General features: G+C 44.0%; 3 protein-coding genes across 4 annotated transcripts in view; 1 reads left to right on the top strand and 2 right to left on the bottom strand.

Moving 5' to 3' along the window:
- Nucleotides 1-24,565: 24,565 nt before the first annotated feature.
- Nucleotides 24,566-36,712, bottom strand: LOC310789301 (calcium-responsive transcription factor-like). Of its 2 annotated transcripts, none has more exons than XM_083650913.1 (6): nucleotides 36,597-36,712; nucleotides 34,302-34,448; nucleotides 33,097-33,161; nucleotides 28,943-29,945; nucleotides 27,639-27,745; nucleotides 24,566-25,709 (listed from the first exon to the last, which is right to left on the bottom strand). In XM_083650913.1, exons 1-5 carry the CDS (start codon nucleotides 36,639-36,641, stop codon nucleotides 27,689-27,691), a joined length of 1,317 nt encoding a protein of 438 aa, XP_083507039.1. In that variant the 5' UTR covers nucleotides 36,642-36,712; the 3' UTR covers nucleotides 24,566-25,709; nucleotides 27,639-27,688. The 2 variants fall into 2 exon arrangements, with proteins under 2 accessions (XP_083507039.1, XP_083507040.1); XM_083650914.1 differs by having other exon boundaries at nucleotides 34,302-34,445; nucleotides 36,597-36,691.
- Nucleotides 36,713-37,499: 787 nt separating this feature from the next.
- Nucleotides 37,500-43,432, top strand: adob (2-aminoethanethiol (cysteamine) dioxygenase b). The gene is made up of 3 exons (XM_083651081.1): nucleotides 37,500-37,601; nucleotides 38,446-38,748; nucleotides 39,991-43,432. Exons 1-3 carry the CDS (start codon nucleotides 37,531-37,533, stop codon nucleotides 40,340-40,342), a joined length of 726 nt encoding a protein of 241 aa, XP_083507207.1. The 5' UTR covers nucleotides 37,500-37,530; the 3' UTR covers nucleotides 40,343-43,432.
- A 17,073-nt stretch (nucleotides 43,433-60,505) lies between these two features.
- The window catches only part of znf365 (zinc finger protein 365), a gene marked incomplete at both ends in the record, with an annotated part of 15,699 nt that continues 6,206 nt past the window's right edge, over nucleotides 60,506-69,998 (bottom strand). The window contains 4 exons of the mRNA XM_083650715.1: nucleotides 60,506-60,686; nucleotides 68,940-68,989; nucleotides 69,196-69,367; nucleotides 69,478-69,787. Of these exons, the coding sequence (XP_083506841.1) occupies nucleotides 60,506-60,686; nucleotides 68,940-68,989; nucleotides 69,196-69,367; nucleotides 69,478-69,787 (713 nt within the window). The remainder of the gene's footprint in view (nucleotides 60,687-68,939; nucleotides 68,990-69,195; nucleotides 69,368-69,477; nucleotides 69,788-69,998) is intronic.

Below are 69,998 nucleotides of genomic sequence, written 5' to 3'. Positions count from 1 at the left end.
GTTAGTTTGTTCATACGTTTGTTAGTTAGTCACACGTTACATTGACTTTGTGCCGCTAGGGGGCGGCATTGACAATGAATGGGACTGGCCCAAGGGTGGATCTACATCACTGGAGGGGGGGGGTTTATTATTCACTTGTTATTTATCAAACTGACCAAATGATAATCTCTTCTGACTCGTCACTCATCGGTCCACTTTGTTGCCATGGTTTCAGTGGTCAATTATATGAGAGGCGAGGACTTCTCCACAGCTTAGGCTGCATATTAAAGCCATTCACACTGGATGCCAGTCTTCAGAACAGGATTTCACCGTTTGGACTCTGTGCTGCCAAGATGTGCCCAACTGCTGCCGCTTTAGTGCCCTCTGGCAAGGCATCGGGTCTAACTGTATAATGCATCACGCTCTCAGGGATTCCAAGAACCTGCAGGAGTCTGACAGGCAGGAGAGGGCAGACGAGGTTTTCTTCTTCCGGTTGGTTTTGTTGAAATGAAGGAAAGCTGTCGACACTGTTTGATCTGGAATAAACATGCATGGTGGCAACTGAGAGGGCATAGGGCATTTCACCCCCCGACATTGTTCACTCATGGTTTTACCCCGATGACACGCACGCACGCATGCACACACGCACGCACGCACACGGTAACACACAAGTAACACAGAAAAAGAATGGTTCTTCAAGGATAATGTGTGTATTTTTCAACCTTACGCTTACAGTAACTTAGAAAATCCTTCACCTACGATGTTCACCTTCACCTATCCCATATAACCCCGGAGGGTCGTTGGGGCACCACAGACGATCTGTCGACAAGCTCTCTCCATCTCTCTAAACTTATTTGAATGGGGGCCAGGTGAGATAATGTAAAATTCCCGTGGGGCCAGCTTCTTCTCGAATCATATTTATGGGTTATAAAAAGAAAAAGATAACATCCAATACAATTGTACTCTATCATCTGAAAACATTAGTTCAGGCTGAATGAAATGTGAATTGAACTTGCTTGATTAACCGACACTGTGTGGAGGGCCACAGTCTATTTTGTGACAAGCCGAGGGCCACTTAAAATCGGTCTGGGCCGTAATTGGTCCCCGGCCCAGATTTTGGACATGCCTTGCCTGCCTGGTTGAGAGTGAATGCGAGAACGAGAGGGGGAACGACATTCCTCCTCAGGTTCTCCTTCAAAGGTTCTTGCAATGCAGTGTAGAGCAATGAAGAGCAGAACAGTGGAGAGGGAGCCGCATGAAAGGAGCAGAGAATAGTAGGAGAACATGTATTGGGAAGCTGAATGCAGTAAATGTGTCATCAAGTCTGTCATGAATAAAATCAAGGGGAAATGATCAGGGTTCATACATTTCCACCACTGCCCACAACCACAACACAACGATAAGAGAAACGTTTTTCTACTTGTTCACAAAACAATCACAATGCATGTCACTACACTTACAAAATCAATCTAATACTTGGTTTAAATGTTAAGCATCACGTGTATGTAGTTGTTTGAAAACGTCACCAACCTGTATAAAAAGGAGAAAGAAAGAATGAGAACGGCGACAAGGAGCTTCTGCCCCCTGCTGGCAACACTGTATTTTGCCAACAGGCTTCCTCTCAGAAATAGCACTGTCAAAGTAAAAATATAAACAAAATTAAATGTGACAAATTTTAAGTTAACTTGACCTAGTCTTATGTATATTATATTTGATTGCAATGTTACACCACTGTTTACACACTTCTTCATTCTTCTAATCTACACGTACGCACACACACACACACACACACACACACACACACACACACACACACACACACCACACACACACACACACACACACACTTTCTCTTCCATTCTGTGAGAATCCAAAACATTGACGTTGTCAGACAATCTCTACAGAAAGTAAAAGTGTGTCAGAAGCAAAGGGCAGGGAAGGTTTTTGAAAGAGTCATCAGGTTGTCACCTGATGCTCCTCTACTCTAGAGAGGACAGCCTTCTGAAAGGAGAAAGTCTCACAAAACAGACATTATTAAACATCAACAGAGGAGATGCTGGCAGGGTGCTCACTTCACTTTACACAAAAACACCGGGGGAAAGTTTGTAGGTGTTTCTTTAATTATTATTATTAGTAAGTCCAAAATCACTTGCTGGATTTTGTGTCTATGTATTAAAATTTGTGTCATGGAGAGGATAGACAGCAGAAAACAGGAAAAAAACAAACACACACACACACATATCTATACAGGAGTGTTCAGTATGATCTCCAATGTGTAGCCCTTCGCTTACTTGTAAGTGTATGGCCGTCTATAGGGAAAGAATGCCCACACCTGGCATAGACACACAAACTGACTTGGAGTGTTCAGTAGGGATGCGTCATATCATATTGATATATCATTACAATTCATATTCATACAGGGATGCAAACTCATGCTGAGTGAAAAAAGGTGACAGATACACAAAACCACTCAGAAATCATTAACTTACTATTTTGGGATAAAAAAAAGTGACTGTCACCTAAAAGTGACTAGTTTGCATCCCTGTTCCTATCATCAAAAATGCATAACGTGACATCATGATAATGGCAATAGATCGACTTGTTGATGTAATGTCACACTGTCACGGCCGGTTCACACACACGCCTACGCCTATGCCTACGCCTATGCCTACGCATATAGGCATTGCTTCATGCACGCCTGGCGCCTATTTTCGTTCACACAGGACGCCACGCTCTGCGCTACGCTGAACACATGAGCAGCGTTTTTTTTACACTTTTCAGATCTGATTTATAGCATGGGTGAGTCCTCTTTTTTATTGTAATGTGCAAGTGAGGATGTCTGTCTATTTCTTGGCCCGCTGTAATTGTTATTTTCCCTCGGGTAATCATGTGACTATGAGTCATCAACACCATGAGTGATACATGCATTGAGACAGGGGGGGTATATATACATCTGACAGAAAAGACGTTAATAGAGGAACACATGAAGGACAGCTCTCCTATGCACTCGCACTCCACCCTCCCTTTTGGGCAAACTCGGTAGAAAATATGGCCCAAGTCCACCAGAAACAACAGCCAGCTTGACAGTTCAGCGCTGAAAAATAGAACCGACGCCTAAATGCAGCGCAGCGTAGGCACAGCGCGAGCGTGGCTTCAGCACAGCGTGGCAGCGGTATGTGTGAACGCTCTCGTCTGTTAACAAGGACGCCTAAATTTTAGGCGTTGCTTAGGCGTTGCTTTAAGCGTCGCTCTAGGCGTGTGTGTGAACCGGCCGTGCGCACGGGGGAGGAGTCAATTTCAAATAGGGGAGTGACTTCAGTAGTGTGGAAGTGTTTTTGTTACAAAAGAGCATGTACAACAAACCACGGTCATATTTGAAGACAAATTGTGACCTTTATGCTGACATATAATACAATTATAACACTTATTTTGTTGCAATTGTATGTTCTTGAAATTAGTACTACAATATTATTCAGTATTCTGTAATATCGTCAATGACTTTGCAGACCCAATTCCCTCGAATCCAACGACCCAACACGATATAGTTTGAGACACGGATCAAAGTGAATTACTGTGACTGAGAATTTTTATCACGAGAACTAAGAGCTTTACAGAAGCCCACAGACAACTATTACAAAGAGAGAGGCCCAGGCTTCTCAACTGTACACGTAAAAAAAACAAAAAAAAAACAGAACTTGAATATATATTCTTGCACAAAAGATATCACCTACATTCAGAGTTCGTACAGTTTTTTTAACAGTAAAATTCAACTCAAGCACTTTTATTTCAGAGCAGTGAGAGCAGATCGGTTGCCCTCATGACGGGGAATGGAGTGGAGCTGAAGAGAAAAACGCCCCTTTTCATTTTGGAGCCCGTGTGACTTAGCCTGGTATCCAGACCCATATGAATGGCAGCTATCAGAAGAAGCACTCCATATGAATCCTTCATTGGGGCTGCTTAGCAGGCTAGATGTCACTGACATGAGCTCTGAGATGCAAAGGGCCGCCGGAATGACATGATGTCAGTCAATCCAGCTCTGGTCCACTAGCTGTCTCCTCTGCATCCTGTGTGAGACACTAGAGATGACAGAAATGATGAGGGAGGGAGCGTCTCATTTCAGATATTAAAAGATTTTTGTTTGACATGAGTGACAAGACGGGACACCAGATTATGATGAAAATCAAACACTCTTCAAGGAGCATATTCAAAATCAATCATTTTCCAAAACTTTCAAGACTTTGTACGAACCCTGTACATAACACAGGACAGCTCAACAAAGCACAACAACAAAAATGTCCATGTACATAAACACTTAAATCCCCCCTCCAACACGGATAGCAATTAACGGAGTTCCTACACATGCTCATGGATAAAATTTCAAAATTTTAGATGACTTTGCAAAGATCAATAATAGCGCCGTGTGACGCAGAATCAATACTAGAAATTATTACCTAGGACAAATAGGATACACAGCTGCTCTTTATATTGGTGATTAGTCCTTTAGTGTCACTGCATCATAGACGCTATTGAACTAAAACAGGAATCTTCCATACAAATATTAATATAAAATAAGAAGCACTAAAATCGACACACAGAGCTACGTTACGTCAACAAACGGCTACAGAGAATAAATATGCCATTGTTACATTACGTGGAAGGTTATCCATGGGAAGATTACTGTAACAAATTCATTACAGACAACAAAAATCTCATGACTTTTCCTAAACTTTCAAGGATTTTACTAATTCCATTACTTTTCCAGGCCTGGAAAACAAGATTTTGAAATCCCATGACTTTTCCAGGTTTTCCATGGTCGTGGGAACCCTGAATTGAATGTTTACTCTGCTGTGTGGATTATCATGTGTGTCTTCAAGTCTCCTTTACGGCCAAAACCTTTACCACAGACTGAGCAAATAAATTGTTTTTCTCCTGTGTGGACTATCATGTGTGAATTCAAGGTTTCTTTACGACCAAAAGCTCTACTACAGACTGAGCAATTAAACTGTTTATCTCCTGTGTGGATTATCATGTGTGTCTTCAAGGTTTCATTCCGACCAAAACCTTTACCACAGACTGAGCAAATAAATTGTTTCTCTCCTGTGTGGACTATCATGTGTTTTTTCAAGTCTCCTTTACGACCAAAACCATTATGACAGACTGAGCAATTAAATTGTTTATCTCCTGTGTGGATTATCATGTGTGACTTCAAGTTTACTTTTTGACCAAAACATTTACCACAGACTGAGCAATTAAAGTGTTTATCTTCTGTGTGGACTATCATGTGTTTCTTCAAGTCTCCTTTATGACTAAAACCTTTACCACAGACTGAGCAATTCAATTCTGTCTCACCTGTGTGGATTATCATGTGTCTCTTCAAGTGTCCTTTTTGACCAAAACCTTTACCACAGACTGAGCAATTAAATGGTTTCTCACCTGTGTGGATTATCATGTGTGACTTTAATTGTGCTTCATTAACAAATCTTTTACCACAATCTGAGCAGCTGAACTGTTTCTTCCCAAGAACTTCACTGTTTTTCTCTGAGTCTAAACCTGACTGAAGTTCACTAGTTTCCATCCATTCATCATCACTATCTTCAGTCTCAGAAGAGTCTGAAGTCTTGTCATCACTAGCTGGATATAAGTTCCTGGCTGGTTCTGATACTCCACAGTCCTCTCCATCAGCTTCTGTTTTCATCTGTTCAGTTGAGCTGCTGGCTAGAGGCTCTGCCTCTCTGATCTCCTCAGTTTGGCTCTGATGAAGCTGTGAGGACTGAGGTTTCTCTTCCTCATCTTCACTCTTCACAGGAACAGCAGTGAATGGGAACTTGGTGATGTCAGCCTCCTCCAGCCCTTGAAGCTGCTCTTCCTCCCGACTGGACCAGAGTTCCTCCTGTTCCTCTTTAATGTGTGGGGACTCTGGGTCCTCCTGGTGCAGACTGGGGCTCCACTCCTGCTGTTCCCCAACAATGACCAATAGCTGCTGGAGGTCTGGAGGCAAGGTTTCTCTGTGTAACCACACAGCGTCCAGCAGTGTTCCTTGTCGGTCGATCTCCTCATGTGAACGAGTAGCTTCCTCCTCGTACTCCGCTATCATTCTTTCAAACAACTCAAATATCTCTTCAACAGCCGCAGTTAGGCGCTGCTTCACCACCGCTCTCAGCTTCTGGACTTTAGACATTTTCACACAGTGACTTTACTGATACACTTTATCCTTCAAAGCTCCAATAGCTTCACTCACAGCTAACGTTAGCTTCACAGCTAAACCATCTGAGTCCATAAGAGAGGAGCTTCTTCTTCCTCTGAATTAACGGGACGCCGGTTCCACTTGATATATTCGTGATCAGATCACAGGCGCAGCGCATACGAGTCTTCTAAATTAAACTTCTGAAACGATTTACTCAAGAACGTAGCTTCAACCAACAAACGTCACCACCACAATACCCAGAGTGCCTTGGCACAGAAGAGCAAAATAACTGAGAGATGTGGAGGCTACATCACATCCGTTTTAGCGTTCCATTTGCACAGGCTAGCCATTGTTAGCAATAACAATTGACAACATGGCATTTCGCGCATACAAACACTGCAGCCTCATGTCCACACAGATAGAAGTTAGGCAGTGCTGTGTGTACAGCTGATTTATTGAGACACAAACAAAACAGAAGTGCTAAACAATATTACTACGATTACTACTACTGTTGTTGCGCGGCGCAGCCATCTTGGATTTTTGAGGTTGGGGCTGCTGAAAGCCGAGCAGTCCGACTGCTGCAGTCGAGAGGGAGGCGATATTTTTTTTCCCATGATGGCGAAGGCTAGGCGAAGGCATGACCCGCCCCTCTCTGCCTCTGATTGGCTGACTGTACTCGCCTGCTCCCACCTTCTTTCTAGGCAAGCCAGAAGTATCTCAAACGAGCCTAAATATACTTTAATTCAATGTCACGAATACTCACGATATAGATATTAGTGTTTGCTTGACAGCTAACATTCATACATGACTGCAGTTAGTTGTTGCTGAAGCTATGGTCACCTAAGCATTTGTTCATAACGTGAGCAGCAGGTGCAAAACAATCATTAAATCAACAAGCATGCATGAGATAGGCTACTTCATTATTTAACTTCATTATATGGAACGTTACAAACCCTATATCTGAGTTATTTAGGCTTACTTAATTAGCCTATTGCACAGGTGTGTATTTTTCTCTTGTCACTCCAAATTTAATCACATTGTTGCTCTGATTAATATTTCAATTCAAATACATTTCACTCTTGTGTTAGAATAAGTAAATGGGTGTTGACACTGTTTTTATATAACCCTTGATCAATTCTCATTAATCTTTTATCTTTTCTTTTTTATTTGTCTGTAGGCTACACTGCCAAGAGTAGCGGCAGCATTATAAACCAGAGACCAGACTATATCAAAAACATAAACACACAGTGGCGTCTTTCATGCATGCTAGCAAGCGAAACTGCTGTCTGTCTGACCACAGACTGTAGAAAGAGACGCAGGATAGCCAAGCGAATGTGATCGCTATTCCCCATAGCCTAACGAGCAGCCCCATAGTTCCCCACACGTTCGCGTGGGAACTGTGCACCCTGGGCCTGGGCATGGAAAAACACTTTCTGCTCGACACCAAAGACGCCACGCCCATGACCCGCTATGACCCAATCACCACGGGTGTTTACATTTACTTCCGGGTAGAAAGCTCTTGCATCACGCACATACAAATTAATGGCGGCGGTGCGGAGCAAAGTAAACAGACAGAGATAACAACGAGATAAAAAGAGAAGAGAAAATGGTTCGGTCTTGTTGTGTTTGGGGGTGCCGAGTGACGATAAAGAGTGAAGAAGGCTTTGGATTTTTTAGATTTCCATCTGCAAAGAGCAAACATGCCCAAAGACAGCTCTGGATTCAACGTCTGAACCGGGACAGGCCCAAGTACAGCTGGTATCAGTGGCAAAGACGGGGGTCTCGCTGTCCGGAGCTGGGGAAACATGGCAGCCAGGTCCCCATGACCGAATTTGTGGGAAGCATTTTGTGACAAGTAAGCTTTTTCTCTCATTTATTAATTTTCATTATCAAAGAAACAAGTTGTTTGGGTTTGTTGGCGTCGTGTTAGCTAGGCTAACGCAGAGGTTCTCAAATGTTTTTCAGCCAAGGACCCCTTACAAGATAGAAAATATACCGGGGACCCCCTCATTCTGATTTGTGATTTTGGGCTAAGCTTAATTGTTTCCACTGTAACGTGCTTGACTTTTAATTTGATAGGTTTGTTATTAGAATGTAATCTATGAACCATTTTAGATTTAAAGCATAAACTATTTTCGTTGAACTATGAAGATTTTGCAAAAAAAAAATTTTTTTATTTTTTTTATTACATTACATTTACATTACGTCATTTAGCAGACACTTTTGTTTTGTCCAAAGCGACTTACAATATCACAATTTGTCAACAGTACAGAAAACCACTATGCAACACAATCAATGACAGCCAAGATATTTTGATAGACTAGCACCATGTAGGAAGTAGTTTGAGAAGGAATAAGTAACATGTAGCATTTTTTTTTTTTTTTTTTAAAAAAAAAAAAAAAAAAAAAAAAAAAATTACTTGCAAACTTTTCGCGGACCCCCTGGCAAAGTGCCACGGACCCCTGGGGGTCCGCGGACCCCCATTTGAGAACCACTGGGCTAACGTAGCTAACGTTAGCTAGAGCTATCTGACTATCACTAGCGAGCATTGAACCTGGCTCTGTGTGTGTGTGTGTGTGTGTGTGTGTGTGAGAGAGAGAGAGAGAACCTTAGCTGGACGCCAGAAGTTAGCTAGTTTAGTAGATGTTGACAATGCCATAGGAATGAGGATTGCGTTTGAGTAGGCTATTCTTCATTGTTAACTTAACGTAGTCTCGCTGGCCAGCCTCCTCTCCCTTCCGTCCTTGGAGTCTGGCGCCGCAGGTCTCCATAACAGGGATAAACCCCCCCTGCTCTACTCTGCTCTCCCATTCGAGCGACTGTTTCGGTGCCGGATGTCCGCTCCCGGCTTATTACAAGCTCTGTCATTGGCTCCGACCATGTCAATCAGAGCGGCTTCCGCTCCCTCCTCCCTGTGTGTCGCTGTAAATAGTGACCTGCCGCCTCAGTGAAAACAACAACGCTAACTAGCTAGCAAGCTAATGGCAGAAACCATGGACTGTATGCCGAAACCTACACACTAGCTCGTTGCTACACGCTGAATTGATTGTTGGAAACTATTTTCCAAGGGCACTGCCGCTAAGCGCCGCCCATTGCAATCCCACTGCGGCGCCAGACTCGTCGGACGGAAGCGAGAGGAGGCTGGCCAGCGAGACTAAACTTAACGTTACAGCACCACAGCGCTCTCTACATTCTTGGAAAAAAAAAAAAGTTAGCTTCCACTTATTGTGCTTTTATTGGGACAATCAGGCTGAGGTAAGGCAGCCGATAAAGTACTTGAGCACACTTGAAACATCGCTTATTTATATCTTGGGCATGTATGATGGCACTGATGACATCACAACTGACTTATGACATCATCGATGACCTCACAGTTGCAGTGAGTGACATCATCGATGACCTCATAGTTGCAGTGACATCATCAATGACCTCACAGTTGGGTGACACCGATGATGGCGTTGTTCCATTGTGTATGGTATCATCATTTGGCATGCAAGGGCCTTTTCTACAAATAAATGAATTAGGCCCCAAAGTCTTGTTTCTCTGACCATCTGTTTAAATTGAGATATATTGTGCAGTGAGTCACATTCTGATTATGGTAATATTGCAGTGTTCTCCTTTCTTTATCTGTTTTATTAAGAGAGGCCAAACGCTGATCCAGACCACCCAGACTACGGACCATCACTTTGCTTGGGCCCAGAAGTACGAAGCAGCACCAGCCCAGCAACATCAAAAAAGAGAATGGAAGTAAAACTGGAGAGATATAACAGGGCCTGTAAAAGAAGAAGTCTGGATGTCCATGCTGCAGCTGGACAGAGTCTACGGATGGAAAATGAGCGTAGAGCCCTGCAGAAAGAGGGATACAGTTTAAAGGATGGCTTTACCGGTAATCAACCCACTTTGTATCATTAATAATTTTGGTAATATGAGCACATGGGCAGTGTTTACCTTCTCTGTGTTTTCCTCATGGAGATCTCCCATTTCCTCCTCTGGCAAAGCGCTCCGTTCTGATGCGTTTTACATCACAACGGTGCTGCGGAAGTTCTACTGGAGATGTTGAATCTGCTCCAGGGCTTTATTGTTTATTTTTTAAGTATGTGCACATAATCAAAGAGCCTTACCGACTTGCAGCTGGCAGGGGCGGAGTTTCTGCAGGAGCATTTTTCTCTGTGAGGTAAACACAGAGAGAAGGGAAACTGCCCATGTGCTTATATTACCGAGATTATATATGATACAAAGTGCGTTGATTACCGGTAAAGAAAAATAATGGATCCGCACACTTCACTTCGCGCTTTCAAGCGTCTGAAGAAGAATTTAAAAAAGAAATAAAATAAACTACCGTAAATTCCGGACTATAAGGCGCACCGGTGTATAAGCCGCACCTTCAAAGTTGACTAATTTTTTCTTATATAAGCCGCACCGGACTATAAGCCGCGGGTGTTTTAATGGTATTTTTTGTTTTTTTTTACAGTGCACACAGTGTCCGCGGTGTGGTGAAAAGAGGGCAAGAGAGGAAATTAAAACAGAAGTGGATTTATAGTTAGAAAGAGTGCTAAAGAAGAGAGAATTCCGTTTTTTATTTTTTTATTTTAGTTACTCACAGTACTATTGACCAGTCCAACTCAAAAGATATTCGGCAGTTTCACTTTGAGCTCTTGTTCCGCCGCTGTCCATCAATGGTTATGACGAGTCTCGCTGGGTACAGTACGCCAAAGCGATATCCATTGACTTTAACCTTTTCGATGATGCTGTTGTATGTTGCGCGTTTCTGTTGCACCAACGCGGAGAGGTCCTGCCGGACGAAAAAGCGCGTACCCTCCCAGGTGAGGGGCTTCTTCCCCGCAGCCTGGAGGATGAGTTGACGGTCGGGCCAGCGGAGTAGGCAGATGAAGATGGCCCTCGGTGGCAGGCCGGGGTCTGGACGTGGCCGAGGCGCCCGGTGTGCCCTGTCCACCTCTGGTGGTTTCTCGCCTTCCTTCAGGTCCAGGATGTAACACAGGATTTTGCCACGAAAGCGTCCATGTCACCAATCTCAGCTCCCTCTTTTACATTGATCAGGCGAATGTTATTTCTTTTACTCCTGCTGATTAAGTCATCAACCTGCGTGTGCAGGGTTTCGATTTGTTTTTGCATTTTATCCACTTTCGGACTCACTGTGTTGTTTTTGTCCTCCAGTGCGCTGATGCGCTTTTCCGCATTAGAAACTCTGTTCACGCCACGGTTGCCTTATTTTCTTTAGTGATTGAGTGGATGGACTTCTGCACGTTTTCAAACTTGTTTTCAAGCTGCTCAAACCTCTGAGCGATGTCGGACTTAATCGATAGTGTTTCACGGAGTAAAAGTTTAGCCCAAGCCGTGTATCTCCAGCCTCCAGCAGGTGAGTCATTTCCTCATTCATGGCGGTGATTGCTTCGTCTTTTTCTTTCTGCTTACCTGTGTTGTGTTATGTTATGTTATGTTATGTTGTTAAAAGAGGGCAAGAGAGGAAATTAAAACAGAAGTGGATTTATAGTTAGAAAGAGTGCTAAAAAAGAGAGTTTTTTTTTTTTTTTTTTTTTTTGAAAAAATCCATAGATAAGCCGCACCGTTATATAAGCCGCAGGGGCCAAAAAAGGCCAAAAAACGGGAAAAAAGCCGCGGCTTATAGTCCGGAATTTACGGTACACGGCAGCTCCAGTGGTGTGCCGATCCATTATTTTTCTTGGAAGTAACTCTTTGATCCAGCACCCACCCTAACTGTGTTGGATGTGCGTGCCTCCTCCATTTTTACTGATTACCGGTAAAGCCATCCTTTAAGGGCTGAGAGGAACTATTATAATGGAAAGACTGCCATCTAGCAGACCTCTCCATCTCTATTGACAATACCACTGTGCTTCCCTCCCAAACAGCTAAGAACCTTGGGGTGATCATTGACAACCAGCTGTCTTGCTCGGCCTACATTGCTGCGACAGCACGCTCCTTGTAGGTTCTCCCTGTACAACATCCGCAAAATCCGCCCGTTTCTCACCAGGGAAGCGACACAACTCCTGGTCCAGTCACTTATCATCTCCCACCTGGACTACTGCAACGTGCTCCTGGCCGGCCATCCTGCCGCTGACATCCGTCCGCTTCAGCTCATTCAGAACGCGGCAGTTTTCAACCAACCCAAATTCTCTCATGTCACTCCCCTCTTCCGCGACCTTCACTGGCTTCCCATCTCGGCACGCATTAAATTCAAAACACTGGTTCTGGCCTACTGTTAGGATGACGTCATCTTTCCTACTGTGACGTCGTCATTCCTACTATGATGTCATCGATCACTGATGATGTCATGATTCATAAGTGTCTTTCATGCCTTTCGCTGGTGATGTCATAGCACAGGTGGTGTCATGTTCGGATCTATAAAGGCCCGTTCCGGCAGGCTCTCGCGAGTGATTCATAAACTCACATCAAGGATCACATCAACCTCTACAACCTCTGCAACCTGCAACCTCTGCAACCTCTGCAACCTGCAACCTCTGCAACCGTTCCCAACCTCGAACAGTGCAGACTCAGCTGTCAAGTCCCACAACACCCCAGCTTCTCAAGACTTACCAAGTTTCCCGTGGCCCTCGGCTATCCGCGAATAGATCCACATGTCTTCCGACGCCGATCCTGACAGTATGAATCACTCAGAAACGGATTTAGCGGATAAGGTTCCATCGATCGAGGAGGAGGACCATGAGGCGCCAGTTTCCCTGTCGGCCGCCTCAGCTGACCCACCAGGCGAGTCAACGAAGGGTCTTGTCACCGAGGAGACCGTACAAGCGGTGCTGGCCCTGATGTCACGCCTGCTTGACACCCAGAAGGAGCAGACGAACCGGCTAGATATGTATGAGTTTCAGAGCATGAATCACTCTGAAATGGATTTAGCGGGTACCCCAATCAAGGAGGAAGCCCCCGAGAGGCCAGTGACCCGGCCGGTCGCTTCAGCTGACCCACCTGGCGGTCAGCTGGATTTCTCCACTCATCCTGATGTCTCCACTCGTCCCATCACGTTCGGAGACTTGCCGACAATACTTGAGCTGATTGCCCAGCAGGAAAAAGCAATCCAGGCTCTGGCTTCCGAAGCCGCTGATCGGCACGCCCTCTTGATTGGCCGGCTAGATCGTCTCGACGGGCTAGGCCCCCAGGGTGCCATTCCGCAGCCTTCTGCCCCTCGTGCCCCAGCTTCCGAGCGCACCGTCGTTCCGGAGGTTTCCAGACCTGCTACCCCCCCGGCCACAGCGGCCGTTGCTTCTAGCTCTGCCTCTCGGCCGCCTCCAGCTGCTAAGCGCATATTCTGGGGGGGAGTTGGCGTCATCCCAGAGCAGGGGCAGCCACATTTGAGTCCCAGCAGCCATCTGTACCGTGATCTGACCGCCAGGGTTCGCATCACACCAGAGGAGAGGCAGCGCCGTTTGGACACCCGGAGCTGCCTGTACTGTCCGGAGCTGCCTGTACTGTGGTCGAGCCGGGCATTACCTCTCCTCCTGCTCCCGGCGTCCAGTAAGTGGTCCCACCGCTCGCTGGCCCGTGGTGCTCTCAGTGGCCCAAGACTCTACGTGTCCAGCCACGAAATCTGTATGGTTGGGCAACGTTCCCTGCAGGACCCAGGAGTGGCAGTGTGTCTCCAAGAGGGTTAAGGAGTTGGAGAGGACTGTCGATCGTCTCATTGGGAAGTTCAATCGCTGCCTGCAGATCGGCTCCGTCCCCCCGCAGGGGGCCTCCGAGTCTGCTGGCCCTGAGGCACAACCTGTGGACCTTCCCCTCGCCGAGTCTGAACCCGTACCTGAGGCACAACCTGTGGACCTTCCCCTCGCCGAGTCTGAACCCGTACCTCAGCAGCAGCCAATTCCTGTCCTTGACCCACACGTAGGTTCCAGCTTCATGCTGGGAGGTCCCCGTAGTGTCGTCAGCCCTCGGTCAAGAGCAAGAAGAAATAAGAGGCGTTTAAAGGAGGAGACGGTGGGTGACCTCCCCAAACTACAGGTCGGGAGGGCAGGCCTCGCTGAGTCAGATCCCCCTGTGGCTCTGCCTTCGGAGACGGCGGCATTTGACCCTTTTGATGGTCCCCAGCCTCCCGTGTTTGGATCGTGCCCCGGGGGATGGCCGGCCCCAGAGGATCCACCGGACCCGGTAGAAGTTCTGTCTACGTATCGGTCTATCTATGGCTTCGATATCCAGTATTAGGGAGGAGCACCTCCACTCTCCTACACCCCCTTTGGGGTCTAACCACCTGCGTCTAACCACCTGCGGAAGAGCACCTCCACCAGAACCTGCGGATTTTTTGTCTCCCAGATGCCATCCTTGATGGCCTCATTGGACGCCAGGTGGCGTCCGTTGAGGGGAGGGTACTGTTAGGATGACGTCATCTTTCCTACTGTGACGTCGTCATTCCTACTATGATGTCATCGATCACTGATGATGTCATGATTCATAAGTGTCTTTCATGCCTTTCGCTGGTGATGTCATAACGGTAGTGATGTCATAGCACAGGTGGTGTCATGTTCGGATCTATAAAGGCCCGTTCCGGCAGGCTCTCGCGAGTGATTCATAAACTCACATCAAGGATCACATCAACCTCTACAACCTCTGCAACCTGCAACCTCTGCAACCTCTGCAACCGTTCCCAACCTCGAACAGTGCAGACTCAGCTGTCAAGTCCCACAACACCCCAGCTTCTCAAGACTTACCAAGTTTCCCGTGGCCCTCGGCTATCCGCGAATAGATCCACATGTCTTCCGACGCCGATCCTGACACTACAGGGCAGTACACCAGATAGCCCCTCTGTACTTTCAATCTATGGTCAGGCTTCAAATCTCTCACCGTTCCCTCCGCTCCTCCACCAGTGCAGGACGCCTCGCCCCTCCTCCGCTACGGGGGCTCAAAAGTCGCTCATCCCGTTCGCGACTCTTCTCGTCCCTAGCACCACAATGGTGGAACGAGCTTCCACCTTCGGTCAGGACGGCCGAATCACTGCCGATCTTTCGGAAAAGACTAAAGACACACCTTTTCAGGCTCCATCTGGGCCCTTCTTGAAACTAACTTTTCTCTCTCTCTTAAAAAAAAAAAAAAAACTAAACTAAACTTGACCACTATTCCTTCAGAAGTTGTAGTTGTCATAGACTGTGTTGCATAGTTGATTGCTCTATTGCTGACAAGAATGTGTTATTTCACCATTTATTTGGCCATGTCAGGTCGATACATGCCAACGTTTCGGCCTCTCGGCCTTCATCAGGGCAAGAAAAGAAGACATGGCCAAATAAATGGTGAAATAGAGAATCCTTTGTCCTGAAGATCTGTGTTGCTACCTTGTGCCTTAGGTGCAATTATTTTTATGTTTTGAACTTTGCTGCTTTAGCACCACTAAGAAAGCAAAGCCACCGGGAAAGCGCATCCTTTCCAAGGACTTGACTAAGAATGTGTTATTGTAAGTCGCTTTGGATAAAAGCGTCTGCCAAATGACGTAATGTAATGACAGGCATACCATACCACAGGAGAAGACCACAGTTAAATGGAGGGGTGTGTGATAGACACAGTAAACATGGTTATGTTGTAGCTGGTCATTCCACATGCATGGTTAGGAGAGTGGGCTCTACCACCCTTTTGCTGTGTATTTATTTTGGATTTTGGTATCTTAATTAATTAAAATGAACCCCTTTTTTGTTACTTGAGTCTTCACAACCTTGATTTACATGTATCCGGTCTCCTTTTAAGCTTTATATTGTTTATGGAGGTGTAACACTGCATAATTAATTGTAGATCATTGTATATCACGATGTTATGTTCCCATGACTAATAATCCTGTAATTGGAGATATTAAGTGTTTGTTATATTTTCAATTAGCCTACCCTAAAAGTGGCAGTGTGTATATCAACCACTTTCATTGTACCAATCACAGTCTTTGAATGCACCCCATGTGATAAAATGTAATAAAATTGAGAAGCAGGCAGAGAAACATTACGTGACTATCTTTGGAAAAACATATCAATGAGCCCAATGTTGGATAGGAAAATCATCCTGCTGTTTTAGTGCTGCCGCTTTTGTCGACGAGTTTGGACGAACTAGGATTCTGTTCAAGATGTGTTGGACTGTTTGACTCTGTTGAGTGTTGAGCATGTTCAAGTCATCCTTTTAACTATTCCAGTCCACATACCACCTGCAGGTGACGTGCAAATGGAATTTCAGCATGCAGAGCATATTTCTTCCAAATATTGAACATTTCTAAAATCCAATATTAAATTCAAACATTTTCAGAGCAGCACTGACTGAAGTAGTATTGAAATATTGATTAGTGTGAGGATAACACACAGAACAATTGAAATCTAATTCTGGGAAAAGCACAACTTAGTTATTCAGTGAGATAATTGTTAAACTCTGTTCTTTTATATACACTGACTACAGAATTTATTATTTAGCCCAACTGGGTAACTGTTTATTTATAATTTCTTCGGCAGACACTCTAGGTTACACCTTAGCCTGTTTACTTCCGGTGGGTAACAACAATACACGTCCGTGTGGGAACCATATTCTACAACAATAGTTCCTATTACAATAATCAGAAAGACATGATTAGATATATTTTAGCCTGTCAAGAGGTTTTCAAAGTGGGAGGCTCCATTTTCCAGGCTTTGTCTTGGGGGAGGCCCACAGTCTCAGACTTTATAAACCCCTGGTTTATTAGCTGATTTTGAGATTTGGTCGTATTTGTGCATTGCATTAAATTCTCTCAATAATACAATGGTGCAAAAATGGTTATGAGAATAGACTCCCTTGCGTCTTGTCTCCTTTGACTGTCTCTCCTCTTTCTCACCTGGTTTGAATCAGTTTCACTTTTCTTTTCAGTCTTTCATGCACTGTTGAATGAAATGACACTAACTTGACTAGGCTAATTTAATTCAACATCTGGCAGCAACATGTCAAATGTTCTACTTTTTTGATGGTGTTATTTCAACGTGTATTTTCATTCATATAAAAGACATGTTTAATGGTTTCATATCTCATTCATAAGAACACTTTCAATAACGTTGGTGGAGAGACCTAGTCTAGCTAATTTACCTGTTGGGCCAGACCAGACCTAAGGACTAGAAAGTAGTCACACCGACCGACGGTCAGCGCTGTTGTCGAATAGATTTTGTTTATCAAAGATGCAATCTGGGAACCCAGTGTGACTGGGTTCCAGATTGTCAATTTACGTTAACACTTCATAAAACAAACGCAGCAGAAACGTTAGATATGTCAGACAACCATGTTTAGCTATGGCAAGTTATCGTTAAACGTTACTGTTACTGCCAAAAATAGTTTGACAACACTGCCGATATCTCCGCCAATGTAAACCTCCCGCCAGACGCTAGCTGTCTACCCGGAAGTAAATGTTATGCTTATGTTATGGTGATTCGGTCTATAGTTCTTCTGGCAATACAATTAAGCATGATCCTCTGTTTCTTCCTGTCCACAATACTCACATCTCCCATTATTATGATTTCCAATCAAAAAGAGAGAACTTTTTTCAAATGTATTTTTTATTTAAACAATAAATTCACATTATTTATGTAAATATATAGTCTTGTAGACATTTTTTTATACATATAAATGAAACAGGTGACCACATTCTTTATATAGCCTACTATGTCTATTCACGTCTGTGGGCCTATCATATCTCCATTCGATCTTATGTATAACATATACCTTAATTATCTATAGACTATGTCAACATCTCTTCTTGGTCTTCAAAACAACAACAACATAACATAATAGAACATTGTAGCTTGGAACATGGGGAGTTTTGATACACTTGTTCACATCACATCTGTAGGCTATTTACACTGTGAAAAAGTGAACAGCGAGCACAATCCAAAAAATATAAACAACTTTGGTGCAGGGCACATACAATATCAAGTTACAGCAGAAAGGCCAGCACACAAAAAAGGCCTTTTAGAGGTTTAATACCTTAGTCTGGGTAGGGCAGCAGCACAGCAACAACAAACAGTTTCGGCAGGTACTGTACTTGCAAACACTGGAACAGGAAATATACTGGGGGGGATTTAGAATGTGTATGTTGTAGAGTTGAAACAGTCTATAAGGAGTAAATCAAATTAACAGTTGAGAATCCGGACGCTATAAGAAAAAAAAAAGTGGCAAACACTATAGCCCTCTTCGAAACCGGTGTCCGAATTCTCAGCTGTTAATTTGATTCACCTATAGTCCACTGTAAAATACCCACAATGCACAACAGTTTCTAGTGAACAGAAAATGTACCCTAATTTTTGTCCCCGTATCCCACAATGCAATGCTGTCAGGTTTACTAAAAAGAAGAGTGAGGTGATCGTTCCCCATATAGTTCACTATTATGATAAACTACACCACATGGTGAATAGTGAGTGAATGAGTAAACCATTCCGAACACGGCTTATATAGTAGTCCACTATTTCTGTCATAAAGAACGGTTTGGAACAGGGCTATTTTGTTTCCATTTTGACTAAAACTTTTGCAACAGAATTCTTGTGCTAGTGTTTTTTATATGTAAACAGGATGACACACAAAGCATGAATATTATATACATACATATACATATACATATACACACACACACACACACACACACACACACACACACACACACGGTCTACAGTACATAAAGTACAAAGACTCAAATCCCCCCTCCACCACAGATAATTAAATGTTTACTCTCCTGTGTGGATTTTCATGTGCAACTTCAAGTTTCCTTTACGACCAAAACCTTTACCACAGACTGAGCAAAGAAACTGTTTCTCTCCTGTGTGGACTATCACGTGTCTGTTCAAGTCTCCTTTACGACCAAAACCTTTACCACAGACTGAGCAAAGAAATTGTTTCTCTCCTGTGTGGACTATCATGTGTGACTTCAAGTGTTGTTTCTGACCAAAACCTTCACCACAGACCGAGCAATTAAATTGTTTCTCTCCTGTGTGGACTATCATGTGTGTCTTCAAGGATCCTTTTTCACCAAAACCTTTACCACAAACTGAGAAATTAAATTGTTTCTCTTCTGTGTGGATTATCATGTGTGACTTCAAGTGTTGTTTCTGACCAAAACCTTTACCACAGACTGGGCAATTAAATTGTTTCTCTCCTGTGTGGACTATCCTGTGTTTCTTCAAGCATGCTTTTTGACCAAAACCTTTACCACAGATTGAGCAAATAAATTGTTTCTCTCCTGTGTGGACTATCACGTGTCTGTTCAAGTCTCCTTTCTGACCAAAACCTTTACCACAGACTGAGCAATTAAATTGTTTCTCACCTGTGTGGACTATCATGTGTCTCTTCCAGTGTTGTTTCTGACCAAAACCTTTAGCACAGACTGGGCAATTAAATTGTGCCTCACCTGTGTGGATTATCATGTGTGTCTTCAAGGATCCTTTTTGAACAAAACCTTTACTACAGACTGAGCAAATAAATTGTTTCTCTCCTGTGTGGATTATCATGTGTGTCTTCAAGGTTTCTTTACTACCAAAAGCTTTACCACAGACTGAGCAATTAAATTGTTTCTCACCTGTGTGGATTATCATGTGTCCCTGTAAGTGTTGTTTATGACCAAACCCTTTACCGCAGACTGAGCAAAAAAAAAAGTTCTCTCCTGTGTGGACTATCATGTGTGTCTTCAAGGACCCTTTTTGACCAAAACATTTACCACAGACTGAGCAATTAAATTGTGTATCACCTGTGTGGACTACCATGTGTGTCTTCAAGTGTTGTTTATGACCAAAACCTTTACCACAGACTGAGCAATTAAATTGCTTATCTCTTGTGTGGATTATCATGTGTGTCTTCAAGGATCCTTTTTGACCAAAACCTTTACCACAGACTGAGCAATTAAATTGTTTCTCACCTGTGTGGATTATCATGTGTGTCTTCAAATTTGCTTTATGACCAAAACCTTTACCACAGACTGAACAATTAAATTGTTTCTTACCTGTGTGGATTATCATGTGTGTCTTCAAGGATCCTTTTTGACCAAAACCTTTACCACAGACTGAGCAATTAAATTGTTTCTCACCTGTGTGGATTATCATGTGTGTCTTCAAGTTTGCTTTATGACCAAAACCTTTACCGCAAACTGAGCAATTAAATTGTGTCTCGCCTGTGTGGATTACCATGTGTGTGTTCAAATTTCCTTTATGACCAAAACTTTTACCACAGACTGAGCAATTAAATTGTTTCTCACCTGTGTGGATTATCATGTGTCTCTTTAAGGCTGATTTGTAACCAACTCGTTTACCACAAACTGAGCAAATCAAGTGTTTCTTCCCAAGAACTTCAATGTTTTTCTGTGAGTCTAAACCTGACTGAGGTTCGCTAGTTTCCATCAATTCGTCATCACTGTTTTCAGTCTCGGGATCAGAAGAGTGTGAAGTCTTGTCATCACTAGTTGGTTGTAAATTACCAGCTGGATACAAGTTCCTGGCTGGTTCTGATACTCCACAGTCCTCTCCATCAGCTTCTGTTTTCATCTGTTCAGTTGAGCTGCTGGCTAGAGGCTCTGCCTCTCTGTTCTCCTCAGTTTGGCTTAGATGAAGCTGTGAAGATTGAGGTTTCTCTTCCTCATCTTCGCTCTTCACAGGAACAGCAGTGAATGGGAACTTGGTGATATCAGCCTCCTCCGGCCCTTGAAGCTGCTCTCCCTCCTGACTGGTGCAGGGTTCCTCCTGTTCCTCTTTAATGTGTGGGGGCTCTGGGTCCTCCTGAAGCTGCTCTCCCTCCTGACTGGTGCAGGGTTCCTCCTGTTCCTCTTTAATGTGTGGGGGCTCTGGGTCCTCCTGAAGCTGCTCTCCCTCCTGACTGGTGCAGGGTTCCTCCTGTTCCTCTTTAATGTGAGGGAGCTCTGGGTCCTCTTGTTCCTCTTTAATGTGAGGGAGCTCTGGGTCCTCCTGTTCCTCTTTAATGTGAGGGAGCTCTGGGTCCTCCTGTTCCTCTTTAATGTGAGGGGGCTCTGGGTCCTCTTGGTCCAGACTGGGGCTCCACTCCTGCTGCTCAGCGGTAACCTCTTCTTTAATGACCAACAGCTGCTGGAGGTCTGGAGGCAAGGCTTCTCTGTGTAACCGCACAGCGTCCAGCATTTTCCTTGTCGGTCGATCTCCTCTCTTGAACGAGTAGCTTCCTCCTTTTGTTATCGTTCTTTCAAACAGACCAAATATCTCTTCAACAGCCGCAGTTAGGCGCTGCTACACCACAGGCAGCTCTCAGCTTCTGAACTTTAGACATTTTCATTTTCACACAGTTACTTTACTGGCAAACGTTACCCTTCAAAGCTCCTAGTATAGCTTTACGGCTAACGTTAGCTTCACAGCTAAACCATTCGTCTGAGTCCGTAAGAGATGCGCTTCTTCTTCCTGTGAGTTAACGGAACCCCGGTTCCACTTGATATATCCGTGATCACCCGCACACACGAGTCTTCCGTTTGTAAATGACACTTCTGAAACCATTTAACCGGGAAACACTTTACTACTCAAGAACGGAGCTTCAACCAACGAAAGTTACGCAAACACGTCACCGCCACCACAATACCCAGAGTGCCTTGCGCCACAGAAAGGAAGCCGAGCAGTCGAGAGCGGGGGGGGGGGCATAATTCGTTTCCGTGTTCGGAATGGTTCACTCATTCACTCATGTTCCAACATAGAGGTCGGCCAGTTACTTCCTATTGTGTTTACACTTCCTGTGACAGTAGCCTACAGTAGGCTATTATATGGGAAAAAATGTAGGGTACATTTAACTAGAAATCACAGTGCATTGTCTGTGGGTGGTCGCTGCACTAGTGCCTCCCCTGAACGGCCGGCGCGCCTGTTTGGGGGAGGGGAACTGGGGGGAGCAGCAGGAGCAGTCAAAGCCATACTGATTAATGATACCCTACAGGAGAAAGAAACACACACACACACACACCACAGGCAAGCATGTAGTGAGGCAATCATTATTTTGTGTGAGCCCAGCTGTTGTGGTGTCTAGAGAGCAGCACAACACAACACACTCACAAATGCATATAGTGCAGATACACACACTTAACTACACACATGGCCTTACCAGAGAACTGCTAAGATCTCAATATATGTTAATTTGGGTTTCCACCTGGACAATCAGCTCAGTGGAGATGTTCACGTTGAGGAGGCCGTGAAAAAAGCCTCCAAGCGTCTGCATTTTCTCACTGTGATGGCAAGAAATGGGCTCCCTGTAAAATACCTAGTCCATATCTATAACACACTGATCACACCATGTCTACAATATGGGACTGGGAGTGTACTGCTTGTGGGCTGTACGGCTAAACAACGAGCCACCATGGACAGGGTCCAGAAAAGGGCTGTCAAAATAATGAGGTTCAAGGAGGACATCTCTTTGCATCTTCCTGATCTGCAGACACGAAGAGAACAGGTCACTGTGAAGCTGATCCAGGACATGATGCATCAGCCTAACCACCACATCCTCCCTCCTAGCAAGGAAGGACTGGCCGTGTTCTGCACAGAGGCAATCAGTTGTCTTTGCCAAAAAACAGAACAAATAGACTGAGAAACTCCACCATCTCTTGTGGCGTCAGGCTTTTTAATGGGCTGTAGTTAAGCGTTGTTGTATTTTTGATGTTGGGGTTTGTTTTAATAATGCATAATGTATGTGTATTTTTTATAGTTTTTTTTCAAGTGTACATTCTGCATAATTCAATCATGTATTGCAAGTCAGAATGATTAAACTCAAACTCAAACTCATTTCCACATGGGCTTTATTATTGTGAGAGGCTATGGTAGCCTCTCACAATAATAAAGCAGAACCTTCCTGATGTTCAAAAGGTAGCCTGGCTACCTTTTGAACATCAGGAAAGTTCTGCTTAGTTCAGTTGAATGATTACATTCAGTGTTCCCACACCTTCTTCAAACAATCAAATTCAAGAACCCAACACAGCATCATTTGAGACATGGATCAAGGTTAATTACTGTTACAACACTGAGCATTGTTATAATGAGAACTAGCAGCTTTACAGAAGCTCACAGACAACTATTCAAAAAAGAGGCTTGCATGTGTGAACACTTCCCATCTGTGCTGTTACACAAGTAAAAAAAAAACAGAACTAAAATTGATATTCTTGCACTAAAATAAATTAAAATGAAAAGGGCCGGATGGAAATAAATCAAAGCACTTTCAATGGCCCATGTCTATTTATTCGAAAACATTCAAGGCCTTGATTTTTTTTCCCTCTGTCAAATTCATAAACTTTCAAGGACCCATGGGAACCCTGGCCTGCATGCCGTTGTATGGTCTCTCAGCCTGGGTTGTCACGTCAGTGTACAGCTAAAACTAAAGCCTAGAGCAGTGCTTCTCAGTTCTCAACCTGTGGCACGGGTCCCACTGGTGGTACGTAACACGGGGCTTCCTCTCTTATACTTCCTATGTAGTAATTCATGGGGTGGTACTTGGTAAAGGTTGAGAACCACTGGACTTGATCACTCAGCTAACATAGAACCATGAAAGTCAGTGTTTTAAGATAGCAAGTACTACTTTGACTAACAATTTGTCCGATTGCTTTTCCTCCTTCTCCCTCATTAAAAATGCCACTCTGTAAATATGCAAATATTGTTTATGTTTAAAGTTTAACTGCTGAATACCAGACAGGGATTGGCTCCAAGTATTTTGTGATGTAACAAATCATGCTTGTAGGAAATGGCCTTTTCAGTGAGCAGAGGAACGTTCCACTTTCAGCAGATGATTGTGGATACAAACGCTGCAGAGTCAGACACGCATCTCTTCTCTTCGTTGTGCAACCATCTGTTGCACAGGATAGTGTCACATGATCCCCAACCCAGCGATCACGTGACACTATCCTGGCATTCTATTGGCTGTGGATCTATGGCAAGATTGTTGCACAACAAACCTGAGAGAAGAGAAGAGATTCAAGAGCAGAAGTTTGAAGAGCGCACAGAAGCAGTTTGAAGGGGGAGGGGAGGACATTTGCATCCAGGCACAGAGTTTGAGCACAGAGGAAATGTAAGTGTGAGAAGGGGATGTTTCAGTGCGAGTGCAGGAAATCTGTGCAAGCAGAAAACCTTTGAGTGTGAGAGTACAGTTTGAGGACAAGCAGAGCAAATTTAAACACAGGCGGGGGCTTTTTGAGTCCAAGGGTGCAAAATGTGAAATTGATCAATCATGCTCTCAAATTGCTTGAACAACCTCTTGCATTTAGAAAATAATAATTCATAGTCATTCCCTTAATGTTAATACACCAAAAATAAAAAATAAAGATTGTTTACAAGTCCCAAACCTCAAGCCCAAGTCAAGTCTCAAGTCTTTGAGGACTAGTCTCAAGTCACTGTGTGTGCGTGTGACCTAAGTGCGGCTCAAGTCCAACTTGGAAAGTCCCAAGTCCAAGCCCCCATCCCCATCGTGGGATAAAAAAAAATAATCTCACCCAATAAAAATGATCAATTCTCATCAAAAAGCTCACAAAACAGCCAGTAAAGTACTCATTTAGGTGGGACCAACCAATTGGCTCTGAGAGCTGTTTATGAGCAGCTAAACCCCCAGCAACTTGTCTGAGCTGGAGATACCAACTGTTTGACTGCAGTCTTTCTGCCTCTAAACACCTTACATTATGTTGAGTTAAGATGGTATGATATAGAAAATGATTGTTCAAACAAATGTATGTCCAATTTATTTATTTATATTGTGTATTCCTAAAACCAAAAAGGAACGATGAGTTGACTTATAGTAAAGTTGCGGACCAGTGATGTCATTTGTGCATGAATGACATCACTGGTCCGTAGTCCACAACTTAACTCAAATCCATTCTCAATAACTGTCAGACCAAATGAATGCCTGCAAAAGTGTTTACAGTTTGCGGATGTGTGAGATTATGTGAAACTAAGTCAGCATTGAAAATTGGCAGTGTCCCTTTAAGTTTTTATGAGAACATAAAAAAAGTATATATATATATATACACACATACATACATACACATACATACATATACACACACACACACACATACATACATACATATATATACATACACCACCAAAACACCCCACAGGAGAAAAAGGCAGACTAGTAATTTCAGCGATTTGCCCTTTGCCAGAGTCTTCAGAGGTCAAACTTTCTACCAGTAATTTCAAATCATTGATTTTTGTGTTCTTCACCAGAGTCTTCTTCAGACAGGTGTTTTTTTTTGGTGTAGTTTTCCTGTTTCCTGCCGGGCCACGCCCCCCCCCCCCCCACCACCACCATATTCGCTTGTAGTCTCGTCGCTGCGGCTTGATTGGCTGTCCTGCTGTCTTTCCCTTTTGGATTGGTCGATTTGGAAATTGGCCCGTCCTCTCGTCGCTGTCGTCCGCCGCCAGGTACCAGGTATCCCAGCATGATTTGGAAGGTGCTGAGAGACGTATCCAATACAAAAATGAATGGGCAGCGGCGCCGGCGACTACAAGCGAGTGAATGTGTTTACAGTTGTCCGTCATGGCGGCGCGCAGGATTTCCAGTGTGTCATGTGCCTTCTTCATACCTCTGTTGGCTGCTGGGTCTGGGGGGGAATGTTGCTCTGTAACAGATGTGAATGTATTGTCACTGTTCTAATACTGCTATACAAACTTCTTAGCTCAACTTTTTTTTTTTATCAATATCCCCCCCCCCCCCCCCCCCCCGATTTTTTATGCCATTTTTATCCCCCATTACTGCGAATTCAATTTATGTATCCTGGTTGCTACTCCACCCTCTGCCGATCTGGGGAGAGCCGAAACTGGCTCCATGCTTCCTCCGAGACATGGGCAGTTAGCCAGCCGCTTCTTTTCACCTGACAGAGGAAGCTTCACCTGTAGGACATAGCACGTGGGAGGTTCCCGCTATTCCAACCAGTTCCCCTCCCTCTGAACAGGCGCCCTTAACGACCAGAGGAGGAACCACATTAGCAACCAGGATATTGCATGTTTTGGTGAAGGGGGTTCCTATATGAAGGAAACCCCCGGGAGGCACGGGGAGAACATGCAAACTCCACACAGAAAGGCCCTTTTGATGACCCCACCCGGGCGGTGGGCACTCGAGGACATGCAGACGGGCACGCATTCCTTCAGCGTTCACAGCGTCCCAGGTGGGAATCGAACCCAGGACCTTCGAGCTGTGAGGCGACAGTGCTTACCACTGCCCCCTTCTTAGCTCAACTTAATGATAAAATACATTTTCAAGTTCTTTATGAGACACGACACTTGATTGTTCAATAAATGTTGATCCAGTACACACGCATCATCTGATTTGCAGTATTTACATTTTGTCCTATTTGATCAATTGTCTGTTGTTTCTGAAGTAGGGCTGGGTAATATGGTTGAAATCAATACAGGGTTGCCACTCTTTTGCTATGAGACTTCCTGCATTTTTCAAGGACAAATTATTTCAAAATGGCAGGATCCAGAAGAGCTCTATGTGCCCAGTTGAGAACGGGTACCTTCCCTCTGGCTATTGAGGTGGGCAGGTTCAATTCTATTGCTGAGGAGGAGAGACTTTGTACTGTATGTGAACTAGGGGTTGTGGAAGATGAATTTCATTTTTTGTTTCATTGTACGCTATATGAGGAACGAAGATTGCCTCTTATTTCAGCTCATGCAAAATAAGAAACCTGAACTATTTTGGTCAGGACATGATGCTAAGTTGGAATGGCTATTCAGAGATGAAGTCTTCAGTTGGGCCAGGTTTATTGGGAGTGCTTGGAAACTCAGAATGGAGAAGTTGTTTATCTGAATATACGACTCTGTCTTGTCTTGTTTATGTTTGAGCTTTTTGTAGCTTGTTTGTTGATTTGTTTGTATTGTCGAACTTGAATGATTTGTGTCTTGTAAGCCCAGGAATATGGTGCATGACACAGAAATAAAACGTATCTATCTATCTATCTGCAGGCCAATAATTCACAGAGATCCTCACATACACCAGTCTCATGAGTCCCATGAGGCATTTCTGCTTGCAGCCTATGCAGAGTGATACTGTAGAGTGCACACTGCAGAGTGATACTGTAGAGTGCACACTGCAGAGTGATACTGTAGAGTGCACACTGCAGAGTGATCCTGTAGAGTGCACACTGCAGAGTGATACTGTAGAATAGGAAGAAACTGTATCAAGCTTGGCCCAGCAATTTTGAGACGACGCAGCGCACGAGGCTCAAACTCAAGAGTTTCCGCTAGGCTAAATTCAAGCACTTTTAAGGACATCTTTTATAAATCCGAGCACTTTCAAGTACTTTTTTTTTATATTGAAATTCAAGTACTTTCCAGACATGTGGCAACCCTGTCAATATTTTTTATTTTTCTCAATATCAATAGGTATCATTTATGTATGCAAAATGAATGATCAAATTAATGTTCATCCCATTGAACTGAATGGTGATATTATTAGGTGCGATTCAATCTGGGAAGCCATCGGTTAAAAAAGTAATGAAATGAAAATGTTTTTAACCTCTGCCAGGGCATGCTCGTCCTTTCAATACCTGAATAACCGGAACTCAACGCCGAGGCTCTCCGCCACGCCCCTTTATGCTCATTTCAACCACTCTATTGTGTTCTTCATGTGTGTACAGTCCGCCCAGCAACAGCACTGCAAAAGACAAGAAGAAGAAGAACAATTATTTCTCCTTTATTTAGACAGGTAAAAAATCTCATTGCGACACAATCTGGGAACCCATCGGTTAAACAAAAAACAAAAAAAATATTTTTTTTCTCTTTCAAATATACATACTACTGCATGCGCTGGGACACGTCATCAGTGATGTTAACTGGGGTCGTGAGGTGTTTTGGGTCTGTCAACATCATACACCCTCGCCCAGTAGACCCAGCTGAGGCCGATTACGACCCACGTCCCAGAAACAGCCGCTCACGGGTCAGCCTTCCTACTCTGTCTGCAACGTTGCCCGCGGAAGGGTTGATCACGCCCAATCCGCTGCAATAGAGTTTAGTGCTACACCGCAGCATTGAAAGACCTTCGGTGCATGGAGGTCTAAGGCCCTGTGGGGTGATTCCAGGCCGGGCACCTCCTTCGTCTCACCAGAACCTCCCGTGGAAGAAGGCAATCCTACCATGCCGTACCATGGGCAGGGAGGATGCCTCAACTTCGCTCTAGCCTGAAGGACCCCAGGCCGCGCCAATCTTTGCGCAGATTTTCAGGAGGCTGATCCGTAGCGGTTGTGGATTTCTCCCTCACGAGAGAGCCAGGCTGGGGTGCTAAAACCCATCCCGTACCGGATGCCGTCTCTCCGACCGTCAACTGTCTCTCCAGCTTGTCACCAAACTATACTTGGTTGTCACCTAGTCTATTCCTAAGTGTCACTGGCCAGGGGGAGCCAGGATTTTAGTTTCAAATATACATACTACAGCATGCGCGGGGACGCGTCATCAGTGATGTTAACTGGGGTCGTGAGGTGTTTCAGGTCTGTCAACATCATACACCATCTCTAACCTCTGGGGGCAGGCTCATTTCATGTGTGTGCAAACTCAAGGGGCTCCGTCAGCAGTAGGGATGCAGCGGTATGAGTTTTTGACGATATGATAACCTTGGACAAAAATACCACGGTTTTGCGGTATTGCGGACCTTTATGTGCGGACCATCTGTGTTTTTACAATAGCCTAAATATTCCCATACAGCCGACTCGTCTTTTTAGATGGGGGAAAGTTCAGGGGGGTCCTTGTGTTCTCCTGTGTGGGAAGCTAAAATCTTGATCACTATTCATATTTGATTAAGTGCGCAGCTCTAACACAAACTGTATAAAAGGCACTGGTTATAACACCATGCACATACCTTTGTCCTTGATATAGCATCTGCAGACTCATTCTGGGTGATGCCACTCTCGTCTGGCTCCATCTGAACAGGTGCCCCCGGGCAGTCTTCTGCTGGGCCCGTGGACAGGATTTCACTCTGGTACGGTGACTGTCGCATTTGGCGAAGCCTCTCTTGCTTGCGCTTGGCGACGCTCAGGCGGCACTTTGAGAGGTAGATGTGATTCTTGACGTCTTTGATTCGAGGGTAGTAGGCTCTGTCCAGCTCGCTGGGGGCGGCGGTGTTGGTCATCCTGGTCTTCACGAGGTGCCTCAGCGTGGCTTGGACCTCCCGGCTGCGCGTCACCCCCTCGCCGACCAGCCGCTCGATCCACTGAGTGAGCGTGGGATGGATCCTCTGGGCCGGTCCGGAGAGCCCGGCTCCGATCTTGTGCTTCGTGTGCGCCTCGTTCAGCGGCAGCTCCATGTAGTATCGGTTTTCAAAGTCCATCTGCTTTCCTTCTTTCATGTCTTCCAGCACTCTTTCTTTCATCTTCTTCTGCTCCCTGCACCTGTTCTTCTGCGAGGTGACGGCATACTGAGGAAACCGGCAGATCTGTTTGATGGTGATCTTCGCTTCGCACCCCATCTTCCTCGTGTCTTTCCGGCCGTGTGCATAGTCCTGGTCCGACACATTGGCTGGGCGCAGTTTGATGGGTCCAAACTGACACTCCAGAACCTTACTGCCACCGAAAAGGAAGGGGACGCCATCGTCGGGGATGTACGGACTGACGGACTTGGAGTAAAAGATGGAGCGAGGGCTGAACTTGAACTTCTCCTTGTCCACCTTTGCTGGGTTGTACTGCAGAGACGAGGAGTTGCGCACGCTGAACGTCGTCGTCGTGACCCGTTTGTGCAGCTCGAGCACAGTGGAAACACTGGCCTCGTTGGCGACATGGCCATAAATGTAATTGCCCTCGACGTAGTGGTCATTTAGGAATTTGTTCCATTCGACAGCATTCATACTCTCCTCTGATTCCTCCATGCTGTAAAGAAACAAAGATGTTGTTAATGCTGTATTATAATATCGCTGAACTTCAAGGGTGTGCTTTACCGGTAATCAACCCACTTTGTATCATCAATAATCTCGGTAATATGAGCACATGGGCAGTGTTTACCTTCTCTCTGTTTTACGGGAGATAAATGCTCCTGCTCCTGTCTGCAGAAACTCCACCCTGCCAGCTGCAAGTCATTAAGGCTCGTTAAGGCTCTCCATGTGGATGTGCGCATACATGAAAACATTTAAATCAACAATAGCAGCCGCCCTCGGAGCAGATTACACGTCTCCAGCAGAACGTCCGCAGCTCCGTTGTGACGCAAAACGCGCCAGAACGGAGCGCTTTGCCAGAGGAGGAAATGGGAGCTCTCCATGAGGAAAACACAGATAGAGGTAAACACTGCCCATGTGCTTATATGACCGAGATTATTAATGATACAAAGTGGGTTAATTACCGGTAAAGCCATCCTTTAAGTAAAACTAGTTTTTACAAGCATTTTACAAAACCAAGGAAAAAATGAATGCAGTTATTTTTTATTTGACAGTGTTTTGGCTATATACATTTTGCAGCGACGGCTCGTGTTATGCTGAGTTGTGCCTACCCGCCGAGAATTGCATGCACGTCGCTCAATTTTTTTGTACATGGTCATACAGGCACAACTCACTCAATACTCTAAAAGTACAGAATGAAATGTTTTGCAGTTTGTTTCTGGTTTTACCTTGATATAAAAATGATTTAGGATGCGAAAGGGAGGACGGAAACAGCTATTATCATATTATTATTATATTGCATTCTGTTATTTCCTCGTATATCATTTGAACTATTTTTGTGACTAATACTATCGTTTTCTAGACCCTTGGATGTGATACATTCTGGTGATATTTTTGATACTTAATGCTGCGTCTAAAGATGTATATATTTTCTTTGATATTTATACTGCTGTTGAAACCTAATGCAAGCAAGCTCCACCTCCTAGCCACTAGCCAGAGTCGAGTGTACTAGGGATGCCACGGTGTCGGTGTGCACATTTTCCCACCGCGTAATAAACACGTGACAACACCGGTTTTACCGGTGACACAGTATAAATAAAGATTTTAAATAAAGCTACAGAGATCCTCTGCCTCTCCCCTCCCCTCCCCTCCCTGCTGCTGCTCACTCGCGAGTCGTGCGTTCACAAGTTACTGCGCTGGCTGGCTGAAGCCCTCGCATAACTCAGCACACCTTTTCAGACCCTCCTGGAGAAAAGAGACGAACAGCGACAAGAACTAAAGCGCGAATTATGCTCGAGCGAAATCGACGGCACTGAGGGGGTCGCCGCAGCTGGGCGTCCTATCGGCGCAGCTCGGCGTAGGGGGCGTGCAGCTCCTCGAAAATGTGACTCCGCGGCGTCAACTCATTGTTGTGAGGAATGAGGAAATGCCATTTCCTCATTTTACAGTGCTTGTCCCTCATCTAGCAAAGCCTTCTGCAGGCTCACCGGAATGAGTTTTGAAATGGAGGGACAATAAAATGTTCCCCCACCGACATGATTGCAAGTTCTTGGTAAACGACAAGAGAACGTTTTGGACGAGGTACGTTCGAGTATGTACAGTCTCGCTGGCGGCGACAAGACTCCAAGTCGAGGTTGCGCAGAACCTTGACGGGCGCTTTACAGCGACTTCAGCGACAAGTCTTGGGATTTTTTCTGGCCATGGGATTAACATTACCAGCAAGCAGCAGTAAACCAGACAATGATGATAGGTGAGTAGCATGTGGTTTTATCATAGCTAAGTCCGATAGCATCAATGCTAGCAGACTTTTAGTCATGGTATTAGCATCAATGCTAGCAGACTTTTAGCTGTGGTACTAAAACTACATTTCCAGAGATGGCAGTGACAGCAGAATACACACATGCTTAGATAAGGGTCTTATGAGGGGGGGGTTGTGTTCACAACATGTACAACTAACGTAGTAACTTGCTGGTCTAACCAGAGAGATATGATGAACGTCGGAGCCAAACTCAGACAGCCCAGATAGGACTGAGGGAGCGCTTGTAATTGACACCGGCGCACGCTGAAACTGGCACGAGCGGGCAGAGTTTTGTTCTTTCATTTTTTCCTTCTAAAAATGAACGGTGTTACCGGTGGGCATGTTATATAATCGGTGTATGCCCAACCACCGTGTAACACCGACTACCGCAGCAAGCCTAGAGTGTACCCATGAATTTGTCTATATAAACACAGTGTTTCCCACAGGATTTTGAGAATTTGTGGTGGGGGCCCGCAGACCCCCTAGGGGGGTGCGGGGGCATGCCCCCCCGCGAGATTTTTTTAAACATTTTAAAGTAAAATGGATGAATTTGGTGTACTTTGAGAAAGCTTAAGAGCAAAATTAAAAGGCTAGATCTATGAAGAACATGTCATCATTACTGTGCTGTGGGTTTACAATGACAAACTAAATTTCTCCCTATAGGTCAGGGATACTCAACTTGCTTTGCCACTTTCGTGAAATGATAGAAGGCGAGGGGCCAGTTAATAAACAAACAATATACATTTTTCTGTAGCGGATTGTAGGTTTTTGGGGTGTCAGCCGGAGTTTAGGCTGACAGTGTTGTGCACACCGGATAGTTAGTTAGGTTAAGTTAGTTGGGTTAAGTACTGTACATACATAAGTGCCTGGGTAGCGAGCAGATGGCGGTATTTGACAATTTAGCAGCTAAATCATAGATTATTGAAAGATATTCCATATTCCAGACTGAAATGCTATAACAGAAGTATTGGCCAGAATGACATGAACATTTATTGGACACTTATTCAGCGGATATCTTGCATGTTGCGTTCAGGTGCACTGTGTAAAAAAAAAAAAAAAAAATTTTTTTTTTTTTTTTTTTTGGTCAACATCTTATTGTGGCGGTCAAAATATTATTGTGGCAGCCCGCCACCAATTCCTTTATGTATGGGAAACACTGCAAACACTTCCTGGCATGCGTGTATGTCAGTCACCTGACAAAGATCTGTTTGAGGATCGAAACATTATAAATAAATTAACTTTTTGGGGGGCATAAGATCAGAGTTGTCAGCCCTTCTTCAGCATTAGCATGTGAGCATACATAAAAGCGGTTCTCTCTTGTTCTTCTGCTTCGTCTTATGAGCATACACACCTGGCTTCGTTGGTTCCACCTTCTCTCCTCCTGAACCTGGTCTCCTCCTGCACCTCCTCCTCCTCCTGACACAGAACACACAGTTACAAACACGGATGAGGAATACTTATGGAAGGACAATTGTCCTGATACCAAGCAGGGACGTCCACAGATAGACCCCAGGTGGCGCCCGAGCACCTGCCCGTTTGGCCTCTGAAGGATAAGTGCCCTTTTTGCAAGACACGTCTGGGGCCAACATGACTGTGTTTCAGAGCCTCTAGCCACCTAAAAACTGACCCGTTTTTAAAGCTAGGGTGAAGATACTGATATCCTCCAAAACTAGAATGCCTAATGCAGTGATACTCAACTGGCGGCCCGCGATGGAATTGCATTTTTTTTTTTTTTTTTACAGTGCACCTGAACGCAACACGCATTGAGAGAGGCAGGACACATATTTATTTTTTAAATGAAGCTCATATAGCCAATTTTCTCATTTTCACCTTTTAATAAACATTAAAACAACATGTATGGATAACAACTTAAACAGTTATATAGCCTATTTCTCAAAAACTAAAGGGCCTAAATAAATCTAAAGAAGAATACATTAACAAATGAAATTAACATTGGAATTTAGATGGGGAAAAAACGACTGCTCGACTCGAGGAATTGCCATCGACTCAGGGGTCTCTCGACTGATGACTCGACTATTCAACTCTTAGAGGACAGCCCTAATTGTGACATCATCAGTGATGTCATAGGCATTATGACATCATCAGTGACAGTGATGTCATCAGTTGGGCAATTGTGCGCTGTGCATGCCAATAGAGCAGGCGAGGCCATGCAGCAGCTGAGCTGTGGGCGAGGCCGCGCAGCGACTGAGCTGCGTGCTAGGGTTTTGGCCTAGTGTGGATATGACGACTACCATAAGGGGGTGAATGCAATTAATAGAACAGCTAGAACAGAATGACATTTTACTGTAATGCAGCCTTTAAAACTAGGAAAAGACAACACTTATTCCATATCACCATATCTAGTCTCATATCACAATATCGATATATTGTCCAGCCCTATTGCCAATCTCCTCGCTGATTTTCTCATTTGCTGATGTAGGTAAGATGTTAGTATTACATTTAGACTGTTTCATAACCAGATAAAAGTTCCTCATAGCTGCTTTAATAAAGTCAGACCTAGTGCTGCACATGTTATTGTGGACCTCTCCATCTCACCTCCTCATCAGAGTCGTCACTGCTCGTCTGCTTGTCGCTGTCGCCCAGCAGGTCCAACTCAATGAGCTGGCCGTCAGTCAGCTGATAGAGGTGGACGGTGGTGGTGCTCTCCTCTGGGGGCAGATCCACCCCGGATGCCTCCAGCTGCTGGGGCACACCAAATAATAATATTAATAATTTGTCTTATTTATAAAGTGCTTTTCAATGACCCAAAGACGCTGACACAGTATGAGTACATAGACAACAAGATAACAACAGGCAACAGTTAACACGTCGATCAGGTATCATTTCCACCACATTTTACTGCCCTGCACAGCTCGTCACCACTCGGCTCTAATCGTTTCGGCCCGATGGACGTTTTGCTTCCACCGCGGATCATCTGCCCCCACCCACCCCCGCCCACAGCTGGTCGTCATAGCGACCGCATATCTGTCCTTCGCTTATAGCCGAAGTAGGCTATAACATAACGTTACAATTAAATCCATCCACAGAACTTTTAAACTGTTTATGAAATACTGGTGCCTCTAAATGACCTACAGTGTACATGGGCAAATGTGACAAACGGCCAGGAGAATGGATATCACTTTGTAGTTAGTCAAACTCACAGGCATGCGCTGCACTGTGCAGGGACGGGAGAGGCGCAACAGAGTGAAGCCTGTACCCCGCGGCCTCTCACCAGGCAAGACCGCGGCTTCACCAAACACCCGCTGCGGCCTAGCGGAGCGCTGCAGCCTGCACTCAGCTACAGAGCTTCCTGGGCAGCGGACTTTTTCTCTCTCTCAGACAATTGAACACCCGCCACGATTTTATTTCACCGGAGGCGAAGGCAGCAACACAAAAGACTGATGGAAATATACATAACAGAAGAGAAGGTAAGTCCACTAAACTGGTATGCAGCCGCCAGCATTGCATTGACAGTCAGTAGACAGAGTAAACACGATTCTGCCTGACCAATCAGTCGTCAACAATGTTTTCACGTCACCGTATGAACCCGGGTTCACAGAATAGAACCACGACGAGGCAGGTACTAAAAGTAGCACGACTCGACCCCAATACAACCCGGGCTGGGATAGTTTTTAGTGGTGGAATGAGACCATTTATCGAGTCGAGCGGAGCGGGATCGCGCTACTACCTGCGGTGGAAATGGGCCATATGCAAACAGAGGGGAGGGAGGGAGAGTGTGGGAGGGACAGGTGACAGACAGAAGAGAGTGGAGGAAGTGGAAAAGGTAGAGCAGTGTGTTGCCACGCTGGAGAGCCTGGGTTCAAATCCCAGTGGGGCAATATTTTATTTTTTTGAAAAATGTAGCATAATTGTTAATTTGGACAGTTATTATATATAAAGCTGCTGAATACACATAGCAGAATAACTGAATATGCACATTCATGGTAACGTCATATTTCCACGTCAGCTAAGGTCCTGGCGTAGACGTCTAAAATCTAAATCATCCCCAAATCGGCTGTGATTGGTCCTCATGATGTAGCCTAATTTTGCTTGCTGGGTGATGTCTTTTTCTTTATTAAATCTCTTCTCTTGTCTTTCTGTGTTTCTCCGTTTAGAAATCTGCTATTTGCTTAGTTCTGTATGAACGGCTTATGATGGGAGAGGACTGTACAAGCCATCTGGGCTTCCATTCTCCCCCTGTATTATCCACTGTTCTTTGTATTTTGCTTGTTGTTGTCTTTTCTGCTTGTGCTAAATAAACTCAACATACATTTAATCATGACCTAAGCTGAAATAATAGGGAGCAACAATCAGTTCAACCGACTAATCATGCACCCCACTTCAAATTTAGATTTACAAAGTTAGATAGTAAGTAATCAAATAAAGACTTTTAGTACTGAAATCACATTAATTAAACTTTTTTTTTTTTTACATCTTCTGTACTTTTCGAGAAATCTCACTTTAAGTTTCATACTTTTTCCAAGCTTATGAAGCCAACCTGGTGTGTGTGACGTCATAATTCACTCTGACTTTTACAGACTGCACATTTCACACATTTTAAAACGGTGACAGTTTCACACACAATTTTAACACGACCTGCATATTATTATGCATCAAAGCCTTTCAGCTACGCTCTCACTCACCATGTCAAAATATAGCGTTCAGCGAAAGAAAAGTTTTGAGATCATTCACGTTTTGTTTTGGCATCTAATTGCTCCTCAAGATGGCGGCGGCCACAACAAAAACATTCCGTGGCTGAGTGCGATCCATGCATAGCCTCATTCTACAGGGGGAATCTGACAAATAAACGAGAAACGCGTGTGGGAAATGATCCCTAGAGACTCTACCTACCTCACGATTCCATGCAAAAGACGAAGAAAATCTATGTCGACGCATCCCGACCACGATCCTGACGAGCGCTTTCCTCCTCTGTCCAGCAAAAGTATCCCAAGTATATCTACTCGGCCTCCGTGCGACCGCAAGGCATTCTGGGGATGTGTGTAAAAGGGCACACAGCATGCTGGGTAGTGTAGTGCATGCCCTTGCAAAAGGTCGGCAACTGGCATGGCCCACTGACTACATTTCCCACAATGCGGTAAACCGCCAAGCTGGCTGGTGCGGTTGCGGACGTGTGTGACAGAAAGCAGTGAAATAAACGAGAACTCACTTTAAACACAAACATTTACTGTGATATTTCTCCATGTAGAGTTCAGCGTGTTCATATTAAGCAAGAAAAACGAGGGCAAATGGTGGAGGCGGGAGTCAGCACACACCACTCCTACAGGATGCTCAGAGAGGAGGAGAAAACAGTGAGCTCTCACTCTGCCTGCACTTCCGTGTGCCAATATAAATGACAAAACTGCGCCACACTTTGAGGAAATTTCATAGTATTCCATGATGTCACAAGCGTTTTCCTACCAATATGGCACTACAGTACACACGCCTCATTGGCTGTTTGTGTCACTTGATTGTAATCACCTGTTAATTGATTACAATCAAGATGGTAGGAACACACAACTACATTCAGCATCTAATGTTCCTGTTTTCTATAATGGCCACCAACGAGACACATACAGTATCTTGGTTCTTTCAGCTCATGGAAAGTGAAGGAGTAATGCACCTTTAAGCTGGTTTGCCAACCGCCATATAAACACTCAAAGAAGGAGGAGGGTCATGTTTATTGACTGAGTGATTTGTCTTCTCAACACACACGACCTTTGAAGCTAGCTAGCGCCTAGCAGCTCGGAGTGCTAGCCGACGCGGGGCGCTTGGTGGTCGGGTTGGTATGAAGCCGAGAGAGAGCAGCATGGTGCCAATCGCTCAGAGACTGGCGCGCCAGGCCCTGCTCACCTTCAGGTAACGTTAGGGATCAAACGATTCCCGGTCTAACGATACACCGTGCGCGTTATTCCTGCATTATGGCCAGTTAAATTGACCCACTTGACCTCTCTGTGGCCTTCTTACGAACCAACCAACACCTTTTTCATAAGAATTTCGTTTGCTAACGTGTGCTTATTGGGTAACATGTTTATGTAGTCCAGATATTAACACACACGTATTTTTCTTCAAAATACGACTACTGCTACTCACAAAGTCACCCAAAAGAGACATTTGGAGTGAGAATAAATAGGTGTGGTATGAGTGTGTGAAGAAGAGGGTAAAAGGTGCATAGTGATGTTAATTTTCTCAATTATCTTCAAACAACCTGCTCTTGCTTCTAATTATTTTTAAAGAAATTTAAAAATAAAAATGAGATTTTGAAATAACTTGCTCATGATTGTAAATTCACCTTATCTGGGTATGTGTACACTTACAGCATGTATTCTCACTGTATGTATTATGCTATATTTGGGGAAAGGGCTTGGGGATGAGCCAGGGAGAGCTTCTTATGTGTATGTAGGAGTGTATTTGTATATTGCTTGTTTTATGTAACACCTGTTTTTCTGCACATTTGTGCTAATAAGGACCCCCTCGAAAACGACATGGTTCATCTCAAGGGGTTTATCCTTCTAATAAATTGGAAATTTTATTTGTGGCTTTCAATATAAAACGTGGTGAAATGATTTCAGTGAGTGTATCAGTACTTTTGAGAACATTTCCAACACCTTTTAACAATACCGCGGTAATACTAATAACGTGATCATTTTGGTCACGATAATCCCAATATGAAATGTTCATACCTCTATGTCTCTACCTTCAGGACGCCCGCACCGCTCGCGCTGGGCGAGGCGGCTGGTAGAGCTTTCCTGGAGAACCACAGCGAGCTGAAGAGGCTGCTGACGGAGGTGCGAGCCGCCGACCTGAAGCTGGCGCCCCGCAGAGCCGGGGACGGCTCGCCCGGCGCGCCCCCCGTCACCTACATGCACATCATCGAGACAGATGCCTTCAGCATGGGCGTGTTCCTGCTGAAGAGCGGCGCCAGCATCCCTCTGCACGACCACCCGGGCATGCACGGCATGCTCAGGCTCATGTACGGCAAGGCCCGCATCAGCTGCTTCGACAGGTAGGCTAATAACGCCCATGGCACACCGATCAACCATTATCAATCAACTGTTGGATAATGTTTGATTGATCATGTGGCATGGGCTAATTAATCTGTTGAATCTGACCAAACATCTCCACACAAGGACAGACAGCCATGGCACACCAAACAACTACTGCTACTCACTCCCGCATTGGCGCCAGTGCGGGAATAGAAAGGGGCCCCCTCGGCTCCATTGGTGAAAATGCACTTCGGGATGCACCGATATGAACATTTTTGGACAATAACCGATATTAACATTTCTGTTATGGCCGATAACCGATGTTTACAGATGTCGATATAATCGGTAGAAAAACAAGTTTCTATGATAATCAAATTTTGTACAATAGAAATCTCTACGCGCGCTCGATTGTTAGGCGCGGCCACTGCGCGGCCTCGCCCGCCTGCCCTGCAGCTCGGTCGCTGTGTGGCCTCGCGCGCTCTATTGGCATGCGCAGGCAGCGCAGCGCACAATTGCTCAACTTTGCATCACTGATGACACAATTGACATAGTCATTGATGTCACTCACTGATGTCATCACCAAATGTCAACTTCGCATCACTGATGACATGACAATTAGGGCGGCTGTAGCTCAGGAGGTAGAGGGGTCGTCCACGAATCGCTTTGGATAAAAGAGGTCGGTGGTTCGATTCCCGGCTCCTCCAGTCTGCATGTCGAAGTGTTCTTGGGCAAGACACTGAACCCCAAATTGCTCCCGTTGGTGTGCCAGCACCCTGCGTGGTAACCTGCCGCCATCGGTGTGTGAATGGGTGAATGTACCTACTGACTGTAAAGCGCTTTGGATAAAAGCACTATATAAATGCAGGCCATTTACCATTTACCATGACAATTGCTATTATGACATCACTGATGTCACAATGCCTATGACATCATCAGTGCCTATAACATCATCAGTGATGTCATAAGATGATTTTGGTCAATAAAGATGTCGCTGTAAAAAATGGAAACTTGCTCCCTTTTATGATGCTGATGATACTGGAAACACATGTAAACACTGAATTTGAAAAAGGAACGTCTATTTCCAAAACCTTTGCATAAGCTCATAAATTGCCTGCGTTGTTTCAATATGAAAATTCTAACTGTTCTAACTGTATTTTGCTCATCGGACCGACACGGTAGATTAGAAAATGACTCACATCGGCCGATACAAAATGATTGCCGATATATCATGCATCCCTGACTAAATAAACTCGGCTTAACAGGTTGGACCGGCCGGCTGCCCAGGCTGCTTCCGTGTCCCGGGGCGGGGGCCGCCTGCGGGCCGTGCTCCGCTCCAGCGAGGAGTACACGGAGGAGAGCGCCCCCTGCATCCTCTCCCCGGACCGGGACAACCTGCACCGGATCGACGCCGTGGACGGGCCCGCGGCGTTCCTCGACATCCTGGCCCCGCCCTATGAGCCGCAAGACGGCAGGGACTGTCACTACTACAAGGTGCTGACGGAGCCAGAGGGCCAGCACACCGAGGACAAGGAGGTGTGGCTGATGGAGATCCCTCAGCCTTCAGAGTTCTGGTGCGGTGGGGAGCCCTACCCCGGCCCGGAGGTCTCCCTCTGAGGGTCCCCCCGCATGTCCCCTGTCCAGAGGACTCCGGAGGCGCACGAGGCCTTTGCCAGGCTGCGTCGGACTTGGCGGGACAAACTGGGATAAACCTTCACAGACCACGATTGAGTCTTCTTTGACAATAGAATGTGATGCTGTAGCCTGGGCCTCAGTCAGGATGCAGAATTCTCCGAAAATGGTCTTACAGCAGTGGTTCTCAACGTGAGGTCCGGGGACCACCAGGGGGGGGGGTCCCCCCAGCAATTTGATGAACTGTTAAACTTCACCAAGTTAACACAATTATATAACAGGAGAATGACTATTCTGCCTCACTGTTATCTCTCAACCTACAAATACAGATGGCATGGAATTCTGGACAAAATCATATCGAATGATAATATACAAATATTCTAAAGATTTGAGTCAGAGAAATCTCATAAGAAGAAGTATGAAAAAAGGTTGAGAATCACTGGTCTACAGCACAACTTTAGGGAAATTTAAGGTGACTTGAATGATTTTGCCCGGCAGAGGAAAAGCGGAAGCACTGTTTTGGGTGTTTTGCAAAGGCTATACAATACATTTTTGCACCTCGAATACTTTTGTTAGGACAGGAGATGAGGAAGATGATGAGGTCAGATACTGAACTTCATAATGAGGGTGCTCTTGGAAACGAGCTCATATAGGCCAGGATGTTGAGGATGGCCCTCATCTTCTACTTGAATCCCCAACTCTAAAAAAATGTCATTCCCCATCCGAGCAAAAAGCCTCCCCCAAAATATCAGCCATATACCGTGGAGCTCATGTCTAGATGTTGGCGTTGAAGGAGCGTTGGGGAAATAGTTGTGGTTTCTGAGTTTCTGAGTCAGTAAAAATGTCAGGACTGCGTGATGTCAGACATTTCGAAAAATCCTTATATAACTGAATCGTGATTGACCATCAAATATTTCACTTGGAGCAAAAAATAACAATCTTTATTTTTTGTTTTGTTTTTTTGCTCCAAGTGAAATGTTTTATGGTCACTTACGATTCAGTAGGTCACGGGTTGGCTTGGTTCCAGGCCAGCCTTAAAACTCTTTTTATATAAGGATTTTTTTTTCAAAATGTCTATGGAGAAAATGGATAGGAAACTCACTTCCGGGGCAAGAGACGTCACGTGACTTGAGCTCTATAGCGACAGCGAAGGAGAGAGAGGCTGCTTTGAGATCTGAAGGAAATGTTGCGTCGGGAGTTTGGAGACGGTGGGAATGTGGAGTATTAAGGGATTGTGTTCAAATAGAGAGCCAAAGAGAACGTCACTTCCCGCTTCAGCATGTGTACCAAGGGATTTCATCTGTTATTTTATTTTCCATTGACTTTTCGTAAAATACTTGTAAAAATAGTTTTACTTGGTCAAACCAAGTGATTCAGCTATGTTTAGAATCTGGAGAGACCATAGAACATTTCACTCAGACCAAAAAACAACAACAACATAGAAAAAATATTTTATTTAAATCCGCAATTTTTCTGAACGTTTTGGTCTGAGTGAAATGTTCTGTGGTCTCTCCTGTTTCTAAATATAACTGAACCGTTTGGTTTGAACAAGTACAACTATTTTTATACGCATTTTACGAAACTATTATCTATTGGAAAATAAATGGCGGATGAAAATCTCTGGTACGTATGCTGAAGAAGGAAGTGACGTTCACTTTGGCTCTCTATAAATCGGTTTGATTCCTATGTCACAGTCACATACAGTCACTTTGAAGTTCAAATCTCCAAAATGTCAATTTCTCAGTTCTCAGCATAACCACCACCTATTTTGGAGTTTATCCACTGAGGTCTTGAAAGCATTTCATGAAAGCATTTTTTGAACCGACTGAATTTAAAACATGAGAAAATCACCCAAACCGGAGTGAAAAAGTTTTCACATGACTGCAGCAGAAATGCTAAAAATAAATCGAACACAGTCGACGTGCTGTGGAGTGTTTTGGGTAAAAGCGTTGGTCGTGACAGATGTTCTGTTCTCAGTGTGGAGGACATGAAGGAGATCTAGATGTTTGAATGTCAGGAAGTGCCACTTCCACTCGGGTAAGAGTCAGTTGTCAACATAGCAGCTGTAAACACACTGTAAACAACACAGCATTAGTTTTGACATGTTTATAATCCACTGATGTTTGATGTTTCAACACGACTTGACCTTAAAATCTACTGAAATGAATAGCGAGTTTGTAGACGTCACGCACGGCCTTGGTGTTCGGTCTTCCTGGACCGTGTGAGTCTTCAGTTAATGTGAAAACGGGCAATTGACCAATACACTGACAGGTCAGTTAGGAGTTAGGACTGGACAAACTGTAGACTGGTCTTTTTGAAAGAGCAGTTGATTCTCAGGTCTATTGTGATTAAAAGACGATGAAACTGCGTGGTGATGTTGCGATTCTGACCTGCAGAAAAAAAGATAGGTTTCACTTTTTGGTGAAGTTACAATGTTAAAAAGAAACATCCATGTTTTTGACAATCTAAAGGTTTTATCACTGTTCAGGGTTCAGGTTGTGGTTAAGGAAAGGGGGTTAGGTATAACAACCATAAAACATAATTTGTGGAGCAAATTATCTGTTGCTAACCAGCATTCCCTCCATAAAGCAATGAATGAGTCTGAAGGCATGGTAGGAATTTAATTAAAAGATATATTAACATCTGCACCGCGTAACCGTAACTGATGCCTGTACTCTAAAAAATGATTGGTGGCATGAAAGCAAAGCACATTAAAGTTATGTGAAGTCCTTCTGACCGAACACAATCATTCTGTTCTGGGGGGAAATAATCATCTGAAATATTCGCCGATGCGTTCAAGGTTGCAAATTTGTTTGAAATGGATAAACCCCCCCCCCCCCCTTGAACCCAAACCTTACGTTCTCCACTGCTGCTCAACAGAATGTCATCTACAGAATCATGACTGAGACTGATGTAGTGTGTGTTTTGTCATTTCAATCAGGGCCAGAGCCCAGGATCTGATCCTGAACCAGAGCCCAGGATCTGATCCTGAAGTGAACCAGACCCCAGGATCTGATCCTGAACCAGTTGGTGTTAAATGAACAGTGTCCGTATCGATGCATTTTTGCCTGTAATGACGGCTTTCTGTCACTTCACATAAAATGTGTTTATTTTGCCTAAACGTGTCGACTTTATTTCCTAACATTTGAGGTCCTACTTGCTACTTACTGATGATGATGTTGACGGTAGATTTCCTTCTGTTTCTCTCTGGAATGTTGGGCAAAAAACGACTGCGAGGTCAATGGGGTCAGGCTCCTGTCTCAATATCATTGTTCAATGGAGGCTTCTGGCCTACAGGAGGCTGAACCAATACCAAGTTTACCAGCCATAGACGATTTCTATTCTGGTCTGGAAAGTATGAAAAATGAATTGACATGTCTTGGAAATATTGAGTGACACAGTCAGGACAATATGGGAAAAAACATTGAGTCTTGATCACGGTTTATGTCTTGATGCACAAGGCAACACATGACCTATATGTAGACACAGATTCACTGTCATTTCAGTTATCTTGTCTGTGTACGTTCATTTCTCAGACATCCAGGTAATAGACGTTTTAAAAATTATTTATTTATTTATTATTATTAAAAAAAGACATCAGTTGTAAATGCAGCACAGCAGGAAGTAACTCTGGCAAACAAATCCACACAAGAAAACTCACATGACAAACACATGGCATGAAGTCACATGACTTCTTGAGATGTAGTCTAGTGTGTGTTTGCCAGAGAAGATGGTGTCCTCAGCAGCTTATGGCGGTGCCCCTCCCCCCCACTTGTGAGGTGGAGCTTGTTGGTTTCATAAAGCGTAGAGGAACAGTTTTTAACACAGCATTGTAGGCTGAGGACAAGTGATGTCTCAAAGCCCCTCCTCCTCTATGGCCGCCTTCACCCCTCTTTCCAACCACCTGTCTTCTCTGATTGGATTTCCTGCTGCATTAACTGATGATGGTGTTTGCATGAACACCGAAATGTCTTGTTTTAGTTTTTTAGTCCAGTGTTTTTAAAAATAAATTATTTTTCAAACTTTCAGTTATCTTGTATTCAGCTATAGGTCAGTGTGGACTGTGGAACTAGTCCAGCGGTTCTCAACCCAGAGATAATCGGAGATTTTGTGCGATAACTTTGTCATTTTTATTGGATAGGAAACAAATATTTTCACAACTTTTTTCTTTTCTTTTTTGCTATTTTGTTATGAAATACTGAATAGTTTTCCGGCTCCAGGCCTCTGATCATCCAATGAAACAATCTGGGAAATACCTGAGGGTGAATTAGGCACCGCTTTGTATGAGAACTACTAACATTACATCACTAACAACAATCTTCAAATCCAGTTCTGTAAACTAAAGTGTTTTTGTTTTGTTTTGTTTTTGTAATGAGATGAAAGTAGCCTAAGGTGACCAGATTTCTCAAATGAAAATCGGGGACATTTCCAGTCTGGCAATCAATATATCATTAAAATATCCAATGTTACCTATGAAATAATAAAGGGGGATGATTCCGGTTTCATTTATTTTGCCCGTGGCTGTTGTACTGTAATAAACAGTGCTGTAAAAAGAAGTGCTTTTTCATTGTTCCAGACTTCCTGAAAGAGCAGCAGCAGAACATGTAAACACTTGTTGGATGCCTGGATCAATGGGCTACATAGACATGTGATGCTTTGATATGCTTTTAACCCGCCCGTAAGCCTCCTGCAACCTTCCTGCTTGAGTGGTTTGCCAGTGGGCACGTCTGTAAAGGGGAGACTCATGGTACTCATAGAATCCATTCTCACTCAGATATCTTGAGGTGAGAGTAGGTCAGGGCCCAGGGGTCCCCTTTGAAATTGACCATGCGGTTTTTCAAAATTCATTATTTAGCCCCCTTCTTCCCGACAAGGTAGCATGGCATTGTTGGTCCCAATATGCTGTAGTCTTACAGTTTCATAGCCTCTAATTATCTTCACTCTAGATTTAAGAAGCCTGCTAGAGCTCGAGTCATATCGGCCGCAGACGCCAGTAGAAAATCGGGGACATTTTCGGGGACAGCTCCAGCCGGGGACAGGTGACCCAAATCGGGGACGTCTGGTCACCTTAAAGTAGCCTAACCCTGAATGGACACATTTCATGCAAAACCTCTAGTCCCACTTCCTGATATTGTTCCCCTGAAACTAAAGGCTCGGGAATGGACGTCATCCAGGAGGAAAACAGAAAGGATCATCCAGAACCAGAGACATGTTTCACTCTCAAAGTCATTGACAGACCTCTTCATACAAAAGCCATTGCAATGTATTCTCTCAGTGTGCAAAATATGTATATCACCGTACCTCCTCTTCTTACAGTGTCTCAGCTGAAGACTTAAAGGGACAGTTCACCCCCAAATCAAAAATAGTTGTTTTTCTTCTTACCTGTAGTGCTATTTATTCATCTCAGGGGTTTCAAACTCAATCTCATCCCGGGCCACATCAGCCTTTTGGTTGGCTTCAAAGGGCCGGTTGTAATGATATAAATGTATCTAGCCTACGTGTTATCATATTACATCATTGCCACTGATTCGATCAGTACTGGTTTTTAGTCATAACGTAATAATTAACTAGCTCTGAAAGCAGAATTATAGGAGAAATAATGGCAAACAGACAAGTAGTAGCTTACAGACAACTAGTAGCCTACAACTATTAGAACTAATTGAATTAGAATTGTATTGCACAAATGGTCTTCTTTGCTAGCTCTCGCGGGCCACATAAAATGAGATGCCGGGCTGGATTTGGCCCCCGGGCCTTGAGTTTGATAAATGTGATCTAGATCAGTGGTTCTCAACTGGTGTAGCCTCAGGACCCACTATTTTCCTTGTCATGAAGTCGCGACCCAAATTTCTGATTTTTTTTTAAACCACTCAAATTTATTGCACAAAAAATTGCGCATTAATTTAATACACAATGCCTTCATGCACTGTTATAAACCTCAAATGAACAAAAAAGTGCAACAGAAGTGCAACTAGGGCTAAAAACCAATTGAAATAAGGCAGACTTGAATTACAGGCCTATATGTTTTTAAATTTAAACAAGTCAAACTGGTCATGCTCAGAAAGTCTTATTTGAACTGTATGAAATATGAAATAAAAGGCAGACTTATCTTGAATTACATGCCTATATGTTTTTAAACAAGTTAATAATAATAATAATAATAATAATAATAATAATAAAACAAGTTAACCTGGTCATGCTAATCCAGTCTCAATAGTCTGAATTTAACTAATATGAAATAAAAAGGCAGACTTTTCTTGAATCACAGGCAGGCTATATGGTTTTTAGTTAAACTGGTCATAACTTTTAATTAAACTGGGGCCATGCTAATCCAGTTTCAATCATCTGAATTGAACTAAAATTAAATATGAAATGAAAAGGCAGACTTCTCTTGAATTACAAGCAGAGCATATGCTTCAGCTTGTTAAACAAGTAAAACTGGTCAGGCTAATCCAGTTTCAATAATCTGAATTCAACTCAAATGAAATATGAAAAAAAAAAAAATGTGTGGCCAATGTCCGCGACCCAATCAAAACGGGGTCGCGACCCACCAGTTGAGAAACGCTGATCTAGATGGTTTTGGTGTGAGCTGCCGAGTTTGGGAGATATCGGCTGTAGAGATGTCTGCCTTCTCTCCAATACAATGGAACTGGATGGCACTCGGCTTGTGGTGCTCAAAGCAGCAAAAAAAAAAAATGTTGTACTTATTTGCATGTTCATCCAAGGTAAAAAAATGTGTTCTAACACCAGACATGTAACATTAAAGATTTATTTATGGTTCAGTTAGGCTATGAAGGTAGTGTTTTTTTGTTTTTACCAATTGTATGCACCACATTGACATCAACCACTACATAAAACATAATACAATACATAATGAATAACACAGCATGAAATATTGAATTCGCATCTTGTAGAGTTGGGCCCAAGAGCAGCAGCAGCAGCTCAGGTGGGCGGTCAACACAGCAGGCAGTCCAGACAATAGAGAGGCAAAGTGACCGCCTACTTCCTGCTTCAGCACTGTACCAGAGATTTTCATCCGCCATTTATTTTCCCATACACATTTCGTAAAATGCGTATAAAAATAGTTTTACTGGTTCAAACCAAACGGTACAGATATATTTAGAAACAGGAGAGATCACATAACATTTCACTGGGACCAAAACATTAAAAAAATGCAAATTTAAAGATAATGTTTTTTCAATGTTTTTTTTTTTTTAGTTTTGGTCCGAGTGAATTGTTCTATGGTCTCTCCTGATTATAGCGTCAACAAAGTAACAATATTTTATAAGCATTTTATGAAATGTCAATGGGAAAATAAATGGCAGATGAAAATCTCTGGTAGGCTACAGTGCTGAAGCAGGAAGTGACGTTCCACTTTGCCTCTCTATGTCAGAAGAAACTTGCTGCGCCAAAAACTTCTCTATGCAGGAAAAAGCCCGTAACAGACTTTGCAGACCTGCGCAGGAGGAACCCTGTAAGTAGGTTCTGACCCCAACTTTGCCTCTGAGGGGTCAGGAGGCAGGCGGGTCGCAGTTCAGTGCCTTGCTCAACAACACATGGGCAGGAATGAACAGAAGTCTTGCATGTCAGTCAGTGGCTGTTTGTATAGCCAGGGAGGAACTCGAAAAGACCAGTTCCACTTTGTGTCAAACAGATAATAAAGTAATGCTCTATTTTTAATTGTAACTGACAGATAATAAAGTACGGTTCTATTGTTACTTGTAACTGACAGATAATAAAGTAAGGTTCTATTTTTACTTGTAATCGCACTTTGAGCTTCTCCATGGAGTGCCAACTGCTAGAAGTAAGCAGAATATGACAATGCACATTTCCCTGCCTTTTTCTGTCCTAGAAGCTTATTTATGTGAGAAGAGCGACATCTAGTGGCCATTGGTGAGAACGGCAAGATCATGTTGAAAAATACACATCTCAATTATGTTGATCATAATCTACATGTAGTTGAACTACATTTTTCAGTAGCTTGCTGGTAGTTCAACTGCATTCATATTTCCGTAGTGAGACAAGTAGTTGAACTACTTTTTGGTCATTTTTGCGTAGTTTAACTACTCAAACTAGAAACTACAATTTTGGGCAATAAAATGAAAGGAATATATATATTTTTTATTTTATTTTACCGTGTTGAACCAGAACCCCCTTTGACAGGACTGCCTCTTTTTCTTTCGTCCTGATCGCTTTGAAGGCAGCATAGACGGTGAAAGCAGCCAGGATCCCACTAACGTTACTGTACTTCTTGACAAGATACACAGGCTACGCTGCATCTGATTGATACATCCCAGCGAGCACAAAACGTTTTTTCAACGTTGATTTTTAGTTGAAATCTGGGTGATATTGGGTTTGAACGTCTAAGACCTAATTTCACCCTCTTTTCAACCGGCTAAAATGCGGTTACAACGTCAACGTGTAAAAAAACACAATTTGGTGCATCATATTGTTAAAACATTTGTTGTAGCTTGGAATAGAGGCAATATTGATAGTGTGTGAATTGGCATTTGTCCATTTTATTGTGTAACAGAGTTGAAATCTGGTCTATACGAAAACTACATTTCAACGCATTTTATGTCACATGAAATATCATAAATATGGGACTATATAGGCTATGTGGTGCCAGCAAAAAGCTTCCAGGACACAACTATGGTTAATAGTTTAGCGCAATACTATAAAATAATGAATTCAGTTCCTGCAGCAACGCAAGTACTTACTTGCTAGCTATACTAACCGTGACTGACTAGACTAGACCAAAGCAAGTCAGCACCGGTCTGCACCAAGTGCGGAACGAGGTGCTCTGGGCACGCTATGTTATTGTACAGACTGTATACGAGGCTCTGTGTACCTCCTCAGTCTCTGGTGTTAAATGAAGTTAACCTCTGAAGCCATAGGCTACAGCCTATAGACAACACACACACACAACATAATTTTAGTCTGTTACATTAATATAATAGTCTCGTACACACATCACATAAAATAACTTGTCCTCGGATGTCGACAATCATGTAGTCTACAAGTTGTGTGCGAGATAGAGTATATATGTGCCCAGCTCTCTACATAGTAAAAGAAAATATATAGCTCAGTGCGTAGAGCGGACTGGCTTGAATGTGGGAAAGCGGGGTTCGAATCCCGTGTGCGCTGCTGAATTTTTAATTTAATTTCCTGGTGAAATATGGTCTAAATCTGAACGTTCAATAAACGTCTGCAAATAGTGGGTGAAAAAACTTTCACTTTCAAACCTTCCTTGCACGTTTTTTCAACGTTGACCCTAAACGTTTTTTAAACGTCTTTTCAACCGAAAAATGCTCGCTGGGATGTGGATATTTTCTACATACCCAGCGAGCACAAAACGTTTTTTCAACGTTGATTTTTAGTTGAAATCTGGGTGATATTGGGTTTGAACGTCTAAGACCTAATTTCACCCTCTTTTCAACCGGCTAAAATGCGGTTACAACGTCAACGTGTAAAAAAACACAATTTGGTGCATCATATTGTTAAAACATTTGTTGTAGCTTGGAATAGAGGCAATATTGATAGTGTGTGAATTGGCATTTGTCCATTTTATTGTGTAACTGAGAGTTGAAATCTGGTCTATACGAAAACTACATTTCAACGCATTTTATGTCACATGAAATATCATAAATATGGGACTATATAGGCTATGTGGTGCCAGCAAAAAGCTTCCAGGACACAACTATGGTTAATAGTTTAGCGCAATACTATAAAATAATGAATTCAGTTCCTGCAGCAACGCGCATGCGCAAGTACTAGCTATACTAACCGTGACTCACTAGACTAGACCAAAGCAAGTCTGCACCGGTCTGCACCAAGTGCGGAACGAGGTGCTCTGGGCACGCTATGTTGTAACAGACTGTATACGAGGCTCTGTGTACCTCCTCAGTCTCTGGTGTTAAATGAAGTTAACCTCTGAAGCCATAGGCTACAGCCTATAGACAACACACACACACAACATAATTTTAGTCTGTTACATTAATATAATAGTCTCGTACACATCACATAAAATAACTTGTCCTCCGATCGTCGACAATCATGTAGTCTACAAGTTCTGTGCGAGATAGAGTATATATGTGCCCAGCTCTCTACAGAGTATAAGAAAATATATAGCTCAGCGCGTAGAGCGGACTGGCTTGAATGTGGGGTTCGAATCCCGTGTGAACCCCCGTGTGCGCTGTTGATTTTTTAATTTAAGATCCTGGTGAAATATGGTCTAAATCTGAACGTTCAATAAACGTCTGCAAATAGTGGGTGAAAAAACTTTCACTTTCAAACCTTCCTTGCACGTTTTTTCAACGTTGACCCTAAACGTTTTTTAAACGTCTTTTCAACCGAAAAATGCTCGCTGGGTAGTGTCACTTTTAGTGTCACGGGCCAATTGTGTCTGTTGGAGCGCCTGGCCAAGCTGGAAGGACCGCTGCCGGGATCTGAACCCGGGTCTCTGGAGTGGTGAGTGCTTTTACCTCTACACTACCCCCAGACACCCCGTTTTGGATAAAAGAGGTGGGGGGTTTGATCCCCGGCTCCTCCAGTCTGCATGTCCAAGTGCCCTTGGGCAAGATACTGAACCCTGTGTAGCAACTTGCCCCATCGGTGTGTGAATGGGTGAATGTATAGGCACATTGTAAAGCGCTTTTCCTTTGGATAAAAGCACCATATATGTAAATGTAGCCCATTTACCGATATAAGGCTGTTTCTAAAAAAAAAAGAACAAAATAACTTTTCCTCTTCACAGCAGAGATGCTCACAAGTCATTTTTTGCAAGTCCAAGTCAAGTCTCAAGTCTTTGGTCACAAGTCCAAGTCAATTCTCAAGTCCCTATGGATGAGCATTCTATCATCTGCTGCATGTCATCTGGTCTGCTTAGAACACTGCATAGCTAAAACTAAGGAATTCAAAGCATGTACTGTATTATCCTCACTCCTTATCTATTACAATACCACATCAGCAATAATTAGAGATGATATTATTAGGCATTTCCTTAATGTTAATGCAACACAAAAATAACAAATAAAATAAAGAAAAATATAGATTGTTCACAAGTCCCAAACCTTCAAGTCCAAGTCAAGTCTCAAGTCTTTGAGGACAAGTCTCAAGTCAAGTCTCAAGTCACTGTGTGTGTGACTTAAGTGCGACTCAAGTCCAAGTCTCAAGTCTAAGTCCCCATCTCTGCCAGCAGTGATATTCCTGCAATGCGATCTGCAAAACACCCACAAGAAGCAAAAGACAAGCAAACAGTGTCATTTTCTTCTTTAATCTTCCATGATATCACACAGACCGACAAGTTTCAACAACAAAGTATTCCAGTTGGTCACAGTATTGCATTTTGACACAGTGTTATACAGACTAAAGTGTTTTCAAGTGAAGGCACAAAACTAGTGATTTACTTCTGCAAAACAAAATCCCTACCGACAAACAGTATGAACCAAAAGATAGACTTGGCCGCGCCGTTACACAACATAAAACTAACTTTGTCTCTACTGACTCACGCCAATAAAGGTATAGTAGTGTCATAATCAAACGAACTTGAACTCTAGGTATAAATACTTGTTCGCTTACATCCGCTCCTCAAGCAGTCGCCTTTACATCTTTTGCCAAACATTTCAAGACGATGCAGAAAATATCACATTCCTTTTCCAGACTTCTCCAGACCCGTGTAGGAGCCCCGCTGATTGTCCAGCATATAACACTGTCCGCATGAAATCCACCAGATCCAAACTAAGTGCTCTTATTGGTTGGTTTAGTGCAACTCTCCTCCTTCTAATACCATTAAAATAGACCTCGCTCTGCTACAAAAGTACACATAGTAGTACAATATAACAGTATTTTATAAGTACTTTGCTCTTTTTTTGGGGGGGGGGGGGCTACATATGAAGCATGCTTTCACAGTAACACAATAGCTACATATGTAGTAGTAGTAGTAGTAGTAGTAGTAGTAGTAGTAGGCTGCCTCATGCATCTCCCACCTTCCAATGACTGAGCATTGGAAACACGCGTGACAGAAAAAAAAGAAAGAAAAGAGTACGCCAGAGTCTAAGGCCATGTTCAGACTAGGAGGCCAAATCTGATTTGTGAACTTTAGTGACCTATTAATGACTTTATCCAGATTGGTTTTATGAGTCTGGACGCTCCAAGTCTGATTTGTGTCACTTGTCCCAAACCACATATGGAGGTAGTTTCCAATCTGCTTTCGACTGATGTGACTTGAGTGCGGACGCGCAGATCCACCAAATCTGATTTGAACGTCACTCGCAACTCGTCATCAAATGCTTCTGCGCAGGAAAACCACGTCACCAACGTACGTATTTACTGACGCCCACGTCGTTACCATAGCAACCCATGCAGATAGGCTGTTTAGGTCTGGACACACAGATCCGACTTGAACACACTTCCAAATCAGATTTGGGAAACCAATCAAGATAATGATGATTAATGACTTTATCAGCAAATCGGATTTGCTGCCTGGTAATGTGAACATGGCCATAGAGTACCTGAAGCACTACACACACACACACATGCATGTCGTGCGCACATACGCACAGACACACAAAAGAAGAATGCTGCCGTTTGGATGAAAACCCCACAACTATATATATATATATATATATATATATACATATATATATTTTACTTTAATTGAAATGTCTACGGTGTGGTAGAAAGACTTCCTTCATGCAATTGTCGTACATAACCATTGCCGACAATTATTTCCTGAATGTTCTACAGAACCAGCTTGTAAAACATAAGTCAAATTCCAACAGCCGAAAAGGGTAAAACTGGATTTTCTGTAGAGATGGAACGATATGAAAATTTCATATCACGATTATAGTGACCAAAATTACCACCGTTATCAGTGTTATCACGGTTTGTTAAAATGTGCTGAAAATGTTCAAAAAGTACTAATACACTCACAGAAATCATTTCACCAAGTTTTATATTGAAACCTCAGACCCAAAAAGGATTGCTACACTCACTGAATTTCATTTCTCCAAGGCTGCGCGTTTGCATCTGGGAGACGGTTGCCAAGTTTGGTTGATGATGGACAGTATTTACCATGTTTTTCAAAGCACTGTAATCATGGTAACACGGTAATCACGGTACCACAGTTTTAAAGATAATGAAAATTTGAAACGGAACGGTTATCGTAAGGGATTTTATCACGGTTATCATTAAAACCGGTTATCGTTACATCCCTAATTTTCTGAAAGTGGTACGTCTACAAATGCCTTTGAGACTGATGTGGTTTATAGGAGATTTGTGCCACAATTTCAGAGCCTCTATATATCTAGTGTGGTTATATAGAGTGTATACACAACTGCATTGAGCATCTCAAATCTTCTTCTCTAATGGCCACCATGAGACACACATCTTGGTTCTTTCAGCTCCTGGATAGTGAAGAGATGTGGGGTTTTCATCTGACAGCAGGGACGACCACACTTCAAATGATCAGTGCCTAAATTCACAAAGTGCTAAAGGTTTGGATTCCCTGTTCAACTCTGAGATCTCCAAGCTGCCCACTGAGCGATTTGTCCAAATTTATGTGGAACAGGTTTTTATTTATTTATTATTATTATGTTTTTCCGATTACCCCCATTTTCTCCGTAATTGAACTTGGCCAATACCCTCAATCCGGCTTCCCTCCCTCAGACACCAGCCAATCGTGCCTGTATGGACGCCCGACCAGGCCGGAGGTAACACGCCCGTCGCGTTGGTAGGTAGGTTGGTTACGTAGTGGAGGAGAACCAGTTTACCCTCCATGTGTTGGCGCATGAAACATAATAATAACATTTAGAAAAATGCATGAAAAACTAGTTAGATTGAATTTTAATACCCAAGGTATATTCAATTTAAGGAGGTAACTACAATTGTCGCTGAAATTGTAATGTTATTTTCCAATCAGACTTATTTTGTTCAGCCAATGAAAACAAACAATGGCTTAAACCATAATAAGTGACCGACTACTTTTTGGCAACTTTTCCAATACATTTGGAACAAATCATGATTGACATAACCGCTGGGTCAGGTCTTTAAAATAAACAAACTTTGCACAAACTGAGAAAAATACTTTGTGGTTTGTGACTGCAGGACTACTACTTCCACTCGAGGACACAACACAGCTCTGTACAAAATATCAAACTAACACCGTCAACAAAACCTAAACCAACAATAGCAAAGATACATTTGACACTGAATAGCATCTTTTACATACACATTCTCAGTATTGGATGTTGAGTGCAATAATGGCATGTAAACACAGAGGAATGATTCTATTAAACAAGCCTTCGTACGCTGGGAATACTGCAAATGGACTGAAGTCACTTTGGATGCTGGATGCGAGCGTCTGCCAAACGGCATGGTACGCGTTCATTCATTAGCCATAGGAGAATCTCCACCCGTTTCTATGTGGTTGAGTGCATGTGTGTAAGCCCAGATAACGACAGAAAAACAGGCCTTGAAACACTGCGTCTCTCTCTATACATCAACTCGGAGTACATTCTTTATGTGGCGACGTGGCGTCCCCCAGACCCGGGCCAAGCGAGATTTGCATATTCATGGTAGCAAGATCATCTTCACAAGTGAACACTACTTTGATGACTTTTGAAGATGTTTTCTGAAAATGGCGTAAAAAAAGAAAGAAAAACGCATTTTACGCTTCAAAAGTCATAATGGTGGTCCTCGTTTGTGAAGATTATGCTGCTGAACACAAACTTCGCAGTTTCATAAACCTTTGTTAATCACAGAGCTTATTTCATGCATTTAATCATAATTCCCATGTGCAAAAACCCCATTGCCTTTTCCCCCTAGGAACCAGCAACGCAGTGACTTCTGGGTAAGCCTACGAAAATATGTCATCCCTGCGGCACTCTATTGTCCTGCTGCGGTAAGCCCCACCCCTCTGGTACTCCCAGCACATTTAAACGAACACCAAGGTAAGCCCCACCCCTCTGGTACTCCCAGCACATTTAAACGAACACCAAGGTAAGCCCCACCCCTCTGGTACTCCCAGCACATTTAAACAAACACCAAGGTAAGCCCCGCCCCCTCTGGTACCCGCAGCACATTAAAACGAAAACCAAGGTAAGCCCCACCCCCTCTGGTACCCACAGCACATTAAAACAAAGACCAATAGTTATATGCAAAACTCCTTGTCTGGGGTCTGGTGTCATCAAACCCCTGTCTGCGCCAACAGCCCACTTTGAGTGCAGAGGAAGATGCACAACACTGTCTCAATTGCAAAAATAATAAATAATCTATAAATTAGATTAGCAATAACCGCTATATACAGCTAGCACCGAGGGCTAGGTTTTCCAAAATCCTCTCAGGAATAACTTTGTTGTGCGCGTCTGTCTGGATGACATGCCGTGTGTGTTGGGCTGAAGATATTTTTTGTGACTACCACTTTGAAATATTATTAGGACCACACGCGTGCGCACACGCACACGCACATGCGCACACGCACACACACACACACACACACACACCATACATTATTTATAGAAAAGCGGTTTTTGGGGAGATTGTCCGATTGGTTAAGTGAAAACATAAACAGGAAGGACAAAAGGCACCTCAGTAGCTCATTGGCTGGGGAGCAAACTACAGTATGTTGAGGGGACAGCTCATTGGTTGGGGAGCAAACTACAGTATGTTGAGGGGACAGCTCATTGGTTGGGGAGCAAACTACAGTATGTTGAAGGGACAGCTCATTGGTTGGGGAGCAAACTACAGTATGTTGAGGGGACAGCTCATTGGTTGGGGAGCAAACTACAGTATGTTGAAGGGACAGCTCATTGGTTGGGGAGCAAACTACAGTATGTTGAGGGGACAGCTCATTGGTTGGGGAGCAAACTACAGTATGTTGAGGGGACAGCTCATTGGCTGGGGAGCAAACTACAGTATGTTGAGGGGACAGCTCATTGGCTGGGGAGCAAACTACAGTATGTTGAGGGGACAGTAGGAGACTAGAAGAAAAGTACATATTTTTTTCAGACGAAATATTTCTACGTTTTCAGGTGAGTACCTTTTAGAGCTGCTACAGGTTTTCATTCATCGCGTCATGGTTCCCACCTCAATGTTCTGAGCTGGGAAGTATTCCAAGCGGGAAGTTTCCCAGTTCCCACTTCCCAGTGCAGTTTAATTTGTACACTCAAAACTTGAAGGAGCAAATTGAAAGGCTATCTTAACTCGCCATGTGGCCATTGGTCTCTGCAATCGAAAATGACCGCAGGCTGATCATGTCCTGACACTGAAGACCAGCACGTTTCAGATTCAGAGCCATCTTTATTTGAGCCGGAATATACTGAGCAGCTACTTTTGAGAGGAGCTGCTATTAGATCCTATAGATGTCCAGCAAGTGAGCTAAGCTAACTCGTCCCATTCCCTCAAACAATACACACAGAGACATAAAAAAAAATACAGCCATGAGTCTGCTAAGTAGGTAAAATATCTACATGCCCAGAAATGAACATGACACATGACTTGACTCGAGTCACAGTTTGAATTGCTTGAGACTGACTTGGGACTTGATTTTGACTTGTACATTGATGACTTGAAAATATATCTAAAGTCGTGACTTGAGATCTTGTGTTTGTGTAAATTAATTAGATTGAAAGTGATGAGATTTGTTCCAGCAGACGACTGAATTTTAATTCCGTTTTCTGAATGTGTATGGAATAATTGAATTTATTGAAGTTGAAACTGATGATCTAATTCAAACTGATAATGCTCTTACCAAGTTTCATTCTTAAATTGATACTGGACTCTTGATATGTTCTGACTTGACTGGCTGTTCTACATTTAGACTTGAGTTGAGACTTGACATTAATGGCATGGATTTGACTCGGTGTTCTACATTTAGACTTGAGTTGAGACTTGACATTAATGGCATGGATTTGACTCGGTGTTCTACATTTAGACTTGAGTTGAGACTTGACATTAATGGCATGGATTTGACTCGGTGTTCTACATTTAGATTTGGGACTTGAGCTGATTTGTGCCTCAAGACTTGTTGAGAGTGACTTGGGACTGGAGAAAAGCTGACTTGGTCACACCTCTGCGTTCAAGTGTTAGCATGGAGCACCGGAGCCAGCGATCTACTGAGGACACATGGGTGTTATTGATGTCTATGTTTAACAGCCAAGTTGGTCAATCTCCCAAAACCCTTAAAGAGTCTCTTAAAAAGACAGTAATGTAATGGAAAAGTCACTGATCTGAACCCGTCACCAGCCAATAGATACAGTCGGTCTGTGTAGAAACGCCCACAAGACGTTACTTCCGGTGTCGTCGTGTCAGTAGAATGAATGGTGGATGGTGGGGGAAACCCCCCATATATCTCAATGGGCTGACTCACCAGCGGAAGGTGCTGCGGCTCTACACTACAGGATTGGGGATTCAAGAGCAGGTACATAGACGTCGGTTCAGATGTGCGTTTACTGCGGGGCGTTGAATCCCCGATCCTGTCTGCCTGGGCTTGGCTAGCAGCTAAATGCTAACTACAGTATGCTGAATGGGGAGAACGGGGGGGATTTCCCCCATGCTGACCCATTGACCATGCGACACGCGTCTATGACGAGACACCTCCTGAATGTATGGGAGTGTCAGCTAAATGCCGAAACTTGACATGGCAGGTGAATAGGGTAAACATGTTAACCAATACATGAAACTTCCCCAGTTGATTACTTATGTTAAGACAAATCTCTTTTTGTATTACACGTTTTCTGACATTTTATGTTCAAATATGCAAATGATGAACGCGCTGATTTTAATACATTTCTCTTTTTAGCAATCCATAAATCAGAAAATACTGTCAACAGTATTAAAAGGAAAACAATGTTTTTAGGAATAAAATGTTATATACATCAGATAATAATGATTTATGAAAAAATCAAAGTATTATTTTTTTTCCCCTTCAGAATATAGATAGGAATATAACTGGAACGTTTGGTGTATGTAAGTGCTAGTGAAGTGGAGATTTCTGGCACAGAGTGTGAGAAAGGGACAGCAGCCTGCCATGCCTGACCTGTGTATGTGCGTAGCTAGTGTGTGTGCAATGACCATTCACTTCGGGGCCAGAAAGCACAGACAGACGTCAGATGACTGGACAGACCGGGGGGCCGTGGTTTTGTGTGCCTTGAAGATAAAGGTAATATATTGTAAAGGAGAGGAGGCGTCATCGACATCACCGGGGTCAACTTACTGTCAGTCGTCCCAAAGCCAGCAAGTGCATTTTCTTACAAATTCCACGAATGAAAACGGAAAGATTCTTATAACTAATGTGCAATGAAATCCTTCATCCGGTATGAAGAGTTCTAGTGTCGTGGGATAAAACAGCATGATCTGATTATCATTAAATGTCTCTAAAACAAGGAGGTCAACCAAGAACTGAAGTGACCTACTATCCTTTACAAAGTGCTATAATACAGTAAGGACTACCGTACTTATGGTAATAATACTACCACTAATACTACTGTTGTAAATATATAAATATTTTGAATACTGAAAGTAAACTGACCCCCCACTCCCCCTGTTGATAAAGTACCTCGTGTAAGACTTCACAGTGGCTTTATTTCAGTGTAATAACCTATGAAAAAGTTCAATAAGACTGTTTTGATCATTATTACTGGAACATCTCCCTATATAATGTACTATATATATATATATATATAATGTACTATATATATATATATATATATATATATACTATATATATAAATATATATATATATACTATATATATATATATATATATATATATATATAATATATATATATATATATATATATAGTATGTATTATGTATGTAATGTACTTACAACAGGTAAGAACACAATGTAAGGCCAATGTGTTCTCTCCTCATACATGATTAAGAAATACTTTTTTTAGTCACTGCCCTGTGTCAAATGGATTGCCTACTGTATCATTGCCTGTTAAGTGTATACGTTTTATATTTGTTCATTTATTTATTTATTGAAGAAATCAAGAAATATGTTGATTAAAAAAAGCAGCAACATTGTGCTCTTACACCCTTGTATGCAAATTATAGTATTTAGGCACAATTAGGGTACGAACATGTGTTTTTCTTTGGTCTAACCAGAGTGGAAAAGTTTACTTTGTTGCTTTTGTGTGTGTTCGTTTAGGTTCCCACTGACCAATTACAAGCAATGCAGCAAATCCAATAGAAGACTTGTCTGCTTCTTCTTCTCTGGTGTTCACAGCAGTTAAGAACGCACAAAGAAATATCTGAATAATGTGCAGACTGTCCAGACTTAATTCTGAGGGTGGGAGAAAATATCGAAATATCGATCGTGATCCTCTTCCAATACATTAATCGATACACCAGCGCCATATCGTGATACCATATCGTGACATTTATCCTGATCCTTAAATGTGTATTTTTTAAGCAATAATTTATCTGTTGGTTTGTTTGTTTTGAAGTGTTTTCTGTCAGCTTTATTTGCACAGATTGAAAAGATTTTAGTGAGGCATTATTTTGTATCCTGCCTTTAAACTTTTTAACTTCCTTTAAACACGTTAACTTGACATGTGGAGTTGTGGACAAGCTGCAGTCAGAGTGTGTTGAAGAGGCACTGTGCAGTCTGCACTTTGTTGCGCATTGTTTCATGTCAATTCTGTTAATAAATATATATATTTCCTCCTTTCTTGCCTTTTTAGGGGTATTTTTCCCTCTTCAGTTACAGATATCGTGATGTATCATAGATTAAATTTCTTGTAATGTATCTTGTATCACAGAATCGCTGTATCGTGATACCATCGTTATCGAGGGCAAGTATCGTTATAGTAATGTATCGTGAATTAGTCTCTGATTCCCAACCCTAGTTTGTTCGGCTGTTGAGGACGACTCTCTGCGCCGTTATTTGCTGCCACCAGAGTTCAAAGGTCATCGTACTTCTCACCTGGACAAACCAGCTGAACTGAAGCAACGCTGCAGATCTCAGAGCAACCGATCAGAACACGCTTGGTTGTGAACACAGCCTTATTTCCTACCTACAGTACATTTCCATAGGTTAACACGCTGGACTAAGGTCATTGTGAAGTCAAGTTTTACTCCCCTCCCCCCTCCCCTCCAGCCCTCTGACGCCTCCCCTCCCCTCCCTGGTGTCTGTGTGTACAGGTCTAGGCCTCGTACCCGGCGGAGCGGCGCCGCTCGTGGTTCCAGATGTCGTCTCTGTGCTCGGGTCGGCAGAAGAGCCGGGACGACTGGGCCAGGCGCTCCCGGTGCTCCCGGTCCCGGTCCGGTTTGGAGAACGGCGGACGGCCTCCAAACTGGGAGGAGGACAGCTGCCCCCCCGCTGACCTGCAAGCAACAACTGGTGTCAGACAGCGTTGTAGTAAAGTCAGAGACGGTCACAATAGATAGAGCAGACACGGGCAAAATGCGGCCCGCGGGCGCCCCCTGTGGCCCGCGATGGAATTGCATTTTTTTTTTTTTTTTTTTTTTTTTTTTACAGTGCACCTGAACGCAACATGCAAGATACCCAGCGCTGAATAAGTGTCCAAATGTTCATGTCATTCTGGCCAATCACAGCGGGAGAGAGGGTTAAAAATAGGGAGACTCCCACGAAAATCAGGAGTGTTGGCAGGTATAATCTCCAATGTGTGGCCCTTCGCTTACTTGATGTAAGTCAGTGTGGCCCTCTGGAAAAACATGTTGCCCACCCCTGAGATAGAGACACCCCACTCCACGCTCCACCAATAGAGCTCAAGAGTCACCTGACTTTCCGTGATGTTTCAAGCCCCGGAAGTGAGTTCCCCATTCATTTTCTCCATAGACTTTTAGAAAAATACTTATCCTTCTTTTTTTTTCTCCCCCCGCTTGTTAATTTTCACGTGACTGCTGAGCTCTATGGTAAGAAATTGTACTCTTCCTGTCTCCTAAATGGGCGTGGTTATCAGCTTGTGATTGGCTGTATGAAAACGTGTATGATTGGCAGTATTGTAGATTGGAATTTCTATCAATAACATCATTCTTCATCCACATTAACCAGACAGCATCTCAAGCCAAAAGAGACCTGTGACCAGAAAACCAGTCGTGACATCAAAATAATAATTAAGCCAGGAGTTACGAGGCCAATGGAACTTAAATTCTCTCCCACAGGCTGTATGACACTTCATTGGCTGACCAGTCTCCTAAGTGGGCGTGGCAGTGGCGAAACCTCCGTCGCACAGATACAGGAAGTGACTGGAATTTGGCCTGTCTCTATCTATATTAAAGGTCTCTGGTAAAGTCACCAAACCTCGAGTCCAAGTCAAGTTCCAAACCCTCAATGTTCACATCTGAGTCCAACTCACCAAGATCACGTCTCAAGTCCAAGTCTGAGTAACCAGTAAGGCATGCTAGAATTAAGGCATGTTAGAATTAAAAAAAAAAATCCACACAAATGTACATCTGTCACATTAAAAGTTAGTTTAATATTTGTCACGATGACTTCAAGCTCTTGATTTCGCTCATTTAATTTGTGATTTCAAATAAACCAAAACTAAGCAGTTGTCACTCCCAGGCATTGTGTTGTGAGATAAAGTTCAAGTCTTCAGCGTCCAAGCTTGAGTCATCAATATTCAAACACTTGGTAATCAATATTGAATCACTTTGTAAGTGACCACTGCTTTTAGCTATAAAATTCAAGTTTATTATAATTATTATTAGCTGAGCAGTACCAGATGGACTTGAGTCCGATTCGAGTGACAATTGTGATGACTTGTGAGACCAAATCCAGAACTCAGGCAGACAGACGGCGGTAATCCCACTCGAGTGACTGAATGGAAGGACAAAGCGTCTGATGTAGAGCGATGCATTATTCATGAGGGTGACAGAGGAATCTGACAGACAACACAGCTGATCTGTTGAAAGATTCAGCAGCTTCTCTGTGGCCTTCTGGCCGAGGTTCCCACTCACAGACCGCTCGTATGCCCTGACCCACCATATGCCCTGACCCATCTTATGCCCTGACCCACCGTATGCCCTGACCCATCTTATGCCCTGACCCATCGCATGCCCTGACCCACCGTATGCCCTGACCCACCGTATGCCCTGACCCACCGTATGCCCTGACCCATCTTATGCCCTGACCCATCGTATGCCCTGACCCACCGTATGCCCTGACCCATCGCATGCCCTGACCCATCGTATGCCCTGACCCATCTTATGCCCTGACCCATCGTATGCCCTGACCCATCTTATGCCCTGACCCATCTTATGCCCTGACCCATCGTATGCCCTGACCCATCTTATGCCCTGACCCACCGTATGCCCTGACCCACCGTATGCCCTGACCCATCGCATGCCCTGACCCATCGTATGCCCTGACCCATCTTATGCCCTGACCCATCGTATGCCCTGACCCATCGCATGCCCTGACCCATCTTATGCCCTGACCCATCGTATGCCCTGACCCATCTTATGCCCTGACCCATCGTATGCCCTGACCCATCGCATGCCCTGACCCATCTTATGCCCTGACCCATCGTATGCCCTGACCCATCGTATGCCCTGACCCATCTTATGCCCTGACCCATCTTATGCCCTGACCCATCTTATGCCCTGACCCATCTTATGCCCTGACCCATCGTATGCCCTGACCCATCGTATGCCCTGACCCATCATATGTCCTGACCCATCTTATGCCCTGACCCATCGTATGCCCTGACCCATCGTATGCCCTGACCCATCATATGTCCTGACCCATCTTATGCCCTGACCCATCTTATGCCCTGACCCATCGTATGCCCTGACCCATCGTATGCCCTGACGCATCATATGCCCTGACCCATCATATGCCCTGACCCATCTTATGCCCTGACCCATCATATGCCCTGACCCATTGTGTGCCCTGACCCATCATATGCCCTGACGCATCATATACCCTGACGCATCATATACCCTGACGCATCATATACCCTGACGCATCATATGCCCTGACGCATCATATACCCTGACGCATCATATACCCTGACGCATCATATACCCTGACGCATCATATACCCTGACGCATCATATACCCTGACGCATCATATACCCTGACGCATCATATACCCTGACGCATCATATACCCTGACGCATCATATACCCTGACGCATCATATGCCCTGACGCATCGTATGCCCTGACCCATCGTATGCCCTGACCCATCATATGTCCTGACCCATCTTATGCCCTGACCCATCGTATGCCCTGACCCATCGTATGCCCTGACCCATCGTATGCCCTGACCCATCGTATGCCCTGACCCATCGTATGCCCTGACCCATCGTATGCCCTGACCCATCATATGTCCTGACCCATCTTATGCCCTGACCCATCGTATGCCCTGACCCATCGTATGCCCTGACCCATCATATGTCCTGACCCATCTTATGCCCTGACCCATCGTATGCCCTGACCCATCGTATGCCCTGACGCATCATATGCCCTGACCCATCATATACCCTGACCCATCATATGCCCTGACGCATCATATACCCTGACCCATCATATACCCTGACGCATCATATACCCTGACCCATCGTATGCCCTGACGCATCATATACCCTGACGCATCTTATGCCCTGACGCATCATATACCCTGACGCATCATATACCCTGACGCATCATATGCCCTGACCCATCATATACCCTGACGCATCATATACCCTGACGCATCATATGCCCTGACCCATCATATACCCTGACGCATCATATACCCTGACGCATCATATACCCTGACGCATCTTATGCCCTGACGCATCATATACCCTGACGCATCATATACCCTGACGCATCATATGCCCTGACCCATCATATACCCTGACGCATCATATACCCTGACCCATCGTATGCCCTGACGCATCATATACCCTGACGCATCTTATGCCCTGACCCATCATATACCCTGACGCATCATATGCCCTGACGCATCATATACCCTGACGCATCATATACCCTGACGCATCATATACCCTGACCCATCGTATGCCCTGACCCATCATATACCCTGACGCATCATATACCCTGACGCATCATATACCCTGACCCATCGTATGCCCTGACCCATCATATACCCTGACGCATCATATACCCTGACCCATCGTATGCCCTGACCCATCATATACCCTGACGCATCATATACCCTGACGCATCATATACCCTGACCCATCATATGCCCTGACGCATCATATACCCTGACGCATCATATGCCCTGACCCATCGTATGCCCTGACGCATCGGGTTTTCTGGGGCCGATTTCAATTAGTGAGCTGTAGCTCCTCCGTTCATCTGTCTGTCAGATATCCATAAAACGTATGAACGGACTTCCATAAAATGTTGGTGAATAGATTGTCCTTGCGAGACAGAGCAATCCTATCATAAGAATGTGAAGTCTGCACGCGTGTGTGTAGGTGTGTGTGTGTGTGTGTGTGTGTGTGTCTCTGAGTGAGTGAGTGAGTGAGTGAGTGAGTGAGTGAGTGAGTAGAAATTGTGTTCGGCCCCAGCTATGACATCTTACGTGCGATGGCGCCGAGTCTTTCAGGAAGTGTAAAGAGCAGCCATGCGGGTGACCTAACAGAGCCGGATATTTTAATTTGTTAATTCGGGCCGAGTAATGGCCGAATTTGCGGTGCTGCACAATGGCTGCATAACCTCCACCGGTCACACAGGGATGCACATCACTGCGCGGCTATTCTTTGGTGGTGATTTGGATCTGGGATTTCCACTATTAGATAGGGATGGAACGATGCGTCGAAATGGAATATATCGCAATACAAAAATATATCGTGGTTCAGGACCATTAATGGTGATATCAGCTCCATCATCATTTGCACTTTGTATTGACATTTTTTCTGTTGACATTCTAGCAAGCAAATGATGCCATTGCTAGAAACATTTGTGTGTCTCCATACCACGCATCGAATCCACGCATCGAATCATATCAGGGCGCTGCTAGATGATGTCACTAGGTTGACTGTACAGTACAGTTGGAAGGATTTTTAATGTTTTGATGAATCAAAACGACCACAATCCACGTCAGAAACACAACAGCATAATTATGCTGTGAGCCTGTTAGAATTCAACCTACTGACATCATCTAGCAGCACCTTAGTTGGCGAAAAGGTGAAATGTTGTTCTAGCAAATCTAGGTAAATTTCAGTGTCCTGTCTTGTCTGAGGTGAAATCTCTCAGATCAAATGTTTCCTGTCCTATTTAAAGGATGGGTTTTCCGTGGGGAATATGAATATATATTAAATCTCACGCCCCTAAGGTTTTCGAATCCGTTGAAATTTTTGAAATTGGTGGTTTACTCACAGAGATATCAACCGAAATCCACTCTGTGTGTGGGGGGGAGTGGTGGGGGGGAGGTGCGGGTGCGGGGACTCGAAATACTACATTTCCCACAATGCACTGGGCTCGCGTGGCCTTCGTTTTCATGCCCACCCCTCAGGCATTTGGCTGATATCAAACTCCAGTAGGTGGCGGTAATGCACATATATGTTTGCCAACCGCCATAAAACTCAAAGAAGAAGAAGAAGAAGGCTTCGACAATAAAAGATACAAAGAAGAAGAAATAAATCGAAAATAAAATTGCCTCCAAATTGCACCAAATGTAAACGGTAGTATATATGTCGGGAGATGTCTTCATAAAAAAAAATTCATGCATTTTAAGGCATTTTCGGAGGAGTTACGCGCATCTGATGTTGTAACTATTTTCTGTAAAAATGTGTAAAAACGGGTACATTGCTCAGCATTGATTTCGTTACTTCAACCCACCTACTACTAGATGTAAAATTTGACGATCTTTCCAATGCCGCCAGTCCCGTGTCTATTAGTGCTTCCGTTCCCGAGATATGGTCTCTTTGCAAGGAACTATGGGAAGCTAACCTAGCTACAGTAGGCTAGTGGTGGAAAAAGATGGCTGTCTTTTTGTTTTTGTCAAGGCCTCTGAAGGGGCGTGGAGGACCTCTAGAGGCGGGACCATGGCCAACAACAGTTGTAGTTCATAGGTGCACGACTTCCGCAAGGCGGGGATTGTCGCTCTGACGCGTTTTGCGTCAGAGCGACATGGAAATAATGTGAGAGATGCTTGATATCTCTGGTTGTAAACAACCAATTTCAAAAATTTCAACGGATTCGAAAACCTTAGGGGCGTGAGATTTAATATATATTCATATCCCCCACGGAAAACCCATCCTTTAAACCCTCTGAGTTACAGGACTGGGGCGACATTACAGAAACTTCCTAAATTCCAAATCCTATCCTAAATGATTGGTAACCATGGTAATTAGAGTTAGGACTTGATTTAGGAAAACACCCATTACAGAACAACAGTTCCTAAGTCAATATTCTCATCCTAATTTAAAATGGGAAAAGCGTATTACAGAAGCGTCCCAACTCCCCAAAATCTTAAAAAAGCTCTCCTAACTTTAAGATGCCAGCTATGCTGTCCTAACTAATTTACGCTATTTTCAACTGGAACAACAGCCATCTTGCATCTCGTTATAATTTATAGCCTATTTATCGCCTACCTACCTACATTATGGCTGCGCTGTTATTACATTTGCAAAACCAACAAAATGTCAACAGGCGCAATGTATTTGGCGAAAGGCTCATGCGGGACCCGAATGACGTTTTGCGTTTTACAGACCGCCCCGGGACATGATACTGCAGCTAGCCGAGGAGCTGAGACCTGTGTTGGAGAGACCGACTAGGCGACACGGGGCTCTGCCGGTTGTAGTACAACTTAATGCACTTCGGTTTTTTGTGAAGGGAGATTTTCAATCTGAAGTGGCCGACATATCCAAAATATCTCATCCTGCTATGTCACGTAATTTAACTGAGGTAGCAACAGCCATCAGCAATTTGGCTCCTCGGTACATACAGTTTCCAAGGGGGAGGAATGCCTGATGCGGCAGAGACGGTTTCTGCTATTTTCGCCCATTCCCTCTCTTTCACCTCCCGCGTGAGGGTGGCTGAAAACTTTCCGAAAAGCACGTCTTTAACCTTTTATACGGCGGTCACTAAGACCTCCAACTCATCTGCCTTGAAGTTAAATGCCCTTCGTTTTTGGTCCATTGCCCCACAATCTCAAAAATGTTCGACAACAACAAGTTAACACACATCGTTAGCCTACTAGCTAATAGCAGGCTACTAGCGCTCCTACTTCCCCCGCGAGTTGAGAAAGGAGGAGGTGTCTGTTGCTAGTGGTTGCTAGGGTAACAGACAGAAAAGTTGATAACCGATGCTGGATGAGTATTTAGGATTTCCTAACAAGACATAAGATAGGATTTAGCAAGATAAGATAGGATTCCTAAAGTTAGTTAGGATTTGCTTCTGTAATACGAAATCAGAAAAAATCCTGTCTTAAACTAGTCCTATCCTAACTTAACTCATTGAGTGCCATGGACGAACATGTTCGTCATTTCGTTTAGTAACGTAGAGTGCCAAGGACGAACATGTTCGTCAATTGCGTTTTTTGACGGGGGGATGTCGATCTAAGCCTCTTACATCGCCTCTTACAATATGGGAGCTATTGAATGTGTCTAACTTATTTTACAGAACCCTTAGGTGGCGACAGTGCTCTCCAGATTAGACAAAGGCCAGGAGAAAAGAGAGAAGAAGTCATGAGGAAACGGAAATCGCATCGATATGCTTGAAGCATAACGTTAGCTGTGCCTGTGAACAGCAGTCATCTGCTGCCACAATTGAGCCCCATCCGTGTCCGCTGCGATAGCCCATCCATATGATTTAGTTGCCGACACGGCGACACCAGCGTCTTTCTGAAAAGTTACATTATTCTCAGCTGGGAGCCGGGGACACGCTGTAAAAAAGCGGGGGGATGCAGCGGACTTTTCAGTGCAGATCAAACTCAGAGCAAACCGCAGCAGAGACACTCCTCCCACCACGGAGGAGGAGGAGGAGGGGGGTGGGGCACGCAGGGCACTACAGCATACAACCATTGACAGTACACACAGACCCAGGCAGCAGCAGGCTCGATGCATAGAGAGCAAACAAGCTAGAATAGGCTATCTGATGCCCACCAGCAGTAAATCAAGACCAGCAAGAAGGTGTAGGGTCTGCGCACGCAGGGGCCAGCGCTGCTGGTTGCAGCTAAAACATATTATTTGGCCAAACAAAATTCCTTTGTTTTCACTCTTTTATTGAAGGAAATTATTTTTGAGGTGTCATTATATCAGAAAATATTAGCTTCAGAGTCAATGATGTGCTTGAAATGTTTAATTTCACAAAAGGCTCATTATCTCAGCTTCTAGAAAAAAATTGCTGTTTTTGGTTAAATCAAGCTATCTTCTCCGGCTCATAACTAAAGAACGGAAAATGGGATCAATAAACTTTTTTTTGCAGATGATAGAAGAGAGTCTCCTCGTTCTTTGTGCGTGTTTACATAGTAATATCACACAATATTATGTGGGCCTCGAGAAATCACTGAAAAAGCTCTGAAACTCTGGCACTGGGAGCGTCCGTTCTCCAAAAGTGGCTGGCACTCAATGAGTTAATACATAAGATAGGGAGTTTCTGTAATGTGGCCCCTGGATCGCATCATATGAGCTCATGTGGAAATAGTCACCTGCTTTTAGAGATTCTGTGATGTCCATTATCAGTTGACTGCTGGTGCTGCTGAGGAGGGAAGAGCAGATTTTCACTACAGCAAGTGAAACAACACAGACTGAAACAGACAGGCAGAATACCAGCTCTTTACCTACTAACTAAAGCAGAATACTAGCTGTTTAACTTTGGAAAATGTAATATTTTGAAGTCAGTGCGTGTTTGTGAGTGGACAATTGTACACATACTGTACCTGTGCGTGCGTGCGTGCGTTGTACCTTGTAGTGGTTGCAGTGTGGCGGGCTGCTGTTGCCTTGGTAATACTCCAGCAGCCTCTCGGCCAGGGCAATGCGTCTGAGCAGGTTCTCGATGAAGCGCTGGATGCGGACCTTCCCGCACGTCTCCTGACGGGCCGCCGCCTGCAGGAACCTCTGGATGGTTATCACCTCCCTGAACGCACAACAGGGTGAGTTAGTGCTCGCGGAAGTAGATCGACGACAGAATTTTCATTTTTGGGGCGAAATATTCCTCTATAAAAGCCTTCAGTTGGGATGGTTCACCTCTCTCGTCGTTCCAGCTCGTTCTCGGAGGCGTTGAGCTGCTCTCTCAGCGTGGCGATCACCATGACAGCTACGTCCACCTGGCGGCTGAGTGCGCGCTCCCTGTCCGCCACCTGCTGCCTCTCCTGGGCCAGGTGCTGCGAGTGGGCGCGCTCGCACAGCAGCTGGTTGTCTGTCTGGGCCAGCTCGCTGCTCACCCGGGCCAGGCGGCGCTCCATGGTGCTGTCCGCCGCGCGCAGCACGCTGGCCAGCCGACGCCGCACCGCCGCCGAGGCCGCCGCCGTCTCCAGGCCCGAGTACGAGTTCTGCTCTGCGGGTGCAGTGAGGAGGGACGAGCGTTACCGCAGCGCTACTACAGCTAAACACATGAGTTCTGCTCTGCGGTGCAGTGAGGAGGGAACGAACGTTACTGCAGCACTACAGCTAAACACATGAGTTCTGCTCTGCGGTGCAGTGAGGAGGGAACGAACGTTACCGCAGCGCTACTACAGCTAAACACATGAGTTCTGCTCTGCGGTGCA

Source organism: Poromitra crassiceps (assembly GCF_964638095.1).
Source record: "Poromitra crassiceps genome assembly, chromosome: 14".
Taxonomy (NCBI): Eukaryota; Metazoa; Chordata; class Actinopteri; order Beryciformes; family Melamphaidae; genus Poromitra; species Poromitra crassiceps.
This window is presented reverse-complemented; position numbering and strand designations above follow the sequence as displayed.

What these genes read in the sequence shown, in the direction of transcription:
- LOC310789301 (XM_083650913.1), bottom strand. Translation starts at nt 36,641, where the DNA reads ATGCGTCGACATAGATTTTCTTCGTCTTTTGCATGGAATCGTGAG. An exon ending in CTTTTGCATGGAATCGTGAG is followed by an intron (nt 34,449 to 36,596) that starts GTAGGTAGAGTC and finishes GGTGTGCCCCAG; the next exon opens with CAGCTGGAGGCATCCGGGGT. An exon ending in GGTGGAACCAACGAAGCCAG is followed by an intron (nt 29,946 to 33,096) that starts GTGTGTATGCTC and finishes GTTTCTTTACAG; the next exon opens with CATGGAGGAATCAGAGGAGA.
- adob (XM_083651081.1), top strand. Translation starts at nt 37,531, where the DNA reads ATGAAGCCGAGAGAGAGCAGCATGGTGCCAATCGCTCAGAGACTGGCG. An exon ending in CAGGCCCTGCTCACCTTCAG is followed by an intron (nt 37,602 to 38,445) that starts GTAACGTTAGGG and finishes CTCTACCTTCAG; the next exon opens with GACGCCCGCACCGCTCGCGC. An exon ending in CGCATCAGCTGCTTCGACAG is followed by an intron (nt 38,749 to 39,990) that starts GTAGGCTAATAA and finishes TCGGCTTAACAG; the next exon opens with GTTGGACCGGCCGGCTGCCC.